This window comes from Amphibalanus amphitrite, unplaced genomic scaffold (genome assembly GCF_019059575.1).
Source record: "Amphibalanus amphitrite isolate SeventyFive unplaced genomic scaffold, NRLGWU_Aamphi_draft 000507F_arrow, whole genome shotgun sequence".
Lineage (NCBI taxonomy): Eukaryota > Metazoa > Arthropoda > Thecostraca > Balanomorpha > Balanidae > Amphibalanus > Amphibalanus amphitrite.
The window spans coordinates 8,476-78,095 of record NW_024882001.1 but is presented as its reverse complement, the minus strand read 5'-3'; the positions used below and the strand labels follow the sequence as shown (position 1 = coordinate 78,095).

Sequence of the window (69,620 nt, the reverse complement as noted above, 5' to 3'; positions counted from 1 at the left end):
CGGCGGTTGGTTCTGATCGGACTGTTTACCGGCCCTTTGGCCACGGAGGGCTGGCCGCAGAGATGGCCAGCGCACGGTCACCGGCGGCTGATGAAGTCACAACAAGGACACGCGGCGGCGCGACTTCCGGTCAGCGAGGCACGGACCGCCACTTTGTGCAGCTTTGATGGTCACTTGGCGGTCGCTTCTCTCCCAAACGGCGTGTTTACCTGATTTGTAGGCTGTGACCGTGCACGCCGAATGAGAAATGAGCTAAAATGAGCTTACTGTGTCCTAAATCCTAATTAATTATATGTGGGTCTTGCAACTTGCAATTTTACATGTTAGGTATAATGATATTTGCGATGCAGTTCAGCTATAGAAAGAAAACAAATTATTTGCTTAGAAACTTGATATAGCGAGTTGCGTGCACAATCATTAGGTACTGCGGTCATGACAGTTATTATATTTCATTTTCAATTTAATACCTTGGACTTGGAGGACGTTCTTTCATTTCATTGACTCCAACAAAGAGACATATGAGAATGACGTACTAATTATAACAATACCGATGGTCTGCCATGCATGTCTAGATTATGTTTCCTTGAGGATATTCATAATCATGGGCGTGGTTCTCTTGTCCATGCCGCTGGTATGCCAGCTAGCCTTGTCCTTTCGAGGCACAATCAAAATTCCTGCCAGTCCTGCCGTAGACACCCCACGGTATCCTGCTTTGTTGCTTTGTCATGGCCTGCAGAACAGTACCGATGGTGGCGGATCCATTTGTGGTGAGCGCTGCCGCCGCGCCCTTCCCTGATGAACAATGCCACGCGATGATCGGTGCGCCGCTGAGGCGTTTCTGTTTTCCTGTGCAGGGTAGTGAACGTTCGTTAACGACCGCGTGAAGTCCGTGGCATGGACGGTCAGTGGTGGCTGGTTCAGTGGAGCGGGGAAAGCCGACCAGGGCAGCGGCGGCGGGGGAGACGGCCACGCCCTGGTGTCACGGCCCACAGCAGGGAAGGTCACTCACATACACACGGGCATACAGCCGGCGCGGGCACACAGACACACAGACACGGCGGCTGGGGCCGGAGTGCGGGTCAGCAGGGGAGTTCTGTCGGTCAGGCATGCTACGCTCTCCGATGACGAGCATTTCTGATCGGCAGAATTTCAGTTCGGTGGTCCTCAGCCATGACCGTCAGTCAGTGTTCCTACTGCTTGTGAACAGATGACAACCAATGGTATCAATGTCTGCTGTCCGGTGACCGGGGATGTGCCTGCTGTCCACTGTCCGGCGTCACCCCTGCTGCCCACTGCTGTCCACTGACCAGCAGTTGTCTGGCTCGGTATGGCGCACGAACGGCAGCGGTCTCGGTCCAACGGCGCCGGGAGAACCCAACGACAGCGGTCGGGCTGACCGGCAGCGGAATGGGAACGTTGCGTCACCGCTGGCCGACTGAGTGTGTCAGTGTGGTGGCGGAGTTCCCATGTTTACTGACGGCTTCCTCCATTCGTTGGTTCCTATTCGGAGCTCTCTATGGGAGTGATACTGATCTTTCTTCTATTGCATCTGTTATGACGTGCATCGAGATCATTCATTTTGAGTTTCAGAAAAAAACGTCTACATTGAAGGTGTTGTGGGACCGTCTGCTCTGACGGTCGCTATTCGATTCTATGTAATGGAGTTTGGCTGAGTGACAGCGATCGCAGGATTAGCGCGATGAAGTCGACGAGGGACTGGCGGTGTGTCAGTCTCAGGCCAAGCGCAATCCTTCACCGGTGCATTATGGCCCGCGCTGGCGACCGGGACATGCTCGGTGTCCGAATCGGACATCGGTGTCGGTCAATATCGGGGTCACGGTTCGACACTGGGTCAGTCGGCGGTCACGGTCAGACAGTGGTCAGTCCCGGTCACGGTCGGTCAGTGTCAGTGTCAGTGTCAGTGTCAGGGTCACGGTCGGCCGCCGCGCGCCGCCGGCCACTCCCAGCCGACATAGTGCTGACCTTGCAGCCGCCTTGTGGTCGGGTCAGCACACTCGCAGTTAGCCGGCTAACAGCACAACTAAAAGCTGCGCCTGCTCAGCGGGCCATGCTAATGGCCGCGAGACCGGTGGCATTTTATGAGACCACGCAATTACCAGCTCTAAAATCGCACACCCGTGCAGGATGAAGCCCAAAGCTTAGGTTTGGTTGACTGGAATAATTAGCTGAGGCGTGTATCTTTAATGCTCGAAATGAGTTATATTTGAGAATTTTAAAATTTCTAGAATTTAGAATTTAGAATATTAGATAATGAGAAGAATCAGTTTCGAGGTTGTGTGCATGAATATTTATTTGATGCATGTGTTACATGCATTTGTCATAGTCTTTGCACGGCATACTAAAATTTGGTAAAATATTTATTTTGGATTTATTGAGCGCGACAAATGTCACTCTGTGATCACGTTGGTTGTGCTCACATTGGGCTTAGGTATATCTCGTATGCGTTCTGGCGACGACGCTATCCAATGCTGGAGCGCTCGGAAAATTGCGTGGCGTATAAAAACACGGATATTAGCTGTTGATAACCATGCTTTTCACCAGCAATCACAAAATATCACTGTGATGACACGAACAGCATGATATTCATCGTGGCCCTGAATTTTATCGGCAACATTCCCATCCTCACACCTCGCTAACCGCTGAGAAAAAAGGTCCCGTTCATAGACGCGTCTAGACGCTCAGACGTGCCATGGTCGCTGGATATCAGCTGTGGTGATGTCCTGTCTAACGATCAGAACATTTGACAAGTAACCCACAATCTCAAGGTTATTAACTATTTGGTTAAGAATTGTTCGACGTCAATGGTTGAAAATCCTTGTGTTCCGCTGTTGATTTTTTTCAAAAGAAATGCTACCAAGTCATTTGCAGGTTAAGACCGACTAAGAACAAAGTGTTATCACGAAACAAAGTCCAGCAATCATGAACCCTTTCCTAGCTCCACATAAGCACCCTTACTGGTACATCTTTAACGCATGCCTGGGCAGCCAAACATGGTGCGGACAACCATTTCAGTTTCAGTTCAGCCCGTTGATATCATCAGGACAGATTTGGGGCCGGTAATCTCGTCTGTTGACATCACCTATCGGGAGATCGTCCAGTTTTGAGGCGAGACGTCGCTCTTGGAGAGGCCCTGGAGGCGGAACAGCACCGTTATCACGCGCCGCCTGGCGACCCGTGCCCCTCAGCCCAGCTCGGCTCGGCGGTGATGACGGCAAGGTCCGCACGTGACGATAAACCCTACCACACAGCGCGGACGAGGTAATGAGTCGATGGTGTGAATATGGGATGATGTGCTTGATGACGCTCGCTGTTCCTGTTTAAAGAGGCTCAGCCGTTTAGAAGAGAGAGCAGCGTGTTCTTTGTGGAGATGGGTGATGACATTAGGCGCCTCTACAGACAGGTAATAAATGCATTGGAGGTGGTTGGAGTGATGCAATGAGTTTCTTTGCTTGTTATTTTGTAATCATTGTTGCGCAATCGATTTATAATATCAATTGATGATTAATTTAGAAAGTTGAGTAGATTTTGATTGTTTATAGGTCGGCGTACAATGCGAGTCCATTGTTTACTCTTCGGTTATCAGCACTGTCGAAACGAGCGAATTCGATCAAAGCACGGGCATTTGGAGCTCTTGGGTATTACTTGCTCTTATTACCCTCGTCTCGTCTCGTCTCCTCTCGTCTCCTCTCGTCTCCTCTCCTCTCCTCTCGTCTCCTGTCCTCTCCTCTCCTCTCCTCTCCTCTCCTCTCCTCTCCTCTCCTCTCCTCTCGTCTCCTCTCCTCTCCTCTCCTCTCCTCTCCTCTCCTCTCCTCTCCTCTCCTCTCCTCTCCTCCCCTCTCCTCTCCTCTCCCCTCTTCTCCTCTCCTCTCATTCTCTCTTTCCCTCCCTCTCTCATCCTTTCCTCTCCTCTCCACTCCTCTCCTCTCCTCTCCGCTTATCCCCTTCAACCTGACGGTCGGTACTTCATACCAGCTCTAGCAGCGCGGATGGTGACTCACCCCACATGTCGGACGTATCACCATAAGTAAGTACGGTGTAACGGCAGTGCCGCTCCTTCCCCGAGAGACGGGATCAGCTCAGCTCTGCCGGCAGTTCCGGACCGGCGGGTGGTCGGGACAGATTCCACTGCGCTCAGATGGCCGGCTGAGGTGCCTCTCCTCTCCTCTTTTTCCTCATGGTGAGGAAGAGGTGTGATGTGTGTGGCACGGGCAGCATGTCCGATCGCTGACTATCGACGCTGCTCGTATACCGCATAACACGATCTGAGGGATCTCATCTGCAGAAGGGGGTCTGAGCAGGCAACGATCAGCCACGTACAACTTGCTTATCGCTTCAACGCCTTCAGTGGGCTATAGGGGTGTAGTAAGGAGGTAATCTTACTCCTATCCCTGTCTGGGTCGGTAAGGTGTGAACAGAGGACCGCTATGTCTAGCAAGGGCTTAGCGTGTCTGGTCTGGAATTAAATGCATAAAAATATGTCATGTTCAATGTTCATCGATATTTGTGTCTTTTATTTCGAACATTTATCAACCACATCTTAAGGAAACAAAAACGCGCTATTCCTATACGAAAGGTGGCCGCGGCACCCCGTGCTACTCTTGCTTTGTCTCAGCGTAGCTATATTCGTACGGCTAAGTCTGCATGATGTTACGCATAAAGAATGTGACTGTCTGTCAGATAACCACTTAATGCACAGCTTAGAAGAGCGATACATGATTTTAAATCAGGTCTGACCTTGACGATTTGATGCGCACTTCGTCATATTGATATGCAAAGACACATCGCATGCCTAATTGTAGCTCATGCGATGCGCTAACGTATCCGGATACGATAAGAGACCGCTTAGGGTTCATTTTAATGCCCTGGAGCATAACTTCTTGTTAACACTTTGTGCATAGAGATCATAAGATATTGTCATGCTTTTATGGTGTTCATGCGAGTACTTCTACCTACCTATTGACTCCACTGTTTTGACTCCATATTGACTCCATCTTTCGATATGCTTAGTCCTTCGAGGCTTTGAGGCCACTTGACCTATATTTACGCGACCCTCCATGATCTCTTTCTAGTCCCCTCATTCTCTCTCCCTCTCTCCCTGAGTTTGCCAACCCAAGCGGTAAGTCGTCCAAGGTGGTTTAAATACTGACCACACTATTGTTCGCTACAATGTATAAGCCATAGGGCGCCTGTGTGCATTAATGCACACTTTGTTGCTTTGTCTGGGAGGGGCGGCTCGCATTTATATGTCGATTGTTGCGTCACGTGCGGTGTCCTCTCGAACAATGCACAGTAGCCACCTCTCGTCGAGCCATCGGTGCTGAATAAGCCGCGATTGCTCAATTGGCATGTGCTAATTAAAACCGTCAGGCTGGCGCGGGTCGCTCGCTAAAAGCGTGCCCCTGTGCCGCTCCTTGACAGACAGTAAGCCGGCTATCCTGTCTGTGATCTGTCGTTTAGTGTCATCGAAAACAACGGCCCCTTCTTCGGTGCAGCAGAAGCATTACATGGTCATTGGCTGTTACTGCGGTCACGAGTAGCTGGTATATTCTGTCGTTACACTTACCCTACACTCCCGGTCTTACTCGTAACACCTGCCAATGTCCGTAATTACTTCTTTCGACTCTAGGTGTATTCTACAGATGTGAAGATGGAATCAAGTCAGCTGGTAGCTCCAGTCTTGTTCCATGGACGAGAACCCACAGTTGCCACCATGCAGGCTCCTGCGACTACGATCACAAGCATTCGTACATACCATGCTACTGCCTGCTACATAACGTTGATGTATGAAACTCTAGTCCGCATAAATCGTATGTATCGACACTGCAGTGGTGGCCGACCTCACGTGCTAATTTATTGTTTTGTTACGTATCATGGGGCATCGGTGAACCGAATCAAACTGCACTCGCGATATAATCGAATTAAAACGATATTGAACTACCTGAAAAGTGGATAAGTAGGGCGTCAGTGCCAGAGCTGCGATAGGCATACTGAAATGAGATAGATGCCTAGCCTGCCTACAGGAAAAGCAGTTAAGGGTCTTAATCGCCGCTGATGAACGGGTGCGAATTTGATAGTGTGATAAGTGATTGGTAAAGAGTTTTATAGTTCAACTTCAAATGGTTTACCTATACTTGGTTCGGCTCCAGCCTGTATAAAGGTCAATCCACTATAACTCGAGCTTATTAACAATTTTTTTTTAACAAGCATTGACAATTAATATTCGTGCTTTGAGATGTTCGAAGTTAAGGAATATGTACCGACGTCCGACAGGCATTGTGTCGGAAATCAGCCTCCCCGATTTTTCCCCTGGTAACGAACTCCGTTTTGGGCCCACCTCAAGGTGCGCTCCAACCTGCGATACCGTTATTCCCCAGTACTTTGCCCTGATGAGACTGTACTTAGCAGCGTCGCCCCTCTCCCCAGCCGCAATTACACCTCTAACTAGCACATCGTCCCAGTTTAGGGTCGACCTGTCCCCAGCAGAGCGGCTAAGCAGGATTCTTTTCTGTTCTCCCCTCCTGCCACTTTGGTGACCCAGCCGGACTGGCGACCCCTGCCTCACACCAGTCCACAGAGCCCAGGGCTGTCTGTTCTCACCCCAGCCCAATTACCCGTACCCGGTCTATGGGTCCACTGCGACTTGGCCCCCTCCCCCCCCCGCTCTCCTTCGACCCCGCCCCATTTGTCGCCTGCGTCCGGCGGTAAACGGACTCCATTCATCGCAGCTGGCTGAATAAGCGGCCCGGTGTCGGTGGCAGGAAGGTATGCCGCCAGTGTTGCACAACCCGGGTCCCGCCGGACCGTTTATTATAACTCTGCACCAGATACTCACGCCGGCGGCAGCGGGAGGGGAGGGACGGGGGGGGGGGGCGCCGAATGGGCCCCCGACATGGAATGGAGACTGAGCCGTGAAACAGACAGTGACCCGTGTCACTGTCAGGTGCCACTTGCGGTCACGAAGCTATTCGTAGCAAGTAGAGCAAGAGGAGAGTCACTCGAGTGCGTTTATCTCGGCCGGTAAGGGTCCATGACTAAGCAGATGCCCGTTCGATTGTTGTTTTCTTCTCTTGTCCGGCTTAGTGTCATCTGAATCGCGTACCAAGTCGGAAGTGTATCGCGGAATTTGTTTGCTTTTGATCGAGCATAGCTTATCCATGTCGAGATCCGGCTTAAGCACTGTCGAATCATGAAGTCAAGGAGGGGTCATTGTGTACAAATCAGCGATCAATTGACTTAAGAATGCATTTACACCGCACAATAGTTTCGCAGGGGTGAGTCTCTGACGTCACAGTAATAGCCGCCGCCTCGTGCTGACGGTCACTGCCTGGGATCTCATCTGACGGGGGCGGGTGGCCGGCGCATACCGGGGGGAGGGGGGAAGGGGGGTCTGATGACCAACTGATGACGTCATGCGTCCGGCAGGCGATGACCGACGCTGAAGATGATTTGACCGGCGCTCCCATCGCTGACCTAACGAATCCTCCGTGGGGGGCTCACTGCCGCGTCGATTAAAAACGCTGTAGCGATACGAGATAACAAATGTCAAAAATTATTGTTATTGTCAATTTAGCACCGATTACACGTCAGATTCACTTTGTGTGGCTGCAGAATATCGATACAGCCATCAGGAAAACAATAGACCACATTCTCAGGCGCATTCTTTGCGGGCATAATCCGCGCCGCGTCAGGGCGGGTTCGAGGGTCGATTGGGTGACTATGTAATCGTATGGACATCCAGGGGTCAAAGGAAGGTCCCCCGACGGGTCGGCTGTCTAATGATCCGGCTTTGAACCCGACAGATGTCGCGGATGCTGTCAGGACAGTAACGTCGTTAGGAAAGCCGCAGGGACACTCCCTTAGGTTTTGACTGCTGTCAAGAAAGCAATTCATAGTTCGGGCCTCGGGGGTCAGATTACTTGTCAACGATCGGCAAAGCCTTCCGGATCTTTGTTAGTAAGTTGCCTGTAAAGCAAAACTGCAGGGCGGTTACTTCTGTTGAACGTATAAAATCGGTCTTATTGGCATTTAGTCAAGGAGCATGTCATTAACGCTTCTTACGCGGTTAACATCACGATGACATCGATGTCAGCAAAGATGAATTGCATGCACCTGTTGTTGGCTGTTGTTTTGTTTGATAAAATGTTGCAGAATTGTCAATGAAATTCTTTGAAAATGGATGATGAGTGAGGAACTGAGGTGTTAGATATTCAAATTATGACTCACTCTGTCCGGTACAATAGTGAAAGTGTTGAACAAACAGGACAAACCTGAGCTATACCCCATATTTCGTTGAACAAAAAGTGTTCTAGCCGTGCCCCTAGTCGTGCTGGCCTGTCCGCATTCGCGTGATAACCTGTGAGAAAGGCCGGGCAATTGTAGAAAACCGCAGAGCGACGGACGTGGCCGAGCGGGTTTATACGCTCGTGGCTCGTGCTGACTGAATCATGGTGTTCATAGCATTGAGATACGAACTGGGTGTGCTGAGACTAGTCCTAGACATCGTCTTACGTCACAGTCTGCGGAATGAAATGTCTGCGTGTGTCGTTATCATCACTATACTTGTGACCGTTGCAACGAATAATAGCCGGTGTGATCAAACGACCAAAATACCGTTTTTTACCTGCATGAACTTTATTATTAACAGTTCAAAAAGCTATATCCACTCACCATAGCTGTGGATGACTCACAAAATATACCTATCTGATGAAGGCGCTGAATATGTATATGACCTGCTATTGCGACGAAAAGGCTTAAAGATGTCAACAGACGGATGAGTTGCACTGCAGAGGCCAGTTTTACCAACAGAAAAAGAGCCAGTTGCCGGATTTTTTTTTTTTTGCCTATAGACCGCTTCACATACGGAGCGTTAACGCGATGGGCACGTAAGCGAGTAGGGCTTTGCCGTTTACTCCGTATGTGAAGCGGTCTTTACTCTAAGTAAAAAAAAAAAAAAAAAATCCGGCAGGCGGCTATTTTTCTGTTTGTAAATCTGGCCTCGGAATAAAAAATGTAGTTCTCTAAAGCTAGACTATTCACGTTTTTCAACATAATATGTGTTCACTAAAAATTGAGACAAACTTTAGCAGACTGTATCTTCGGTAAAAATGTACCGATTTAAACAAACGAGACATTATTGTAAAGCACATTGCACCTGCTGCAAGCTGTAGAGCGTCAACAGATTTGCCTGATCCCCATTGGTCTCTTTTTGGACATTTGCTTGGAAGTGTTTTCACATGCTCTGGCACCAGTGGACCGTGAATCTGGCCAATTCATGGCGGTAACGAGCTACCAGTTGATATCTTCTATGAAATTTAAAGACACCAACATACGTTATAGCCTTCGGCAAAACACATTTGATACTCATATATTAAATTTCAGGCATGGCAAACAGCTTATTGGGCCTCGTTCCAAGTGGAATTTTTACATCAGCCGGGGCCCTCAAGGCGCCCCTTGGTTGGTGTGCTGGCGCGAGGTCTGACCAGAGGATCGCCTTCTGGTTACATATGTTGTTCTGCATGAACTTCTAGTACCTACTAAATGATAAATTTGGCTACAAAAGTATCATATTATATAGGACCAGCCTGGAGGAATGAAGTCGAACTGCTGATATGCTTTGAAATGACACATACACCATAGCATCCAGCGTTAGCTTGCATACTGACACTTAAATGGACGTTATCTCTTGTGTCATCGATAGCATCACTACAGAACATTCCATTGTCTAGTTAATTGTCACCCTTTAACTAAAAATATAATTTTTCTTCCTTAAATAGTTCGACCTTTTTCTGAAATTTTTGGCCCTTTCTTGACCATTGCATATTTACATCTATTGCCTTATGCTGTTCCCGGTCGCTTCGAGAAATCATTTACGCCGTTTGTTACTCAGCCTAGCGTCAGGTGTGTTATATCTTCTTCGTGTTGGTACAGCTGATACTTTACTGATCAGCAGCATTGCGCCGTGAGGTGCCAAAAAGCCCCTCCACGTGCATTTTTGGGGCCCCGACCTTTCCTCAGGTCAATATCTTCGCAATAACACCACTTCAGCTTTTCGGACTCCCACACCCACATAGAATTTTCTTTCCACCATGCAGTATGCAACTAAGTTCGACATTATAAGTTTTCATTAGGTATTTGTACGTCCGAGACTCTCCCATTGACGCACTATTTTGGGACGGCCTGCCAGTGGGCTTTCGGTGGTCCTTATTTAAAGCGACCTCCTACGCGACAGTTTTGATTATATCCGTGAAATTTTATGCTCGATATGATGAGAAATGTTCCTTTTATCTCTATGGTAAGTTGTGTCGAAATAGCTTGCTTCGCTTTTGATGTGCAGTTATTCAAAATTTGTCAGTTTTTAGTGAACACCTTATAGTTGTCTCGAAGTTCGGCCTTCCCGATAATACCTTGATTTGTAGATAAAAAGATTCCTCTTTTGTCTTCATTCCGCTCATTCCTTGTTCATTCTGATATGTGCCATTCCTTGTCAGGTAAACTATCCGTGTCTCCGATTATTCATACCATTGCCTAGTGCATGCCTACATAATCTGGTTCACAGAGACCAACAGTCGCTTTGCATAAAGCGCGCGTTCACTTTCCGATTCTGTTGTGTCGCCCTGACGACTTCCTTGTTTTCGGCCTCCAATGTCTTCACGGTCTATTTCGGTGTACACACAACAGACGATTAGCGAGAAACGCTCTCGCTTTCGGTGCCTGCTGGACTTCCGTTGAAGATGTTTGTGGGAACTGCATAAGTGATGTGAACTTCTTACATTGTCTGGTTATGTCTCGTGGTTGACAGCAAGAAGACAATCCGAGTAGGAAGTGTTAAGTTTATGGAATGGTACCCTATCTGCACGTACACAGTGCGATTCTCTTAATGCGATCATGCGGCCTTTCATCGTGGTTTGAAATAAACTGTGGAACTCTCCCCATTTGTTAAGTGAGCCTTTCACGCTACCTCTGCGAGAACGGAACCTTGTTTTTGAAGTGTCAGCTAATATTTTGAAGACTCTTCTGATCTGTATGATTATGCCGAGTGTTTATTTGCATGTGACGCTCAACATCCTCTTCACTGTTTTTGTTCCCTTATTTGCCTTGCCGTTTTTGCAAATCTAAAAAGCTGTTTATGCAATGCGCAGGCTCGGGCTTGTGCATATTCCACATTTTTCGCTCCTTAGTCCGCGTATGAATTATGCGTTTCTGATGCAAATCTGTCGCAGGGTCACCTTCGACTAACGAGTATACGAGAAGATGAGAGTAAAACTTAAACTTAGAACAAAAAGAACATAAATGACTGTTCCTAGTGCCTACATTTTGCACCGCTTTTTTAATGAAGTATTCAATGTTCAATGTCATTCTTGCACCCACTGGATCAAGTTGACCTGCTGCATAAGTGAACAGCGTAAGATTAGTCATACGTTGGAGAAATTCCTGTGCTCTGCTCTTCATCACCGGACCCTCTGGCGCAATATCGTACCGGTATAAACGCCACCTCACCAGCGCTCCGCGCAAATTGATTACCCATTAACTTTTGCAGAAGGTGTGTGGGCGTATGCGCTCAGATGCGTGCCGGTACATGGGGTGTGTGCGTGCGTGGCGCGCAGAGTCTCGAAGGTCAGTCAGCTCGGCTCGCCCTGGGATAATGGCTCGGAGCCGTGGTCTTGACCGTCGGTGTGTGTGTGACCACGCGTCCGTCGGCGGTGGGTGCAGGGTCGTACCGCCATAGCTCCGCAGCCGCCGCCGCCCAGGCCACGGTTTCACTTCTTGCCGGCGCCCGCGGCCGCGCCAGTGAGTCTCCGGCGCCGCAGCAGCGAGGACCGACCGACGGCGCCCTCTCTGACAGCACCCCGGCAGCACCCCTCTGCACCGGGTACCGGTCCCACCGCCCCTGCAGCCGGCACAGCCCGGTCCAGGCCCGATCTGCACTGCCAAAACAGCGAACGGCAAACAGGTGAGACCCAAGCAGCTCACTCTGCTGTTGAGGGTATGTTTGTGTTGATATTTGGGGCTTATCCCGGTACGGAACAGAGGATACTGAAAAATGCAATATATGGCAATATTTAAATCGAAACGAAATGTTGAAAAACTTTGGGCTGCTAGCCTCCGATTTTCAATTGATACAACATTTTTCCTACGTATTTGGTTTTATTTACGGCAGTGGTTATGCATATTTATGGGCCTCCGAGTTTTTTAACATGTTGTTTTGTCTCATTTTTTAAGCATTTATTTTGCCTGTCATGTGTTTGTGTTTTTTTTTAGTATTTAGTGTTAATATCGGAGATGAACCCTTGCATCACAGTCCGATAATTCGAAGTGACGTAACATATTATATCACCGTCTCTGGTGAAAGACGAGAATAGCGTCTGGAACCGATTATCGTCTGATTAATCACTTGGTTCCTTGCGTAAGACCGTGAAGATGCCTCTGCGTTTTATACTCTACCGTGCCGTATATTTGAGCGGCTCTTTGATTCTGTCATCTGACGCCGGAACTTTGCTTAGAGTGTGCGATCACACTTTGGCGACTCTCTCTGAGGTGACTAATGACGGGTAACGGGTCACCGGGGCTCGGGCGGAAGTGGATCCCACCCGGGTTCCTCCTCACCGAGAGCGAAAACGGTTCACTTTCTCTCTTGTTTACCTTTAGCCTGAAGCAGTGCCCGACCGCACGGTAACTGTGGGAGCCGAAGCCGGCTTTTGAACGCATCCCAACACCTTGGTGTGGTTCAGCGATGGGAACAACGGACACCGATAGTATTGTCCAAAGGTTAGGTTAGGCCCGCGGGACTCTTCCCGTTTCCGCATCCATTTGATGGTCTGATAATGATCGTCAATGAGTATGGCTGGTTCAAAGGAGTCTGCATACCATTCTGTGAAGAAATATGCTTTATTGCATAGTAAGATTTGTTTAAAGCTCACGCACAACATTTTGCACTTTTTAAAACAATAATTCTAACGTTCCAAGTTTTCGAAGTCATTTGGATCGGCTTAGTTTTTTTTGTAGGTACATGAATTTCTTATTGTGCTAATTAATAGGTATGCCAATGTGATAGGCATGGTTGTAAAGAGGTATAATACAGATTTTATATAGTAAACCCGTGAAACATAGCGTAAAAACAATTATATCTGCATCAGTGTAAAGTAAAATCAAGTTCAATTTTTCGAACAATCAAGATTTATTCTAAGTTCTCGTTATAAAATGTGTGACATCAGCTTGTTTTGACAATTTTTGAACAGGACTCTGATGTTTTTTTTTAAAGATTATTTTTCCAGTGCTCCGAAGAAAATACTATTCACAATCACGAGTGATCGAAATGTTATGTAATTGATATATTTTTACCATTTATCATTAGTTTGGCTAAAACTACCTGTCAAATCACATGTGTTTTTAAAGTAACCACTATAATGCGAAATTTCCCCGCTGCTCCACGATGCGAAGGTGATGAGTAGCGGGTGCATGCATGAGAGATTCCATTTGCAGTTCACCGCAGAAAAGGTGCGAGGACTACTGGGAAGCCAGTCAAGTGTTGGACGTGTCGGATAGGCAGATATGCAGAACGTTGCTGAAATTGAGCTGCGAAACAGGCTGGAAAGGGATAGATTTTCTACTCGGAATTCAGCGCTGGACGTTTCAAGTGTTCTGTTGATCGGTAAACATTTATTTGACTGTTCGTTTCCACGACAAATAGGAGAATAGCCCCGGCAATTCTGAAGTGGTGGTTTTTCAAGAATTATGCTGAAAATGAACAAAAATATAATCGCGTATCGTAAAAGACATCCTTTTCTGTTTGCTTTGCTGTCCATCATCACAAAATCGCGAACAATATCGCTTAGCCAACATCTCCGACAAGCGGCCACTGTTGCAACAAGCTCCGCCAATCGTTCCGTCATCTGGCTGCCATATGCGCGCGGGCTGCTCTCGTCACGCCTTTTCACTTCGGCCGACCGACCGTGTGACGCCCCATCGAGAGCAGCTCTGCTCGATCAGCTGCTCCACAGTCTGTCCGCTACCACCTGACGCGGAGGGGCTCGAAAAGCGGCGCGGCCGCAGCGAAAGCGACGGGCGGCTGTCTATCGGTCCCTCTCGCTCTCTGGACTGGACGGTGTGTCCTGAGAGTTGCCCTGCCTCCAGTCAGGTCACATCTCGAAACGTTCTCGTGTCCCAAGTCGTCGCCTAATCACCCGTCAGCTGTGTGTGGCGAGAGCTAATCTGTCCGACGCATGACCTGGCCTGCGGCGAGCGCGCGGATGTCGTGCACTGTGTATGACATGTGTCGCCATCGGGCCACCAACGGCGGCAGAGTAGACCCATCACCCGCTGCGGCACGGAACGGGAACGGGGCACGGAGCGGGCACGTGAGATTTCAGCCGCCGGTGATAGTTTTCGATGGCTGCGTCGCAGTCTCCATTGCGTAACCGAGTGATTTCGGAAAGCTGATAGACGCGTGTGGAGAGCAGACCAGTAGAAATGTCTTGTGGTCGGGATTCGAGAGAGATTGGTGGAGAAGTTCGTATGTTTCCCGGCTATCGTTCGCTTGACCGATAGGGGATTGGCTTCTGGAGGGTTTTGAATAAGGAGCCTAAACTGCTGAGTGATGGGGCGTTGCAGGAAGAGATCGAACGTTGCCTTAACGTTCAAGTAAAGGGTGTGGAAGGAAATCAATATCTGTGTGGGAGATGACGGGGAATCTCGCCGCAGCTCCATGCACCATATGCAGTGACTGGGTGTTACCAGGAAGTGAAGAAGCTCCTCGTGCCTTCCCCCGCCAGCTGGAGGATCCGTGAGTGTGGGTCTGCGTCATTATCCCCCGGGCGTGCCTCTCCGGCCCTCTCAGCAGCAGACGCTCACCGTGATACCGCCCTCTCCTCCTCCACCCGGCGAAATCGAAAGTGGAGGCGGTCGGAGACGCACGCAGCGCCCAGACGGCGGCGATCGGCCGTAATACGGACCGTAATACAGGCCGTAATATGAGCCAGGATCGTGACTCTCACCGCTATTGTCGAGAGGCGCAAGGCAGGCCCGAGTGTCGTATGGAATGAACCCAGGTCTCGGTTATCGTGGGTCATCTGACCGGTCGGTGGAGTTAGCTAGAGTCTCTTTCAGAACTTCACGGAAGACAGCGTTACGCAAAGGGTTTCGGAAATGGTCGTTCATTACATCGATAACATCAAATTACGCTCGTTGAGTTTAAATGGTAGTGCTTTGCCATGCCTCGTCGATAGTTCTGGCGTGTGGTAGCTGGGCTTTAATTACCCTGCAATTATTTTGGAGGGATTTATTCCTGTTGATGTGTGGGCCGCACGCGGTATTAGAACGGTGCCCGCCTCCCTGCAGCGTTGTTTTCCTTCCGGTAGCGGTTCTCTGTTTGTGTTTCAGGATGAGGAGAATGCTGGTGTTGCCAGCGCTGGTGCTGGCGCTGGCTGTCTGCGTCTTCGGGGAGAAATTAGGTGAGTTTGGTGACCGTCAAGCTATCGGACAAACTCCGGACCAGGCGGTAACAGGTGCAGTCTAAACGGACGCCTTTCACTGACGGAAAGAATCTGATGACCGTGGTAATGCTGGCTATACGATCTTGTCAATGTTTGCTTTCCCCTTTGTTAGTCCTGAAATGTGCGGTTTTATGCTCAATGCCATACATACTTCATCGATATTGTTCTTTGTTAATGTTCTGAATTTCCATTATTCAACAATTCATGCTTATCATGCGAAGACAAGAAACTCGCGCTATTTTATATTAGACAAAGGATTTATCTGTAAGATCAGCATAGTTTGCAGACAAAGGATACCTCAGCGATGCAGGAGATCCACTGACATTGACAATGAGATTTGTCCATGCGTCACCGGCTAATGCGGTAACCTGTCGCCGGAACGCGATGTCGCCCCGCCCGCTGCAGTCACGGACCGGTCAGTTCCCGTTCCCCCTGACACACCCGGCGCGGCAGCTCCCCGCTCTTTTGTTTGTTTTGTTGGGTTAGGCCCTTTCGGTCGACAAGACCATTGCAGAGCCGGAAGGATGATAGGAATTAGGGGGAGACATTGGTCTGGGCAGGCACCCTAGTGAGTCGCCGGGGCTGAGCCCATGCTCCCCGCTCACGTGGTGCTGTTACATCACCCGTGAGCCGGCGGTGTTCGGGTTCCATTCAGCCGTCCGTCCCACCGCGGAAATTGGCCACAGTGCGGCGGCTGGCCGATACAGGACGTGCCGGGACGTACCAGCTTGTCCCTCTTCTCACAAACGGATGTGCATGAATACGTTATCAACCTAGCCGTCTTCTCACGAACAGACGTGCATGTCCTGTCAACCAGTCTGCTTGAACACAGCGCGCTCTCTGAGATCAAGCGGGCACCGCAGATCGATATCTTTTCTTTATACTGGCATCTATCATCTGTGTCTCTGCGCGATCTATCGTAGAAGTCTCCCCTCAGGAGCGTTGGACGTATTGCGCTGTGCGGGGCGGCGTGCCGCGTCAGATTTGCCGCATACCATCTGCACAGCTGCAGCGGCGGCCCTTCCCCGACTGCACCGTCTGTCAGGGCGGCACGTGAGGTCAAGCATGCCACCGGATGGTGTTGATGCATTGTTGGCCCGCAGTGCCCGTCTCGCTAACACCCTAATCGTCGCCCGTGCCGACAACAGGCCATCATCATCCTTCCCCGACGGATTTTCTCAGTAATCTCTCATCGATGCGATAGTCGGGATACCTGCCGAGGAAGCGTGACACGACATCTGTAAAACACTTCATGGAGCGGATCGCGCTCGGTTGTTTGGCGCAGGCGACACTGATGGAGCCTCATGCCCTGTTGATCCCTGGGACAGGCGCGGGTCGGGCGGCTGGTATATCCGCTAGGCACGACGGGACCTCGGGTGCTCCGAGAATGACTCTGGCCGGTAGGAATGTCCCGGAGCTGGGCGAACAATGAACGGTCGCAGCTGGCAGACACAGACGAGCTGGGTTCGATTGACTTGAGGAAAATAACCCCTGGCTTGGGCGGGGCACCTCTGGTTGAAGTAAAACGGTTAAGTGTCTGAATGGTGTCGCGGGCATTTTCATTACATTCTGATGACATTAGAGCTTCAGGATGGTGGCGATGATTAACCTGTTTTCAGTGGGAGTGTTTAAGTGTTGTCTCAGATGCACCCCTTTCTGTGTTGAAACAAAGACTACATTTATGTCCTTTTAAAATCAGACATCGTCCTGGTGACTGGTGCATATTCACATCAAATAGAGCACTTTGCTGGGCCAAACCTCGCTAACAGTGATTAAAACTGTTGACAAAAGGTAATGGTATGTAAATACTTCATTCAAAATACGCCATTCAATGCAAAGGAAGTCGGGAATTCAAAGCGAGGAAGGGTATCTGAGAGAGGGCCAAACAAAAACACTGTCACGAAGCGATATGATGCATACCTACTTTTTGTTTTTCTGCAAACTCTGCTTTGTGAGTTCAACGGACGGATCTACTGAAAATGGAAATATCAGTGACGGTCGCGTGCTCCCGTCATTTTCATTCCCGAGGAATCTCGTGCTATCCCCGTCTATCCGCGTTTTGCAAGTGATTGCCGCTATGCCTGCTGAGTGTGCCTGGAATAAAGAGATGTTTTTCCACAATGGTGCCTTTCGCCCGGGCAAACACTTGGATTATGTGGTGTGCACTATGCCAGCCCCGTAAACAGAGCGAGTCTGTGGGCCAGGACTCGGGCGCACGGAATGTGTTTGTGTGCGGGGTACCGAGCTTCGCAGTTCTGTTTGCGTGTCGGCAGAGCCTCAGAGCGGCACTGGCGGCGCGCGGACACCAGTGACCTCTGCGAGAGGTCGCAGGGTGGTCACGGATCACCGATACCCTGGTCCGGCCAGCGAGCATGTCAGTTATTTTACCGTCGCCCTGACATCCTCCGCCTTTGATTGGTATTTACGAGAGTCCCGGCAGGAAAGGTCACTGCCGCTCGCGGCTATTCTCTCATGCAACCTCTGTTTATGAGATGCTGTTTCCGATTTTTAGACGGTCAGGATCTCGCACATCCGACAGGGCAAAGTGTGAAGGGCCACGGTCGTACCCATTGTGGGCGTTTCGGCGTCCAAACGCACCCGGCTGGATTGCTCCGAGCTGGCGGAAGTGCAGGAACCGATGGCCGTAAAAATCAGTCAGCGTAAAGGAGCGTGGCTATATGTGCGGAACGTCACGCTTGCACATTGCACCATCGGATTATATCAGTGGATTGGTATTGCGCAATCGGATGACAACTGATCGTTTGGCACAAGTAATGGTTGCCTTGCAAGAGACTGGTAGTTTGTTATCTGACAAAGCATTTTGCTAGGCATTTTAAAGCACTGAATGAGTGTCTGCTTTATTGGACCGGAAATTAACATTTAGCATAAGGAAGGCATTCCTACAGTATCTTCGGATGCATAAGTTAATTGTGATTGATATGACCATCAAAGTAGGTATACCCACACTAATTTGCCCCACGGAGCCTCAGACAGAAACCAATGTGCGATACTGCACCTATTGCAGTGACGTCACGTTCTAATTGAAACCAACTGAGTCTGGTTTTGATGGCAACATATTCGTCTTATGCAAAATTTTGTTTTACATTGCATTTTGTATGTCATTTATTTAGAGCTAATATTGCAGGTTTTTTAGCATTCACACGCAAAGCAGCACTGTTTGGAACATGTCAGTTAAACAAGTATGCATTTTACATTTAAGTTTATAGCTATCGATATTTAAAGGCCGTGTACAACCGCTCGATATCGAGTAGCAATGCGGTGGGGTTGGATTGCGGAAATACGTTGTGCGTGGGAGGCTCGGTATCACGGAAATCTGCTGCGGCGGCGAGTATATTATCGGACCGGTTTGTAGATTGCTGCAAAGCAAACAACCATTACAGGGCAAGGAATGTCTTAGAAAAATGCTTCGCCTTAAGACTGGTTTCGATCACACTATACTTCTTTCGGAGGACTGCACAGGTGTAGCATACGCCAGATCATTGCGAAACGGGCTACAAATTTCAACATCTGTGCAAAATGCATAAACTTCGTGGCCGCCACTCTGCATCATATAACTAGCGCGTCCACTGAGGCACCGCGATCACTCACGAAGCCATCGCCGCATCTTCGGGACTGCAGCAGATCACAAAAGGCTAGCACCGAATCGTGGCGACTGCAATGGTACACATAACAGTAGCACCCAGTAAGGGGACTGGAATTACACACAAGACAGTAACCGCATCTTTTATTAGACTGTAACGGCGCAGACAATGGTAATACGAACCGGCTGGGACCGGTTACAACCACGTGGTGCGTGTGCACTCCCTGGCAGATGCGTGTGTGCAGTTGAGGCAGTCAATGACAAGGCTGGCCCTAAAAGGGATAAACTGCGTCTCAGGTGGCCCCGGATGTGTGGGCTTTGTTCACATTAGGCCGTATAAGGAGCGGTGCATTTTCTCGCTGCTCTCACAAAGGACTGGCATGTCTTATTATCTCCGGCGATAAAGAGAGGTCGCAACGTCGGGTCACTCCTACTCCCTACGCCAGATTGGGGTCATGAAAATGGCTCACCCACCTTCCACTAATTGCCGACGCCGTAATTTGAACTGGAGTGCTGCATATGGAACTTTCTCCCGTTGTCGGAGGCATAATTCACTGGCGGCGCCCTCTCCCGCGCCACACTGGCAGGCATGGGAACAGCTCCCAGCCGCTCGGTGAATCAGGATTTCCTCGGCGGCAATGCGAGAATGAGTACGCTCAGGTTCAAGGGCAACTGAACCCGTCTGGAATCGATTACCTGCACTGCGTGATAATTAAGCGCGGCCGAGTGGGATTCCGACCGCTTTTGTGCCGGTCCGGCGGGCCCTCAGTTGATGTAAGCTCTGGGAGGGGCTGCAATGATGTAGCACTTCGCCAGAAATGTCAGTTCTGAGCTAACTCTGCTGAATTCGGAGCCACCCGAGCTTCTCAGCTCATGCCGCGTTATCTGTATCTCAATCCTAGTCCCATAATGGAATCATGATTATCTTGTCATTAAACCTCAGCCGGTAAGCCTGCCACTCTTTATTAAATCCAGCCGCAGTGACTTTGCATGATTACTCGCAGACCGGCTAAGTCTACAGGCCTGCAGGATTATTCCCAGTTCCAGTGGTTAGCACACACCACATAGCGCTGTTAGGTCAGCCAATTTGCTCGGCCAATATGCAACTCAATCAAAACCCACCCGTTTTATGAACGTTCCGTCTCAAACTGATAGGTCATTCCAATGCGGAAAACAATTATACAGGCCACCTTGACCCACTCGAACCTCAATTGGAAAATCATTTTGGACATTCCTCTGTTTTATGATCTTGAGTCTATCTTATATCGTATGCGTACCGTGATCGCTTCGTTGCGTTCCCATCCTTCTTACGAACTCTACCTTGTCCGCCGATAGATAGTTTAACATGCACATTACATACACATTACACGCAGCAAATGGCTTTGTCACATACCATCGAACATAGTCTGACAGCCGGTTAAACGGCACTAAGAGACTCTTACACGTATCATGCAAATTGCAAATTTTTTTTTTTCTGCCGCCAGATGCTCCGGAGTCGAAACCAGTGAGGAAGCTAAATACTTTTGTCGTACAACCGAAACACCAAGATGCAGTGAGCGGTGAGTTGTTTGCAAAAAAAAGTCCCAATGCCGCGCTTCTCCAATGTTCAATCGACTATGAATGAATGGTGATTTTTATGCATGTAATCTGAGTAAAGTATTACTAGGCAATTATTTGAAACACGCTGGATGGCTCAGTTCACAGCCGGTCTCGTCTTGATGTTCCGGAGTGAGAAGTGGTTCCTTGAGTGGTTCTTTCACCATGCGGCGGTATCTTTTCGCCGTCTGACCCGTCCTGCCTCCACAGCGACTCCAGTTTTGGAGACGAAGCAGCTCACCGTCTCCTCAGAGCCGCCGCAGCTGCTAGGCTCGGCTGCCGACGAGCCGCCGCAGTCCGGCGTCAAGCTCTCCACAAAGACCATCTACGGCTTCCTCAACTTCGTCACCACGGTCGGCAACACCGTCATGGTGTTCACGCCCGGCGCGGGGACGCCAGGTACGTGACGTGAGGTCCAGAGGGGTCGGAGTGGTTGCCGATATTTCTGCCTTATACAGCTCGGATTGTTCGTTCCCATTGTTTTTGTTGCGAGACATAGGCCCACACTGTCAGCTCAAATGTGTATGGTTTTTCTGGTTGGCATTTCACTTGTCAACCACGGTTTTGCGTGGAACGCTCGATAAAAAGCTATTTAAGAAGTATGGGATTTTCATGTCGACTTTGATTATCCCGTCTGCTCCTCAGCCGGAGCGCAGTCGGCCGAGCCCTCGCCGGCGTCAGTGGCGCCCTCTCCATCACGTACCGTACCGGCGATCGCCTCCACCGCCTCTGAGCCGCTACCCGAGCGCCGTCTACGCTTCACCACTACAGAGCCATCACCATCCTCTGAACCCGACACCACCGAGCCGCCAGTGATCGGCAGACGCAAGGGAAAGAACCTGCTCTGGGCCAAACTGCGGGAGCGCACACCGAAGGACCGTCGTCCGTTCGTGCTGCCTCAGCGGCGCGGTCTGCAGATTGCTCGCTCGGCAGCGGCACTGCTCCCCACACCTCCCCTGGAGCGTCAGTTCCTGTCCGCCGCCCCGGCCAGCGTGGTGCCGGAGCCGACACCGACCCCGGAGCTCGATACTCCTACCGTCTCTGAGCGTACAGTTGCTGCTCTGAGGACCGTCCAGGCCGGGGAGGAGTTCTCTGACCCCGAGCCCACGGAGCTACCGACCGAGGAGGGTGTCACCCACGTCTCCTCCGTGATCCAGGGCACGGTGACCGAGTTTCCGCAGCTGCCGGCGCCGGCTGCGGAGCCGGAGGTGCTCCCCATCGAGCAGCTGTTCGCCTCCTCGGAGCCAGAGGAGCCCGCCGGTGAGCCGGACAGCCGGCCGCCGGTACAGTCGCTCCAGGAGCGGCTCAAGGCGCGTCTGCAGGCGGCGCTGGCGTCCCGTCCGTCCCGCGCGTCGGCAGCCGGTCAGCGGAGGCCCTTCACGCTGGTACCCGAACAGAGGGCGCGTGCAGCCCGGCCCGGCCGGCCCGAACTGCTACTGTCGGCGCGCAGGTCACCGAGCCGCAGCAAGAGCGAGGTAGGTGACGAGAGACATAGGAAACGCCGGTTAATGAATGGATCAAAATTTTAGCGGTATTTTTATCGGGCTGTCTATACTTTTAAACGACTGAAATACGAGCAACGGACAGCTTCTAATTAATTGATTGCAGATGAAATGTTCAATGTTTATGGCAGTGCGGCTATTGCTGCGGATACTATGAAATACATAGATGTACTCGTAAAATAACTTAAGATCACGAATCACGAAACTAAGATCACGAATCAAGAAACTACATCGTTATCGCAGGGAGATTTGCTTGGGTTAGCGTGCGCTCGTTCGGCATGGATCATGCATGAAAAACCCAACCGACGTGTTTTCATAACCACATGACCATTAACTTGCCTTCCCTGTGTCCTCCAGCGTCGTCTATCTGCCGCCGACCGTCTGAAGCAGCGCCTGCTGAAACAGCGTCAGGAGTCCCTCGCAGAGGAGGAGGAGCTGACGCAGGAGGAAAGTCCTGAACTCCTTCAGGAGCCGGATCAGGAGCTAGGAGACCCACAGCCGGAGGTGGTCGCCGTCAACACCTACCGTCCGACAGACGCCACCGATTTCCACTACGAGCTGAGCACGATGCGGGCGCTGCATCATAACACGCTGGGCAGGTTCACCACCAGTCGTTGGGTGACGAGCACAGAGACTCGTACCGTTCGAGTCAGTCCGACGGCCACCCAGAGGGCGCCACCGGTCTCCTCAACTGCACTCCCTGCCGGAGCGACCCTGGGTCTGTTCGGGGCGGCAGGTCTGACCCCCAGCAGTGGCAGCGGGCTGGACAAGGTGGTAATGCTGCCGGCCGTTCAGCTGGACCCGAGCTCACCCAGCCTGCCGCTGAAGACCATGACGGAGACCTACCGCACGACGCAGCTGCTGCTCAAGTCGTCAGTGATCCCACTGGTGATCGGTGACAGCACGCGCGCCTTCACTCTGACCCAGTCCTACCAGGTGACGAGGCTGGTGACGGCGCTGAAGACCATGCCGCCCATGGAGGTGTTCCAGACGGCGCCGCCGGGCCTGCTGCACCGCGAGAGGCCGCTGCTGGCGCAGGGTTCGGAGAATCAAGTGGACGAGCTGGGTGTGCCTGTGGTGCGAGTCCCGCCGCCCGATGACCTGGCAGCTATCGGGCTGTTCGATGTCGACCGGCATGAGAGCGAGATGAATCCGGAGGAGTTCAAGCTGCAGCAGCAGGCTGCGGCTCCTCCGGCACCCACCCCGGCCCTCCCACCGCAATTGGGTATGCTGGGCGCCCTGGGACAGCTGGGACAGCTAGGAGCTCTCGCACAGCTGTCCCAGCTGACGCCGCAGCAGCTGGCCTACCTGCAGCTGCTGGGTCCGATCTTCCCAGGTCTCCAGGCTCCACACGGCGCGCTACCGGCCACCCCTCAGACGATCGTCACCTCGTCACCAGTGACCTACAGCACCATCACCACCAGAATCCACTCACAGGCGGTGGTGGTGACCTTCCGTGCCACGCCCTCCACGGCCTACATCACGTCCACGACCGTGTTCCCCACCGTGCTGACCTCCTACGTCACCAGCACGATGAAGGTGCACCCGACGTCGCCGCTCGGCTAGATGGTCGGAAAGATGGTCTGTCCGACGCACAGGCGGACCAATCATTGAACTCCTGGTGGCCCTTGTGCCTGCCGCGTCTCCTGTGGGGGGGATGCAAATGAACCGTGACAAATGCATATGACAGCGTCACTCGGTGACATAATGACTGACAAGTGCAAGTGACGTGGGACATACACTGGACAGTAGGTTATGCCTCAGTGAGTCAGTCATTCTGCCGATATGGATAGAACTGTGGGATAAGGTAGCGGTTATCGCTGCGGTCCTAGCGACTTGCCGATGGTCGCATTGACAGCGTCGGGTCAGCCGACAATGATCCGAGTGACTGGATGAACAGATGACACACTGCGCTGTATATGTGATATTGCCGCATGACTGAAGGTCAGAATGCATATTTTGTGTTTTAAATGTAGTTCTATGCTGCCAACAAATAGTGCCTTGTTTTAAGTCCCCATTTTTTCAGAATGATGTAATGCATATGCGTAGGATTGATCGTCAGAAACGTGTCAAAAGTCGATATACCTGGATAATATTTTACGTCTGTGACCCATTGGTGGTTGCATTATATCCTTGTGTTACGTTCCCGGTAGTATCTGGCTCGAGAGTACCTACCGTTTGCCTTATGACGGTGTGACAGACCCGCGCGGGGTACCGATCCCTGCCGCAACACCCTGCATCGAGAGGGGTGAATTGAAACCAATGAAGTGTAGTAGCTAGTGTGGTATGTCGATGAAAATACAAACTCCACAATACTTTGCTTTTTACTTCATGAGGTGACTTCAGTGCTTAGTTCGAGAGCAGCGCCCCTTGCCACGATGTGCAGAGGCGATATGCGTGGTCTTTGGCGCTGCGGCACGCCATAGTGAAGACAGCGTCCGCCTTGGCCTGATGTTGCGTGGTAACGTTTCATCCGGTGTCATAATGGCGTGGCAAAGCACGAACTCCCGCATGAACTGGGAAGACAGGTTAGCTGGAGGGTGGTACAGACCACGGGTCAGGCGCTAGTCAGTCTAGAAAACTTAAATGAGGTGACGATTATTCCGGTCGGATAATGAAGTCGGTAGTCGGTCTCGATACCTTATGCGAACTCCGGGAGGGGGTGTGGGTCAGTACCAGAGTATATAGGGCATAGGCCCGTACCACCGTACCTCGTCGGAGAGTGAGGTCCTATCGTATACCGGTGGGCGTGATACGAGATGTAGGTTCTTGAGACATGACGGGGAGAGCTCAGATTCCTGGTTTGGAGAGTGGAGTTGGGCATCTGGCGTCGGTCAGCTGGGTTAATGGCAAGACATAACATTGGGACAGGAAGACGATTGTTGTCTGTTACTTTTCTAGGGGCGACACCTGCAGGGACAGTGATGAGGTACTGCATGGTGTCCGCAAACTGGGAACGCATGCTGCCTAACTATCATAAACCAATCTCCAGGCTCAGTACAGGTCTAGGAATGCCAATCCGACCTCCGCCGAGACTGACCGAGGATAACAAGGCGTAATCCACGCAAAACACCTAACCGGAGAGCTGGGGTCAACGGCACCACCTCTTGGGCACCACTCACGCGACGTGGGAGCCCCCTGGTGGGAGTCTGTTTAACTTATAGTAAGCTAGGATATTCGTAAGGAGTCTAGCTTTCACTTCTAGATGTGTATCAACAAATATATTTTTCTTCTCAATACTCCAAAATAAATTTTGGATAGTTTTCCAAAAAGCCAAAAATAGCTAAATACTCACATGAAATATTATTCAAAAGAAATTTGCCTTCGGTCTTAGTAAAAAATATTTTCGACTTGGTATAAGATGTCATTTTACCACTAGTCTAGTGGTAAAAGCTAGTAGAACATATGGTAGGTACAACGTAACATACCAAAGAACCCTTGATGGTCGAATTTTACCTTCTTTGAATACCGGCACCACCGGCACGACACTTTCCTTCGAGTTCGTAAAGGAGTCGGGTGGGTTGTAAAATGTGCCTGCAATTTGTTGCATGGTGCACGGTGCAGGTCGTTAGCCCTTCACTAGTTGCATTGTTGCCTACAAGTGCCCCAACTTACCTCAAACCTCCAGGAAGTCCACTGAAAGTTATACACAGGTCAGGTCCATCCCAATCCACTATCCAGCCCATCCTGATCCTTTTCATTTTGTTTCTGTTGCAGTTGTGTATTGTGAATGGGATGGCATTTTAATTTCATTTGTGCTGTAAATATTCAAGTAATCTGTATTGGTTCTAGATTCTGGTTTTACATGGCAATTATTTTCGATGTATCTGGTTCTGTGTGATTTGTTTCACATTTGTAACCATTGCCTATTTTGTTTCATCTAGGTATCTGTTTATTTTTTCACAACATTTAAAAATTAGCTGGATAAGCATTTCAAACATTCGAGTTTATTGTTCATTGAATGAGGCAACTCTCTGCAATAAACGAACAGACCATTATGTTGAGTGCACAGTAGGTACATACGGTCATGCTCAGGTATGCCCCCACGGAAACGAGTGGATGCGAAACGCAGGCACGAGATCTTGTTGCGGAAGCTAAAAATGAAAATGAACGTGGTAACTTCCCCAGTAAGCAACATGATGGTCAAAAGAGACATGGCATAATCTGCATTACAGGAAGGTCTGGAACGCATGTGAAAGAAACACTGGATGACTCGTAAAGCACACGCAGTTACGACGAACACACGAGTGCGCACATGACTCGTAAAACACACGCAGTGACGACGAACACACGAGTGCGCACACCGGGCGCTTGTCGGGTACATGTTGTGCATCACTGGGCGCTAGTAGTCGGTAAGCAGCACATAGGTGGCGCAGAGATACTACAGATCGAGAACATCACGTGCGAACCGTCGGCGACCCCGAGAGGACGGTGGCAGCTCCCGGTCTGAGCGAGGGGTGGTTAGGGAACGCGAGCACGGGTGACAGTGATTCGGGAGACACACCGGTATAGCAGTAGGCTGTCGGTCAGGGGAGTGCGTCCCTGATTCAAGGGCCACAGCTGGAGGGGTCGCCGAGGGCGATGAGGCGGCGTTTGCAGGATCTGGCTCTGGACTGGGGCCCTGCGCGGGGGGCGGAAGTGACTCAGCCTCGTCGGTCTGGGACGGTGGTGTGCCAGTCAGCGAAGACTGAGCAGTGCCAGGTCGCAGCTGTGGGTGGTGCAGACCGTGATCGGCGGGGTGGGGCCTGGGCGCGGGAAGAGGGACAGTAGGTGTCGTGTGCGCGAGGGGTACAAACGAGCGCAAGAACTTCCGATTGCGTAGGGTCATCCGTCGTGATCCGTCGAGCATGATCTGGTATTGCCGAAACGGCAATGCGGCCACCACCACTCCACGGCGGTCCCAGTTTCGAGGGTGGTTGCCCGACTGATTTTGAACCAGCACATGCTGGCCAGCTTTTAGTGGAGGCAGGTCCTTAGTGTGTGCTTGCAGACGCTCATGGTCACGAGAGGTGCGCTTGGCTAGTGCTTTCTCCCTCCAGCATGCGACATCTTGCCACGTCTGGCTGAGATCCTTGTGGTTACGTAGGGGGGGCTGCAGCGGTAGCCCTGGGAGGAAGTCCCGCAACTGTCTCCCGAGGACTAGCTCAGCTGGGGACAAGCCGGTGTCTCTGTCAGGGGTGTTGCGGTGCTGCAAGAGTGCGCGAGTGAGTTTCACAGAGTCGAGGGACCCATCAGCAGTGACGTTGTCCCGTATGAGGCGTTTGGCCGTTTTCACAGCGACCTCAGCACGGCAGTTCGCGTGAGGAAAAGCGACCGATGTGAGGCGGTGGTGGATCCCGTGCTGAACGAGGAAATCATTTACCTCTTGGGCCATGAACTGAGGCCCACCATCACTTGTGAGTGTTTCGGGGACCCCCAGACCGCGGCAGAGTTCCATGAGGACGCCTTTTAGGCTGATGCCGCGCCAGATCTGAAACCAATTGCTGAATCGGTCAACAACGACCCCGTATGTGTTCCCCATGTACGTGAAGTAATCGGCAGCCACGTGTTGGAATGGATATTCCGGCGTGGCTGGTGGGATAGGCGGCATGTCGGCCTGTGATGGCGCATGTCTGTTGCAAGCCGCGCAGCGTTGCCGGACCGCTTCAATGTCCTGGGACATGTGGGGCCAAAACACGGAGCGTTCCGCGCGTAGCCTCATGCCAGTCACTCCCTGGTGCGCGGCATGGAGGGTGTCTAGGACACGGGACCTGAGAGCCTCGGGGATGACAGGTCGGCCGTGGAAGAGAAGGACGGGCCCCGACGTGCTGAGGTCGTGCCGGATGCGCCAAAGAGCGCGGAGTGGATGAGGGAAACCATCCGGACACGCAGGGAATGACGTGTTCGCCATTTGAACTGCCTGGCGGATGATGGGGTCTTGTTCCGACGCCCGAGACAGGGTGGGCCAGTCGATCGGTTGCAGTGCTGGCGACACCGAGCACAGAATGTCGGAGTCGTCTTCATCACCTGGATCCTGCGGGCGTGCCATTAGAGAGAATAGGTGATGGAAAGAGTAGCCCTCATCGACCACAAACAGCTCGTCGATCTGTGACTCGACAAAGCTGTCATCGGACCCCTCGCGCTGTTCCCTCACACCATACCTCGAGAGAGCGTCGGGGCCTCCATGGAGGCGACCCGGGACGTGGACCAGAGAGAAGGACCAGCCGAAGCTTTTCTCTTTTAGGCGTCTCAGCCTAGGATTGTCTATGCCGTCCAGGGAACGGTCGCCGAAAATACCCAGGAGAGGTTTGTGGTCGGTTCCCACCACCAGTTGGTCACAGCCGAGTGTAAAGTATTTAGTTTTTTCGAGGGCATTGGTGACGCTCAATGCCTCGCCCTCTGTTGGGGAATAGCGACTCTCGGCGCTAGAGGTGAACCGAGACCCGACGCCACACACACGCCACCCAGCGGGGCAGCAGGTCGGCTTGAGTTCGGTGCAGGTACAGTGTTTTTGAAGGAGGACGTACCCGAGTCCTGTTTTACACCAGTCCGTGAGGATGCACGTGGGCTTGGCGCGGTCAAACGACTGGATTCCCTTCTCCACCTCCCGAGCGATGACCTCCCTGGTGTTTCGGAACAGCTGGTCCAGAGTCTCGTCCCAGTACCAAGGACAGTCCTTCTTAAGGAGGGCGCGGAAGGGGAGGAGTTTAGGCTGGGTGGCATAGAAAGCCGACACTTGATTGACCAGAGCCATGAATGATCGAAGGTCGGTCACCGAGGTCGGCGTCGGAAACGACCGAATAGCCTCCGTGTGGGACGGCAACGGTCGGACGCCGTCAGGGCCCAGACGAAAGCCGGCCCAGTCCACGGTCTTTTCACAGAACACGAACTTGTCGCGGTTCTGGAGGATGCCGTTTCGGCCACAGAGCGTCAGATACTCCGCCGCATGTTGGAACATGCATCGAATCGTGGGCTGGTACAGGATGGAGTCATCGATGACCCTGTCACAAGACTTCACATTCAGTGTGACCCGATCGAATCGGTGAGTGTAGGCATCTCCGGAGACCTTGTACCCTTGAGGGACGGTTTTGTAGCGGTACCTGCCCCATGGTGTCAGAAAGGTCGTGAGGTGGCGGTCCGATTCGCGAATGGCGACGGAGTGGTAGCCGTTGAAGGCATCTGTAGTGGTTTTCCACTGATCCGCGGGCACGGCCATGGCTTTTTGGAAAGGGGGCATTGTGGGATGCGTCTGACGGATGCTGGCCTCGTTGAGGGCCTGGAAGTTGATGGTTCGGCGGGGCTCGCCGTTGTGCTTGCGGGTCACTACCATTCGTGAGCACCACGTGACTGGCTCGTTGACGTCTACTTTTTCCAGTACCCCCATGGCGACGTCCCTGTCAAGGTCCCGACGCACCCTGTCTTCCCAGTGTAGGGGAACGACAGCTGGTGTGTACACGGCGTGAGGGGTCGCGCCAGGCTTCACGGCGAACTCGAGGGGTGGGCCGTGCATGAGGGGGAGGGGCTGGTGGCAGCAAGTGTTAAACGTGGATGACGCGTAATGGTCGAGCAGCAGCTGCTTCAGGGCAGGGATGTCAGCATCGGTGGGGTTATCTGGCAGAGGTGGCGGCTCGGGTGTCGGAGCGCGGCGAGGGCATCCGCATGGTGCCAGGTCAGGTGCAGACGGAGCCGAAGCAGCCGGCTCGGTGTCGAGCGCGGAGACAGCTCCTGGTTTACCCGAAGGTGGGTAGGGGAACTCGGAGGAAATGGAGCCCAGCGCCTGGAGTGCACGGGCAGAGAGGTACAGTCCAGTCAGTTCCTCCGCCACATACACAGCCTCCAGCGTAGACGCCGACCGGCCCCCGTTACTCACTTGGATGGTGGCAGGGAGGGTTCCCCAGATCGTAAGTCGGGCCCGGTTGGCGGTCGAGAGCGTGATACGTGACGGCAGCAAGGACGACCGCCGCACACCTAGGGCGCTGAGGGTATCCGGGCCGCAGCAGGTCACTGTGGCACCCGTGTCAGCCATCTATCCAGCTATCCAGCTATGAGGCAACTCCACTGAAGTTTTGCTATCTGATCGAGCCGACAAGCCTGCAACTACAGCTATGACCACTCCTGCTCAACCTACGCCCTCTGCAATCCAGTTGCAGTGCCCCTGGCCCAACTGTGGGTTCCAGACTCCGGCGCTTGACGGGTCAGTGGGCATTCAGCTGCTGCAGATGCATCAGACAGCGTCGCACCCACCAACCGCTGCTGCCGCCCCTGAGAAGGCCAAGTTACCAACACTGGAGGTCTCGCCAGATGGTGTTGTAACAGACACGGCGCTGGGGGTCTTCAGGCAGCAGCTCACGACCTACAAGCGAAGGGCCGGCATATCTGGCGATGACCCAGACACTGTCTTGCAAGCGCTGCCTTCGCCTGCGTACAGCCTGTTGTACGCCCGATTTGGTGCTGGACTCACATCCTTGAGCGAGCACCAACTCCTGACTCATATCGCAGACCTCATGGTGCGACCTGAGAACCGGCTATCCCACATCCTCAAGCTCCAGCGGATGAAGCAAGATCCCGGTCAGCCCGTGGCGCAATTCGCGGCGAGGCTGCGTGAGGTGGCGCGACAGTGTCACTTGGTCGTACAGTGCCGTTGTGACCGGGCAGTAAGCTTCGAGGAGGAAATGGTGCTATTCCAGTTCTTGTCGGGCCTGTGCGACACCGAGGTGCAATCAGAGTTGCCTCATAGCTGGATAAGCATTTCAAACATTCGAGTTTATTGTTCATTGAATGAGGCAACTCTCTGCAATAAACGAACAGACCATTATGTTGAGTGCACAGTAGGTACATACGGTCATGCTCAGGTAAAAATAAAAGGAACCTAGGAACCATCATTTAAAACTCAAATGTATGATTTCTATAAGCTAATCATTGTCTGCCCTCTGCAGGGAAAGGATTGACACTGAATTCAGCTTACAAAGGTCAAGAAAACCAAAATCATGGAGAAAATCAACTGTAAGTATTGACAAGTTTGGCCATTTTCAGATGGCTATCTCCCTATGTTTTCAAACATTTCATGGCTAGTTAAGTTACCCAACTTACCTCAAACCTCCAGGAAGTCCACTGAAAGTTATACACAGGTCAGGTCCATCCCAATCCACTATCCAGCCCATCCTGATCCTTTTCATTTTGTTTCTGTTGCAGTTGTGTATTGTGAATGGGATGGCATTTTAATTTCATTTGTGGTGATCTCATCTGGATTTGGTCACGTGATCATTTTCGAGCGCAGCGCACGTGCAGTTGTGGCGAGGGCACTTCCAGAAATTCTGGATCCATGCGATTTTGGAGCCAATGTAAAGTCTATGGGGAAATGGTTCATTTTTATTTGTTTTTCTTATCACACCTAAACTTTCAAGTTTTTCTCAAAGATACACCCTGATTCATGTGTAGAATTGATTGGTCTTTCATATGGTATCAATTTTAGATTTTTATCGGATAATTTCAAAAACTACTTACCATTTGAACTACAAAAAGAGGTGATTGCGGCTAAGCATTGCGACAGCCATGTCATGTCATTGGGAAATTACGATTTCTTGTGCATCTTCATTTTAACTGTTCTCGAAGCCAGTACCTACTGGATGATTCATGCGTAGAATTTGTTGAACTTTTGTCTTTTGTCACTGTTAATGCCTTTATGAAATAATTCATCAAATCATTTCGCCCCGGCCGACATGAACGCCGCTGTGAGCCGGTTTTGGCGTCGGGGAGAGAGAGAGAGAGAGAGAGAGAGAGAGAGAGAGAGAGAGAGAGAGAGAGAGAGAGAGAGAGAGAGAGAGAGAGAGAGAGAGAGAGAGAGAGAGAGAGAGAGAGAGAGAGAGAGAGAGAGAGAGAGAGAGAGAGAGAGAGAGAGAGAGAGAGAGAGAGAGAGAGAGAGAGAGAGAGAGAGAGAGAGAGAGAGAGAGAGAGAGAGAGAGAGAGAGAGAGAGAGAGAGAGAGAGAGAGAGAGAGAGAGAGAGAGAGAGAGAGAGAGAGAGAGAGAGAGAGAGAGAGAGAGAGAGAGAGAGAGAGAGAGAGAGAGAGGAGAGAGAGAGGAGAGAGAGAGAGAGAGAGAGAGAGAGAGAGAGAGAGAGAGAGAGAGAGAGAGAGAGAGAGAGAGAGAGAGAGAGAGAGAGAGAGAGAGAGAGAGAGAGAGAGAGAGAGAGAGAGAGAGAGAGAGAGAGGAGAGAGAGAGAGAGAGAGAGAGAGAGAGAGAGAGAGAGAGAGAGAGAGAGAGAGAGAGAGAGAGAGAGAGAGAGAGAGAGAGAGAGAGAGAGAGAGAGAGAGAGAGAGAGAGAGAGAGAGAGAGAGAGAGAGAGAGAGAGAGAGAGAGAGAGAGAGAGAGAGAGAGAGAGAGAGAGAGAGAGAGAGAGAGAGAGAGAGAGAGAGAGAGAGAGAGAGAGAGAGAGAGAAGACCAGGGGCCATCGGTGAGGCGGCGTACCCGCGCGGGAGCTCCACGCCAGGTACTGGGAGCGGGCTCGCCTTTTCCTCGTAGTGACCCATCAAGGCTGGGCGGCGGCGGTACTAGTTTCGCAAGGGACAGACATGGAGCGACTCGGGACTCGTCTCAGTCCGGCCGCTACCCAGCCGCCCGCCGCGCCTGGCCGGGCTGCTGCTTCGCCGGCCGGGTGGCGCAGGCGGCCCTCCCGGCTCCCGCCCGTCTGGGATGCGCTCCCCAACCGCAGGGCGTCGGCGGCGCCCAAGAGGCACAAGAATAACGGCGGTGCTGCGGGCGGCTTGTGGGGTGACGGTGCCGCGCTCCTTCCCCGGCTCCTCGCCGTCCGTCCCCTCTCCCCGATGCCGTTTTCTTCCAGGGGAGGCGCCCCGGCCGCCGTGCCGGGGCGTAGCGCAGTCTGTGCTTTAAGTACAGCCAGATATTCACCCAGGCTAGATTAAGGTCACAACAACCTAGGATTAAGGGTGGCTACAGACTTTAGACTTAATGCAGACTTAACATGAAGGTATTATATATGCAACTAAATGACACACATGGTATTTGTTCTAACCTTCTCAACAGAAAGTGAACATGTCAGGACAGCACCCCTCGATGACCATTATACTCAAGGGGTGTAGGCACTGATTCCCCAGGGGTGAAGTGATAGGAGCACAAACATGAGTCACTAGTTGGCTCTGTGTCTTTCCTCCTGCAGGAAAAAATATATGTGTGATGCCCAATGTGAGGTAACTGCATATTATAAAGCTGGAAATATTGTACAAAGTTATGACAACACAAGCAAACTATGCATGTTACTGCTCTTGTTATTGCTATATTGATATGAGACCTCACAAGACACAAAAATATGCATGGTAAAATGGGAGCAACAATACATTTCAAATGTAGCTTGTCATTAAAATGATCATGAATTTCACTACATCAAAAGTGAATGAAATTAAGTGATAATCAAAGACTGGAAAAGAAGATCAGCATAACTACATAATATGTCTTGTTTCCAAAGCTCAAGTATGATCCTCAATGTTGCAAAAGTTGGTTGACTTTAACAATAACTTTGAATAAAAAAACAACATATGGTAAACAGTCACACTTCAAGGAAATCGCAAGATCCATCCAACCTTTGACATGCCCTGTTTGGAATGCTGTTAACATGCTATGATCTTCACAGAATAGGTAAAATCAACTCAAAATATTATTCTTTTATTACAAATCATATCTTCCCATGAACTTCATTATTGTGACTGCAGAGCTCATTCAGTCAATCAGAGACTGTGCAGAGACTTCATCATTCAAACAATCTGAGAATCAATGTGCAGAGACTAACACTTTAAAATCTAGTGACATTTCACAAACATCTTTTATGCTACAAGCTTATGCTTACCAAACACTTTTTCATGACTCAAATATGGTGGTGTTTATTTTAAGTGAAAACATTCATCCAGCACTAAGCAGATTATTTCTAAGCTCCACAAAGTCCCAATTTCTGTTATATTTCGCTTGGAGTCACTTCATAGTTTGAACTCAAAGTGCCTTGTGGATTTACCTCAGTTATGTAGGTAAATCCACAAGGATTGATGGGCTTTACCTCAGTTATGTAGCTGCTCCCTCAATTTAAGTTTCTCGTTATATTTCACTGAGGCGTTGCAAGATGGGCTGTAGCCAAATTCACTTCCCTGTTCGGCTGATGCTCACAATACCTGGACATTTTTAATTCCAATTTTTGTAGCTGTTAACAATTGATGAAGGCCCAAGTACCTAGACAACAATGACGTTACAGAGGAAACCCCTGGCTGTGTTTCACGGGCGCGCTGGCGCTGCCAGCGCAATCTGTGAGCTAGCGTCAACCTCTGGTAGTGTTGGAGGTATAGGCTTGTTGATGTCTCTATGGAAATCAAAAGTGGCTGGCAAGTGTCGCGAAACACCACCCTTATTTTTGCACAATAATGGTGTGATAACTGTTGTTGCAAGAAAATATAAGGTGAAGTGAAGACGTGAAGTAAAATCAGGTCAGACATTAATATATACCCAAAAATAGCAGTGTATGGAGTACCTATATTCACATTACCAATAATATGATGCACAACAGGCCATAGAAAAACAGGTGAATATGGAATTGTAACCCAATTTCAATATCAACATGGCACTTGGCATTAACAGTAAAACACAAAGTTTTTTGATGTTAAATCAACAGAGAAAACTCCTGAACATAAACAAAATGATCAGAATGTATAATAAGGATAAAAGTATAAATAAAAATCGACGAATCAGCCTATCATCGCCCTTACAAATTCACCACTCCCCATTCCACGCACAGATTGTTTACCCCTTGGCTTACCCCGTGTTCGCAGTCTCCCGGACGACGAAGATTCTAAACGCCGTCCGACCAATCACGTTCAAGATCAGCGGGGCTTGGCCGCGGTTCTCGAACGTCATTGGCCAGATTACGCAGAATCTTAGTCGTCAGCAAAACTTTGAACACGGGGTTATATTTTTCGCTATGGTAACAAAAGCGCCAGAATTGACTACCAGAATTGGATCCGAAGGTCAAATGGGTCACGTGACTGTGCAGTTCAGATGGACAACACCTGAACGGCACCACCTCTTGGGCACCACTCACGCGACGTGGGAGCCCCCTGGTGGGAGTCTGTTTAACTTATAGTAAGCTAGGATATTCGTAAGGAGTCTAGCTTTCACTTCTAGATGTGTATCAACAAATATATTTTTCTTCTCAATACTCCAAAATAAATTTTGGATAGTTTTCCAAAAAGCCAAAAATAGCTAAATACTCACATGAAATATTATTCAAAAGAAATTTGCCTTCGGTCTTAGTAAAAAATATTTTCGACTTGGTATAAGATGTCATTTTACCACTAGTCTAGTGGTAAAAGCTAGTAGAACATATGGTAGGTACAACGTAACATACCAAAGAACCCTTGATGGTCGAATTTTACCTTCTTTGAATACCGGCACCACCGGCACGACACTTTCCTTCGAGTTCGTAAAGGAGTCGGGTGGGTTGTAAAATGTGCCTGCAATTTGTTGCATGGTGCACGGTGCAGGTCGTTAGCCCTTCACTAGTTGCATTGTTGCCTACAAGTGCCCCAACTTACCTCAAACCTCCAGGAAGTCCACTGAAAGTTATACACAGGTCAGGTCCATCCCAATCCACTATCCAGCCCATCCTGATCCTTTTCATTTTGTTTCTGTTGCAGTTGTGTATTGTGAATGGGATGGCATTTTAATTTCATTTGTGCTGTAAATATTCAAGTAATCTGTATTGGTTCTAGATTCTGGTTTTACATGGCAATTATTTTCGATGTATCTGGTTCTGTGTGATTTGTTTCACATTTGTAACCATTGCCTATTTTGTTTCATCTAGGTATCTGTTTATTTTTTCACAACATTTAAAAATAAAAGGAACCTAGGAACCATCATTTAAAACTCAAATGTATGATTTCTATAAGCTAATCATTGTCTGCCCTCTGCAGGGAAAGGATTGACACTGAATTCAGCTTACAAAGGTCAAGAAAACCAAAATCATGGAGAAAATCAACTGTAAGTTTTGACAAGTTTGGCCATTTTCAGATGGCTATCTCCCTATGTTTTCAAACATTTCATGGCTAGTTAAGTTAAAGATCAAGATAAGCTACAAAATGAAAACATTGCTAAAATGAAATGTGAATTCAGAATGGCATGCAATGCAAGGGCAGCATTCTGGCATTCAGAGACCTTTATGAGAAGTTGTTTTATTTGTTAAGTTACTTTTTTTGGCTCTATTTTTTTATCTCACTTACATGTCCTAAATAAAGCATTAAAAGTATGCTCTGGACTAGGTTTTTGGAATGAAAGTCTTCTCTTGACTAGGATGTTTGGCTTTTACTGCTCAAACATATTGTATAAAATCATTCTACTTATTTCAGGTGGACCAGTTGTGGAAATGCAGGGAGATGAGATGACCAGGTAAGCCATGAGTTTTTGGGTCTATCATAACCCTTTGAAATATTGCTATGCTTAAGAACACAGAAACAAAAAGAAAGACAGAAAGAAAGAGAATGTGAAAGTGAGGTCAGAGCTTTTGAGTTGATGAGATGGTGAGAGCAAGACTGAAAAAGAGATGTTGACAGGACCAAGTGCAATAGGATTTATGGAAAAGGGTGTCTGGGAGATAGGAGGAAATGGAAAGGGAGGGGAGAGAGAAGGGATGACATTAGCAGATTGATTGGAATAGAGAAGATGAAAGTTCAGAAAGATGGTGAGAAAGAGGCATGGAGGGGAGAGAGGCTGAGGAGATGAAATGAGAGTAAAGTGTGAGGAATTTGATTATCAGAGCAAATAGAGTAATGGCCTTCAGCAAGTAGGTACCCAGCAGTCATTGTTTGCTCATCATGAGGAGCCTTGTAACTTAAGTCCAATTGGTCAAATTGAGGCCAATGAATGTGTGTCTGTGGTGATTGTGTGTGTATGTGGGGGGGGGGGGGGGGGGCTGATGGCTCAGAAGAGACCAGAACTTGAGTTATTTCACAGCAAGGTCAGATGTTTGATCTAGAGGCTTTGCAGTAGCCAGATCTGTTTTATTCAGGAGTGTATTCAGGTGTGTTGTTTGAAGCATCAATTCATATAGGTCTAGGATAAAGTGCATTGTTGTGTGTAGTTAAAAGCCATCAAATCTCTTGTAAGTAGCGTATTTCCTCATAATTACTCAGCTAAAGCATCCACCCATCCATTTATCCCCCAGAGTGATCTGGGACCTCATCAAGGAAAAGTTAATCCTGCCGCACGTGGAGCCAGAGATCCACTTCTTTGACCTGAGCATCCAGAGCCGCGACGCCACCGACGACCAGGTGACGGTCGACTGCGCTAACGCCATCAAAAAGTACGGCGTCGGCATCAAGTGCGCCACCATCACTCCGGACGAGGCGCGCGTCAAAGGTCAGTCCGGATGGGGTCAAAGGTGAGTGGGCAGGGTCAGAGGTCAGTGGGCAGGGTCGACTCGGAGTCGACTCGTTGGGCGGCGGGCGAGATCGGAGGTCGGTCTGGGCGGTGCGCGATCAGAGGTCAGGAAGACTGCTGCTGGGCAGAGAGCAAGAACAATGTTTATTGGATGTGACAAAGTCCAGAGTTGCATTTGAACCGCTTACTGCCCAGTTAATGTCGACTTGCTTTTTTCGTAGTTAATACAGACATATGAGCCAGTGGTTCCACAGATGTCATTACGGATGTCTGTCGAGATAAACATTGCCTTTTTGAAAATCCGAGAACGTTTCTGGAGTTTTACTGATGCCAAACTCTGCGAATGGTTTGGTATCTCCCTTTCTTTGTCCTTCCGGCCACACTTGGAAAACTTGTTTTCAAACGGTCCCAGTTCTCATTTGGTATTGGGAATAGATGCACAACATCGCACGCTCAGCCCAGAACGATACGCCACACCCCTCTCCTCACCTCCCGGCAGAGTTTGACCTGAAGAAGATGTGGAAGTCGCCCAACGGCACGATCCGTAACATCCTTGGCGGCACCGTGTTCCGCGAGGCGATCCTGTGCGCCAACATCCCTCGGCTGGTGACCGGCTGGACCAAGCCCATCATCATCGGCCGCCACGCGCACGCCGACCAGTACAAGGCCACCGACCTGGTGATACCGGGCGCCGGGGAGCTTCAGCTCGTCTTCAAACCGGCCGACGGAGGGCCCGCGCAGACGCACACCGTGCATAACTTCCAGGTGAGCTTACAAACTTCAGATTTCATGCCAATAGTGGGCGGCGGAAAGGATGAAAGAAGTGGACAGTCAACGGGAGGCCATTAGAGGCCATAAACATTATAATATTATCGCATTGCGAAGTTATACTGATTTGGCCATTAGTCAATTTTACATGTTTGATCATCATGCCGCTGAAGATGTTCTGACACCATTGCGTAATGTCTTTCCACTAGGGAGCCGGTGTGGCGATGGGCATGTACAACACGGACGAGTCGATCGAGGCTTTCGCGCACTCGTCCTTCAAGTACGCTCTGGAGAAAAAGTACCCACTCTACCTCTCAACCAAGAACACCATCTTGAAGAAGTACGACGGCAGATTCAAGGACATCTTCCAGGAGATCTACGACAAGTGAGTTTGTTTGTCGTAGTCTGACGTATCGGGGAGTAGTGTGGATACGAAAAGATCTCGTAAAACGAAGGCATGGGTAAGAATTATCGGGACACAGCAGTAAGAGCGCTCGACGTACCTTCTGGAGTACTACTCACTGCGTAGTAATCTCACGCTACACCGTATCAGTTAGCGACTTCGCACTGCTTACATTCGTGACATTTATGACATGTGTCATTCAAGCTACTCTCCTGGGTTCAGGGATCATAGTTTGTGTCCCGGCTGCCATTTCGCATAGTTACGTTGACCCCGTTGTGAAATAATAAACCCCGCGCCGTGTGCGTCGTACGTGGATGGGCTGCGGTTGGTTGGCGACAGATTCGTCGTCTGGTCTAGTTATAGGGATGCCGGGCTAGGCGACAGCCTAATTAACCGGTAAATTTGCGCCTGGCGCGGTCTCCATATGTATACGCGTAATTTGTGCGCTATTTTTGCGTAGCCTGTTATAGCCTACAGCCTACGCTACGCTTATCTCGGTGTTCTCCACTGACTTTGTCAACATTTACCATAGCGTCACATAGGACAGAGTGACGCGTTTTATCAGTCTCTATAGTTGACCCATTTTGCAAACATTCCTGATCATCCTGCGAACATCGTAAATCACCGGTTGCACAGTTACTGCCTGGTTCCCTGCTAGCGGATGGCCAGTATGACACGGGTCATGACTCATGAGGGCGGTACGCTATCTCGCCCCACCCTCCACTTGACCGTTATCCCGCCCGGAGAGTGGCTGGCTGGCCTGTCTGTGTGCATGTGTTATGCGCCATCTCGTGGTCTGGTGCCGTCGGGGCTGGCTTTGTTTGTTTTTACACGTGGATACCTGGCACGCAGCCACTGAGGCCGTCTGTACCACGGACGGGGCCGGGTCGATATCGCGTAGCTGTGTAACACCAGTACCCTTGTGTAACACCCTACCCCTGTGCTTCCTCCACGGACAGTGTGCCCGCTGGCCCCAACGCGTGGGAGGGGAAGGGCGATGAACCGCGCTGTGCAGTTGTGGGGCTGCATCGGACCACCACCTGTGGCCGCCCCGCCTCCCTTCTGTCTCTCCCTCCCCCTCCTGGCCATTGTTACTACCGACCGAAGCCATTATAGTGGATATGAAGCTTCGCAAATAATATGTCACTGTACAGTGTACACGCTGTTCCAATCTAACTAAATATAATGATGATCAAGTGACAACGGGACCAGTTGATCTCCCCTCTCCTATCACTGACATCTCCCTCCTCCCCCTTCAGGCAGTACCGTCCCCAGTATGAGGCCGCCGGTATCTGGTACGAGCACCGTCTCATCGACGACATGGTCGCCTACGCCATGAAGTCCGAGGGCGGCTTCGTCTGGGCGTGCAAAAACTACGACGGAGACGTGCAGAGCGACTCTGTCGCGCAGGGATATGGTGAGTTCAGGGTTGTTTTAAGTCGACGTGCTGTTTTCGGGGTGGTTGGGGCAGGGGTAGTTTTTTAGGCATGGGTGGTGGTTTTCGTTCTCAATACTTCTCTTTGAACTACTGTATACATTGGTGTGAATCAGGCAGGATCTCTTGCCGTACGTTTTTACACCCGCTGAGCTTTCGACTTTAGACCGTACGCTGCAGCGTTAGATAAACGATGTTAAACAATGACGGTGCATTTTTTTGTGTGGTGAATACGCGCATCAAGACTGCCGAGCGGGATCTTCGCTGGTATGCTAACGAACGTTTGCTCTTCTATTTACTGAACGGAGCTCATAATGACCTTGTCCCTGCAATATCAATAAGCCAGTTGACCTATTAACAACTAATGGATTGAGTTCAACGTGGCTATTCACTTCAGCAATGGATCGCGCCCCGCCTGCACATTCTCAGACACTGGCATACAGGCCCCACGATAGAGGATACAGGGTGGAAATTTCCACTACCGACGCTTCCTCCAGTACTGTTCGGAAAATTTCCACTCGGCCACGTAGTCGCGACTCTCGGATTTAAACTGTAGCTCGATGAAGCCAGTGTACGATCTCGGCCGGTTACCGGGTTGTGTAAAAACTCGTCGGCTGGCTTGTCTAGCGTGCCTAGTAACAGGGTGTCCAGAATTATATGCGGGATGGCGAGCAAAGCGGCGACGAGTTTTTCTTCTGGCTTTCTGTCATCTACCTTGGCACATGTACTTACATCTGCAGGTACACTATGCTAATGAGGCCAGTTGAGGAGCTCTCTGACCCCCTGTCACAGGTTCCCTGGATATAATGTCCTGACCTGACTCCATGTCACAGGCTCCTTGGGCATGATGACCTCGGTGATCTAACCTGACCCTTGCCACAGGCTCCCTGGGCATGATGACCTCGGTGCTGATCTGTCCGGACGGCCGGACGGTGGAGTCTGAGGCGGCCCACGGCACCGTCACCCGGCACTACCGGCAGCACCAGAAGGGCAACGAGACGTCCACCAACCCCATCGGTGAGTGAAACCCCATCGGTGAGCCTACCCCGTCACCCGGCACTACCGGCAGCACCAGAAGGGCAACGAGACGTCCACCAACCCCATCGGTGAGTGAAACCCTGTCACCCGGCACTACCGGCAGCACCGGAAGGGCAACGAGACGTCCACCAACCCCATCGGTGAGTGAAACCCCATCGGTGAGCCGACCCCGTCACCCGGCACTACCGGCAGCACCAGAAGGGCAACGAGACGTCCACCAACCCCATCGGTGAGTGAAACCCATCGGTGAGCCGACCCCGTCACCCGGCACTACCGGCAGCACCAGAAGGGCAACGAGACGTCCACCAACCCCATCGGTGAGTGAAACCCGGTGACCCGGCACTACCGGCAGCACCAGAAGGGCAACGAAACGTCCACCAACCCCATCGGTGAGTGAAACCCATCGGTGAGCCTACCCCGTCACCCGGCACTACTGGCAGCACCAGAAGGGCAACGAGACGTCCACCAACCCCATCGGTGAGTGAAACCCATCGGTGAGCCTACCCCGTCACCCGGCACTACCGGCAGCACCAGAAGGGCAACGAGACGTCCACCAACCCCATCGGTGAGTGAAACCCATCGGTGAGCCTACCCCGTCACCCGGCACTACCGGCAGCACCAGAAGGGCAACGAGACGTCCACCAACCCAATCGGTGAGTGAAACCCCGTCACCCGGCACTACCGGCAGCACCAGAAGGGCAACGAGACGTCCACCAACCCCATCGGTGAGTGAAACCCATCGGTGAGCCTACCCCGTCACCCGGCACTACCGGCAGCACCAGAAGGGCAACGAGACGTCCACCAACCCCATCGGTGAGTGAAACCCTGTGACCCGGCACTACCGGCAGCACCAGAAGGGCAACGAGACGTCCACAAACCCCATCGGTGAGTGAAACCCTGTGACCCGGCACTACCGGCAGCACCAGAAGGCCAACGAGACGTCCACCAACCCCATCGGTGAGTAATTAACACCGATAGTGCCGTCACCCGGCACTACCGGCAGCACCAGAAGGGCAACGAGACGTCCACCAACCCCATCGGTGAGTGAAACCCTGTGAACCGGCACTACCGGCAGCACCAGAAGGGCAACGAGACGTCCACAAACCCCATCGGTGAGTGAAACCCATCGGTGAGCCTACCCCGTCACCCGGCACTACCGGCAGCACCAGAAGGGCAACGAGACGTCCACCAACCCCATCGGTGAGTGAATCCCCATCGGTGAGCCTACCCCGTGACCCGGCACTACCGGCAGCACCAGAAGGGCAACGAGACGTCCACCAACCCCATCGGTGAGTAATTAACACCGATAGTGCCGTCACCCGGCACTACCGGCAGCACCAGAAGGGCAACGAGACGTCCACCAACCCCATCGGTGAGTAATTAACACCGATAGTGCCGTCACCCGGCACTACCGGCAGCACCAGAAGGGCAACGAGACGTCCACCAACCCCATCGGTGAGTTACCTCTGTCGGTGTCTACCAACCCCATCGACGAGGGCTGCCCGACAACGCCCGCTGTGGTCCATGGGAGGTATCATTCCCTTCCTAGGGGTTGCTTACGAGTTACGGTTCATGGTTTCCACATTTTTGAATGAGTCGTGGTGTACCGGCTTTTTCATGTAGCATTTGCGATTTGTTTTGCGAAAACCTACGACGTCTTGAGTAATGTGATGGAATGTGAAACTACGCCATCCGTGATTGCGAAGATACCCGTCGCCTTGTGCGTTCTTTTTTTTTCTCTCTCGCATGTTCACGTCGCGGTTCCGTTGTCCCGATACACCACGACCGTTACCCAAGTGTCTAGAGATCTCCCATTGATATCCCACGGCCACGATCGACGTGACGATACGCCCTGGTCCTCCCCCACCTGTGACGCTCCCCGCCGCGTCCTGCAGCGTCCATTTTCGCGTGGACCCGCGGCCTGCTGCACCGTGCCAAGCTGGACGACAACCCGCGGCTGGGCGACTTCTGCCGCGCCCTGGAGGCCGTCTGCATTGAGACCATCGAGGCCGGCCACATGACCAAAGATCTGGCCATCTGCATTAAGGGCATGGCCAAGTGAGTGAACAATCAAAATATGGAGAAGCTAGTGAGTTGATCAGCTCGAAGTTTTAATGTTTTAAGTCAAGTGTTTGCTTGACGATTATTGAGCCGGAATAGAATAAATCGTCTAGTCTTGTTCGTCATCATCATCTCGTTGAATGAGGCGGTTTTAGTGTTGTTTTGGAGCGGCCTCCTTGCTCGTTTGAAGCTCTGTGGGTACATGTGATGCGATAAGATAGTTATCGTGTGACACGTCGTTTTCGTTCTCCGCCAGCGTCACCCGCGGCGACTACCTCAACACGTTCGAGTTCCTCGACAAGCTGGCCAGCAACCTGGTGGCCAAGCTGTCCAAGTGACGGTGCCGACTCTAGGGGCCCGCCGCTCCAGTGGACTCTTCGGCGACCCATAGACCATGACCTGACCCCGGGTCAACTCAGGTGGCGGGAACAAAATACGTGGCCGCTGTTTTCTCAGGCCGCCGTTTGCCATACAGGAACTTGTTCATCCTCCTAAGACGTAATTATGAGGTTGTGTTTTGATGAAATGCACTGGTTGGTCTTGCTGTTATATTCCACCCATGACGGTTAACAAATATTTTATATCAACTCATCTTTCAATAGAATGGTGCACACTTGTTTTAGATTGATCTACTTTGTCACGATGTGTCATGTGTTTGTAAGATTTGCGACACGTTTTATCCGTTCATTATCCCACTGTATTGAGGCGATGTGTGAGGAAGTTACGCACTATGCAAGAGGCACGACCGCCCGTGTGCCATCGCTCAACGATGAGTGGTGTTGGAAGCTTGTTACGGAAGACAACTGACCGCCGACATTCCCTACGCTCGCAGCCGCGCTCAAATCATAATCGGGATTAAATAAAATACTCCTGGTCTCAACGGTATTGCTATCAGTGAGTGGGCTACGGCATGATGCAGACAGTGCACCGACAATATACACACACAACAGACAACCTTAGTGACATACGCGATTCATCCCGTTCAAATACACAGCCTTGTCCTCCGCTCGGGGTGGACACACATCTCTCGGCGCGGCCGGCCGACGCCGTGACAGTCACCCTGATTTGGTACCGGCACAACTCTCCACCCCCCCCCCCCCTCTTCTCTGATTGTGGCGAGTGTTGCTATGTTCTGCTGGCCTCCGTCCTTATCGGACATTCAGACACACCCACTGGGCCTCTCCACAGCGACACGAGGGGCGTTCTGACGGACGGTGAACTCACCGCGGTCCGTAGGGGCACTTCAGGTTCACATCGACGCACTTTTATACAATACTCTCTGGTTCTATGTACAGTGTTTTGGTTAGTGGCAGGCGGCGGGGAGGGCTCTCGCTCCCCGTCCTGTGCCTGGGTGCCGCTGGTCCCACCTAGGACTGACGTAGAAGCCGGGATGACGGTCCCACCGGTCTCGGGTCTCTCTGGTCCCTCAGAGAGCTCCGCCAAGCGGCGTTCAATCGTCATCGCTCAGCCGAGCCGCCTGGAAGTCGAGCTTCTGTTGGACACCGCGCAGCGACCCGAGCGCTCGCGGCCGGGGCATGTGGCGCCGGCGGGACACTGGACTGCTGTCTCCTCCGCCGCCGGTGGCGCCGCCTGCCGGCCTCCGGAGGCGCCGACCGCTGGGAGGCGCTGCAGGCACCGGTACAGGGTCCTCCGCCTCGTCCCTGCGGGAAGGAGAGCAGACGTACTTTTCACACTGACAAACGCCAAGCAGTAATTCCTAAATAGTGTACCTAAATGAGAGTAATCATTTGATTGATGCTATCAAAGAGGCATGACGCCGAACAGAATATAAAAGCTAATGCCAGAAGTTCGAATAAATGGTGAACGCCAAACTCATCCAATTATGCCTGCTAATCATATTCATAATGACCGCCAACACAGGGTAAGCCATCAAATCCTAAACCGCACTAATTGAACAAGCCACAAAACCTCAGCTTTTCGCCTCCGCAACCCCTCAGACGCCTGCAGGACCCCAAAGATCTGCAACAAGCTTTAAGTCGGATCACACTGCACACAGCCTGTTGTTATCAGTGTCAATAGTTACCTACGTTAGCGCAACCGACATGCCCCTTAGCACCTCACCATTTCTATCACATACACACCGCACAGGTGGCTCAGCTGACGTCCCAAGCCCCGTCACTCACTGGTCATCGTTGAAGAGCAGCACCCTTCTCAGGCTCATCTGATGACGCGCGGCGGAGGCAGCTGAGCCGGGGACCCGCTCGGGCGTGGAGCTGAGCAGACCGAGTTCAGATTGTAGACTGTCGCCCGTCATATTCAGCGGGTCCTCTGAGGGGTGGAAAATCGCAGCTGGTGTCAGGCAAATAAACGTCATACACTATTGACGTTAGCTGGTATACGGTCATCATCATCGGTACTGAGACTGACGTTAGTTTATATGGTTATATTATATCACAGTATACCGAAGGTAGCTGATATCACGTCACAGTTCGGTACCTATGCCAACCAGTAATCACAGTCACAACTCACAACACCTGGTACTGGACTCAGTCACAGACTCCCACGGTCAGCCCCGGCCAACTCATGTAACTCGCACAGCTACACAAACTGATGCATGTGACGCTACTACCCTACCACGTCATTAGAGTACGTTACTGACGTTACTCATACAGCCGGCCCACATCATCAGTAGACAATGAATGGACGAACATCAAAGGGTGGCGATGGTTTATAGTGGCCTAACTACACCGATAGCACCAATCTAGCGTCATAGGGGACACCAAACCAAACCGCGTGGGAAGCCAACACGGCAGAATGAGCTGTATACGAGCATGACATCAATAAAACACAACGCAAATGGTCTGGCGAGGGGAACGCATTATCTACATGCATGCGTCAATGATTGAGATAGTTATATAAATGTGAATGGACAAAAATGGTTACAGCCCTACATTACCAACAAAAACCACCGATGCCTGATGTTACATGGGATAATTGCTGCACTCCATCGGCATCGTGCCACGTCACCGCACTCACCATCATCGCTGTAGGCGGGTTCGAGCCAGGCAGCCGGCGTTCCGTTGGACTGGGGCGTGGGTCCGTCGGTCGTGCCTGCCACCGGTGCCGGCTGTAGGGGCGAGTCACCGGGTGCCGAGTGAGTGACACAGCGGACGGGCCAGCAGAGCAGCCACAGAGCGAACACCAGACTGGCCACCAGACTGGCGCCCAGCCGCGACAGCACTGCGCGGAGTGTGCTGATCTGGGGACGGGGATATAGACAGCGGGTCAGCTGGCAACGAAGGACTACATACAACGGAACCACCCAACAAGGATGTGAGAAAGAACGCAGACAGGCAAAGCCAGAGCGGGAAGCATCGGAAATGGCTCAAAGGTCAAAAGTGCAAAGTGTCATTAGCTTGCCTGCACCGATACAGAGATATTTTGACTTTAAATGTGATAAGTCAATGTTCATTGTTTAGGACGTATTAAGACAAAGCATGGAGAATATGGCAACACTAGCATTTATCAGTCTCGGCTCCCGACTCATCATCCCCAACCCAACATCTACCACGTCCCTCTCTCCCTCCCTCCCTCCCCTGTCCCCTCTGCGAGACTCACCGCGGTGCAGCAGAGGATGGTCAGCTGCCTCTTGCGGCGCGCCGCGCGCACCGCCGGCAGCCGCAGCAGCTCAGCGGCCGTGGCTCGCCGCGCCGGGTCCGGGTGCAGCATCCTCTCCAGGACGTGTCGCAGTGCCGGGGAGAGGGTGCGCCGCAGCGGCGCCGGCACCTGGCCAGAGCGGAGCTGGTGCCAGCCGGCCGCGCCGGCCGGCAGCTCCAGGTCGCAGGCCAGCTCCAGCAGCGTCAGGCCGAGCGAGAAGACGTCGGCGGCGGCGGAGAACCGGCCCGTCATCAGCTCGGGCGCCATGTACTTGGGGTCGCCCTCCATGGCGTCCGAGTCGTCCAGGTCACGCTGCGGGAGAAGAGCGGTGAGACGACGAGCTACCTGTCATTGTGGCTACAAAAACAGCGAGACAAGTGTGGAAACGGCAAACGCTGCCACCACTTAAAACACTTCACAAATACAGCCGTTAGCGGTGGAAATAACTCACCGAGCCGGAGAGGTCCATGACGAGCCCGAAGTCACCCAGCTTGCAGTAGCCCTCGCGCATCACGAAGATGTTCTCCGGCTTGATGTCGAGGTGAACCAGCTGATTGTCGTGCAGGTGTTTGATAGCCTGAGAGCGAGATCAGCGATCAAACAAGGTCATGAAATATGTGTTCAAGGAATCATATGACCTTGTATGAACAAGTGCGGGCTAGAACAATTAAGAGAGTTCGCCTGCTTACAAAACAAAAATATTAAGTCAAAAGCATCCGAAATGCTAACTCCAAACCACATTAAATCGTTCGAAAAATGGAAACAAAGAGAAGCTAAACGAAAAGGACTAAAAAATTACGAGTACTTAAAAATACACACAAACTATTTCCAGGCAAAGGCATTAGCTCACAGATCAACAGTCTGTCTAACCTCTCCCCTTCACCGTCAAAATAGGTACTCACCAGCAGCAGGTCGACCATGTAGGCCCACACGGTGGACTCGGGTATGCTGTGCTCCGTGTCGGCCACATCAGCCAGCGAGGTGGCGCACAGCTCTGTCTGCAGGTACAGGTGGTCGCGCTCCTCCCAGGCGCCGTGGAACGCCACGCAGTGACGGTGTGGCGGCAGGCGCTCGTGTTTTCGCACCTCCTCCAGACGCCGCCGGCTGCAGTACGGAAGGGAGGGGTGAGCGGCGCATGTCATACAAACTGGTCGACTGGAACAAAGTGACGGAGAATAGCAGTAATTTCTCATTTTGAGCAGATTGTTATTCATCTGAAAAGGAATTACGTCATATCGATCATCTAAAAACCGCCGTATCTCAGCACCACGCTAGCTTCTCCGCCCCATCCCCTGAACCTTACCGGTCGGCGTCGCTCCTGAAGCGCTGTCGGGACTTTTTGATGGCGTACATGCGCCCATCGATCCTACTGCGGGCGCTGAACACCTCGCCGAAGCAGCCGGAGCCGATCAGCCGCTTCTCGTCGAAGCACTGGTCCAGGTAGGTGAGCTGGTCGGCCGTGTTGTACAGACTGTTGGTGAGGACCGCTGTCGGACGGAGGAAGTTGTGTTAATAGGTCGATCCGTCGGTGTTTAACAGGACGATGACCGAAGGGTTCAAGGAGGTACAGAAAATGGTAGGCTTGAGTTTGAAAGAAGTGAGGAACATAGGCAAAACATGCACTTGTAGAACTCCACAAAAATCATTGTTCTCATTGACTCGTTCTATGCACACAAGTGAGGACGAGCAACAACGGACATAGCTCTATGGTACAAAGCTGCAAATGTATATGACTTGTCACAGTAAAGCAAATGCTTATTTTTTATGTTAATCCAAGTCTTTCGACTTTACCTGAACACCGATAGGTATTCCTTCTCAGTCACCTACACGAGTCGGAGTGGTCACGAAATGAGACAGCCACCGCGCCGGCCTCGGGCAGGCAGGAGCGGACGCGGCGGCGGCTCAGAGTGCTGCGGACCCGTGCCGGGTGGGGCGGCGGCGGCGGGCGGTACTTGCGCTCCGTCTGCGCCCGGGCCTGGTAGACAAGAGGGACAAATAGGGTCATGGCTCGTGGTTTGGTCAGATCGGAGAGAGTGCATGTGTAGCATGAAATGAAAAAGGAAATGAGCTACAAATATCATCTACCACCAAATCCTGTATGATGATACAGCAATCCAATCCACAAGTTTATGAGAACTTGACGTTAAGAATAATTGACACTCAAGGACCTCATGAACAACTATGAGATAGGTGCTTAGAAGTGACAAAATATACTCAGCCCAAAAATTCTTTTCTTAAACAAATAAAAGTAAGAAAGTGGAAGGTAGCTATAATTCATTAGTATGTTTACAAATGAATTGATGCTTATGATACTGCTGCATTACCAGGCAGTCAGTCAGATTTATTACCTTTTTAGTGCTGAATAATCCTTCAACTGCATTTTCAAACACTGGCACAGGTCGAGCGCTTATAACACTGGTTCGGCTCTCATTCATTGTGACCTGAAACAAGAAGTCACTATTAATTTGTTCATTATGGCAAGTTATCCAAGGGGTTGGGGGTTGTCTTTCCAGTTCTGTGCCTCACTGGTAGAACACAGAATTCCTGACATTGAAAGTGCTAGGTTTGGGTTGCTCCAGCCACGCAGCACATGAGCCTACTGAGGCATCATCTGCTTGGTTATTGGGATCAGCTGCAGTGCACTGAACTCTGTCATACTTATTATAAAATGAAATATGAAAATATAATAAAATGAAATTTGGCCATCTGCTGCAAATAAATATTGAGCAAAACAAAACAGCTTATTACTATAAAACTACATGTATGCTTAATGAAAATACTTCCTCTGTCTTCTTTTGCAGCAGGCTCAGATTTTGTTTTATAATAACGGCCTCTTAGTGAAGTTTCCAGCCTGATGACTTGTAGGCTCTTCCCAGTTCCCACCACTGCACAGATCTATGAATCGCAACTATTTTAATTGGTGTTTTTATCGATTATCAAAAGAGCCAATCAAGATAATAATGCGATCAACTTTGTGCAAAATCATGCAATGTAGATTATGGGAGCCAGAGCTGACTATCTAAGTGGTCAAATTGAGGTCATTGAGAGTTAAGCCAGTGCCGAGCTGTCAATAAGCCCGAAACTATCTGCTCATATAAAAAAGGCACACTTCCTGCTATAAATCATCATGCTTGCTTATGTGTAAAGGTAAGGATTCAAGCTATCATTTTGCAAAAGCATGTTAGAACTTAGAATCATTTAACTTCAATTTTTTTTTAATTTTGACTGCTGTCGTCAAGGCCCTATAGCCGTCGTGATGCTGCTTTACCTTGTCACTGAATAAGCAAAAGCACAAATAAAATGCACTTCTCTATCAGACGAAAGTGAGCCGATCAATTTTATCTGATTTATTTTTAAGTTAGACACAAAAATAAATTACAAATAAGAAATATTTACGTACCTTATTTGGTAGGACCGCTGCACATCGTCTAGCGTCGTTCTATTTTGTCACGCTTTCACGATTCTGTTTCGCGGGCAAAACAAGCTATCTTAAAGTACAGACATTTTTGAAAGCTGTGAAATAGCCTAAGAAAATTCCATGTAACGGAAGTTAGCAGGGATTCAGCAGGGGTTCAGCAGGGATTCAGCAGGGATCGACGGCCCCTACGATTTCGCTGAATTTTGGTGGAGAGGTGCAGAATGGTGTCCTCTATCGAAAATCCTAGTGCCAAAATGCGGGGAATCCATCAGGGGGGCCACAAATCCCAAAAAACAGTATGCCCTCAGGGCACAATCGACGAACTTTGAAAACCCTACTTCTAGCCGTCAAAACAGCTAAAAATGCACGTCATTCGAAAGAGGACAAAATTTTACATGCAACGGTATCAAATTTAGGGGGCTAGCGCCCCCCTGAACCGAACAAAACAGCTTCAAATATATGGGCCCGGGAGTATGCCCTCGGGGCATAAATAAACGTTTTCAACAATTTCAGGCCTATAACATCGACAAAATCCAGCAATATGCACATCATTGGAAAAAGCGTAATTTCCCAAACAAAAAACCCAAGTAACATTTTTCGATGGGGCCCACCTGGGGCCCACGGGACCCAATTGAAATTTGGGGCCCAATGGGGCGGCCCCTACGATTTTCTTCAAAATTTGCACAGACACTCTCCTGGGCCCCCTCTTCAATCTGGCTGAAGAAACCTACCGGGGAATCCAAAGGAAGGGGCCCAAAGAGGGCCCCAAAGAGGCCCTTTCTAAGTATTGCCCCTAATTTCGCGACCAACCCCGGCAATATGCACATCATTGGAAAGAGCGTAATTTCCCAAACAAAAACCACAAGTAACATTTTTCGATGGGGCCCACCTGGGGCCCACGGGACCCAATTGAAATTTGGGGCCCAATGGGGCGGCCCCTACGATTTTCTTCAAAATTTGCACAGACACTCTCCTGGGCCCCCTCTTCAATCTGGCTGAAGAAACCTACCGGGGAATCCAAAGGAAGGGGCCCAAAGAGGGCCCCAAAGAGGCCCTTTCTAAGTATTGCCCCTAATATCGCGACCAACCCCGGCAATATGCACATCATTGGAAAGAACGTAATTTCCCAAACAAAAAATCCAAGTAACATTTTTCGATGGGGCCCACCTGGGGCCCACAGGACCCAATTGAAATTTGGGGCCCAATGGGGCGGCCCCTACGATTTTCTTCAAAATTTGCACAGACACTCTCCTGGGCCCCCTCTTCAATCTGGCTGAAGAAACCTACCGGGGAATCCAAAGGAAGGGGCCCAAAGAGGGCCCCAAAGAGGCCCTTTCTAAGTATTGCCCCTAATTTCGCGACCAACCCCGGCAATATGCACATCATTGGAAAGAGTGTAATTTCCCAAACAAAAAACCCAAGTAACATTTTTCGATGGGGCCCACCTGGGGCCCACGGGACCCAATTGAAATTTGGGGCCCAATGGGGCGGCCCCTACGATTTTCTTCAAAATTTGCACAGACACTCTCCTGGGCCCCCTCTTCAATCTGGCTGAAGAAACCTACCGGGGAATCCAAAGGAAGGGCCCAAAGAGGGCCCCAAAGAGGCCCTTTCTAAGTATTGCCCCTAATTTCGCGACCAACCCCGGCAATATGCACATCATTGGAAAGAGCGTAATTTCCCAAACAAAAACCCCAAGTAACATTTTTCGATGGGGCCCACCTGGGGCCCACGGGACCCAATTGAAATTTGGGGCCCAATGGGGCGGCCCCTACGATTTTCTTCAAAATTTGCACAGACACTCTCCTGGGCCCCCTCTTCAATCTGGCTGAAGAAACCTACCGGGGAATCCAAAGGAAGGGGCCCAAAGAGGGCCCCAAAGAGGCCCTTTCTAAGTATTGCCCCTAATTTCGCGACCAACCCCGGCAATATGCACATCATTGGAAAGAACGTAATTTCCCAAACAAAAAATCCAAGTAACATTTTTCGATGGGGCCCACCTGGGGCCCACAGGACCCAATTGAAATTTGGGGCCCAATGGGGCGGCCCCTACGATTTTCTTCAAAATTTGCACAGACACTCTCCTGGGCCCCCTCTTCAATCTGGCTGAAGAAACCTACCGGGGAATCCAAAGGAAGGGGCCCAAAGAGGGCCCCAAAGAGGCCCTTTCTAAGTATTGCCCCTAATTTCGCGACCAACCCCGGCAATATGCACATCATTGGAAAGAGCGTAATTTCCCAAACAAAAAACCCAAGTAACATTTTTCGATGGGGCCCACCTGGGGCCCACGGGACCCAATTGAAATTTGGGGCCCAATGGGGCGGCCCCTACGATTTTCTTCAAAATTTGCACAGACACTCTCCTGGGCCCCCTCTTCAATCTGGCTGAAGAAACCTACCGGGGAATCCAAAGGAAGGGGCCCAAAGAGAGCCCCAAAGAGGCCCTTTCTAAGTATTGCCCCTAATTTCGCGACCAACCCCGGCAATATGCACATCATTGGAAAGAGCGTAATTTCCCAAACAAAAACCCCAAGTAACATTTTTCGATGGGGCCCACCTGGGGCCCAATGGGGCGGCCCCTACGATTTTCTTCAAAATTTGCACAGACACTCTCCTGGGCCCCCTCTTCAATCTGGCTGAAGAAACCTACCGGGGAATCCAAAGGAAGGGGCCCAAAGAGGGCCCCAAAGAGGCCCTTTCTAAGTATTGCCCCTAATATCGCGACCAACCCCGGCAATATGCACATCATTGGAAAGAACGTAATTTCCCAAACAAAAAATCCAAGTAACATTTTTCGATGGGGCCCACCTGGGGCCCACAGGACCCAATTGAAATTTGGTGCCCAATGGGGCGGCCCCTACGATTTTCTTCAAAATTTGCACAGACACTCTCCTGGGCCCCCTCTTCAATCTGGCTGAAGAAACCTACCGGGGAATCCAAAGGAAGGGGCCCAAAGAGGGCCCCAAAGAGGCCCTTTCTAAGTATTGCCCCTAATTTCGCGACCAACCCCGGCAATATGCACATCATTGGAAAGAGCGTAATTTCCCAAACAAAAAACCCAAGTAACATTTTTCGATGCAAATTTTGAAGAAAATCGTAGGGGCCGCCCCATTGGGCCCCAAATTTCAATTGGGTTACGTGGGCCCCAGGTGGGCCCCATCGAAAAATGTTACTTGGGTTTTTTGTTTGGGAAATTACGCTCTTTCCAATGATGTGCATATTGCCGGGGTTGGTCGCGAAATTAGGGGCAATACTTAGAAAGGGCCTCTTTGGGGCCCTCTTTGGGCCCCTTTCTTTGGATTCCCCGGTAGGTTTCTTCAGCCAGATTGAAGAGGGGGCCCAGGAGAGTGTCTGTGCAAATTTTGAAGAAAATCGTAGGGGCCGCCCCATTGGGTCCCAAATTTCAATTGGGTCCCGTGGGCCCCAGGTGGGCCCCATCGAAAAATGTTACTTGGGTTTTTTGTTTGGGAAATTACGCTCTTTCCAATGATGTGAATATTGCCGGGGTTGGTTGCGAAATTAGGGGCAATACTTAGAAAGGGCCTCTTTGGGGCCCTCTTTGGGCCCCTTCCTTTGGATTCCCCGGTAGGTTTCTTCAGCCAGATTGAAGAGGGGGCCCAGGAGAGTGTCTGTGCAAATTTTGAAGAAAATCGTAGGGGCCGCCCCATTGGGCCCCAAATTTCAATTGGGTCCCGTGGGCCCCAGGTGGGCCCCATCGAAAAATGTTACGTATGTTTTTTGTTTGGGAAATTACCCTCTTTCCAATGATGTGCATATTGCCGGGGTTGGTCGCGAAATTAGGGGCAATACTTAGAAAGGGCCTCTTTGGGGGCCTCTTTGGGCCCCTTCCTTTGGATTCCCCGGTAGGTTTCTTCAGCCAGATTGAAGAGGGGGCCCAGGAGAGTGTCTGTGCAAATTTTGAAGAAAATCGTAGGGGCCGCCCCATTGGGCCCCAAATTTCAATTGGGTCCCGTGGGCCACAGGTGGGCCCCATCGAAAAATGTTACTTGGGTTTTTTGTTTGGGAAATTACCCTCTTTCCAATGATGTGCATATTGCCGGGGTTGGTCGCGAAATTAGGGGCAATACTTAGAAAGGGCCTCTTTGGGGGCCTCTTTGGGCCCCTTCCTTTGGATTCCCCGGTAGGTTTCTTCAGCCAGATTGAAGAGGGGGCCCAGGAGAGTGTCTGTGCAAATTTTGAAGAAAATCGTAGGGGCCGCCCCATTGGGCCCCAAATTTCAATTGGGTCCCGTGGGCCCCAGGTGGGCCCCATCGAAAAATGTTACTTGGGTTTTTTGTTTGGGAAATTACGCTCTTTCCAATGATGTGCATATTGCCGGGGTTGGTCGCGAAATTAGGGGCAATACTTAGAAAGGGCCTCTTTGGGGCCCTCTTTGGGCCCCTTCCTTTGGATTCCCCGGTAGGTTTCTTCAGCCAGATTGAAGAGGGGGCCCAGGAGAGTGTCTGTGCAAATTTTGAAGAAAATCGTAGGGGCCGCCCCATTGGGCCCCAAATTTCAATAGGGTCCCGTGGGCCCCAGGTGGGCCCCATCGAAAAATGTTACTTGGGTTTTTTGTTTGGGAAATTACGCTCTTTCCAATGATGTGCATATTGCCGGGGTTGGTCGCGAAATTAGGGGCAATACATAGAAAGGGCCTCTTTGGGGCCCTTTTTGGGCCCCTTCCTTTGGATTCCCCGGTAGGTTTCTTCAGCCAGATTGAAGAGGGGGCCCAGGAGAGTGTCTGTGCAAATTTTGAAGAAAATCGTAGGGGCCGCCCTATTGGGCCCCAAATTTCAATTGGGTCCCGTGGGCCCCAGGTGGGCCCCATCGAAAAATGTTACTTGGGTTTTTTGTTTGGGAAATTACGCTCTTTCCAATGATGTGCATATTGTAGGGGTTGGTCGCGAAATTAGGGGCAATACTTAGAAAGGGCCTCTTTGGGGCCCTCTTTGGGACCCTTCCTTTGGATTCCCCGGTAGGTTTCTTCAGCCAGATTGAAGAGGGGGCCCAGGAGAGTGTCTGTGCAAATTTTGAAGAAAATCGTAGGGGCCGCCCCATTGGGCCCCAAATTTCAATTGGGTCCCGTGGGCCCCAGGTGGGCCCCATCGAAAAATAATACTTGGGTTTTTTGTTTGGGAAATTACGCTCTTTCCAATGATGTGCATATTGCCGGGGTTGGTCGCGAAATTAGGGGCAATACTTTGAAAGGGCCTCTTTGGGGCCCTCTTTGGGCCCCTTCCTTTGGATTCCCCGGTAGGTTTCTTCAGCCAGATTGAAGAGGGGGCCCAGGAGAGTGTCTGTGCAAATTTTGAAGAAAATCGTAGGGGCCGCCCCATTGGGCCCCAAATTTCAATTGGGTCCCGTGGGCCCCAGGTGGGCCCCATCGAAAAATGTTACTTGGGTTTTTTGTTTGGGAAATTACCCTCTTTCCAATGATGTGCATATTGCTGGGGTTGGTCGCGAAATTAGGGGCAATACTTAGAAAGGGCCTCTTTGGGGGCCTCTTTGGGCCCCTTCCTTTGGATTCCCCGGTAGGTTTCTTCAGCCAGATTGAAGAGGGGGCCCAGGAGAGTGTCTGTGCAAATTTTGAAGAAAATCGTAGGGGCCGCCCCATTGGGCCCCAAATTTCAATTGGGTCCCGTGGGCCCCAGGTGGGCCCCATCGAAAAATGTTACTTGGGTTTTTTGTTTGGGAAATTACGCTCTTTCCAATGATGTGCATATTGCCGGGGTTGGTCGCGAAATTAGGGGCAATACTTAGAAAGGGCCTCTTTGGGGCCCTCTTTGGGCCACTTCCTTTGGATTCCCCGGTAGGTTTCTTCAGCCAGATTGAAGAGGGGGCCCAGGAGAGTGTCTGTGCAAATTTTGAAGAAAATCGTAGGGGCCGCCCCTTTGGCCCCAAATTTCAATTGGGTCCCGTGGGCCACAGGTGGGCCCCATCGAAAAATGTTACTTGGGTTTTTTGTTCGGGAAATTACCCTCTTTCCAATGATGTGCATATTGCCGGGGTTGGTCGCGAAATTAGGGGCAATACTTAGAAAGGGCCTCTTTGGGGGCCTCTTTGGGCCCCTTCCTTTGGATTCCCCGGTAGGTTTCTTCAGCCAGATTGAAGAGGGGGCCCAGGAGAGTGTCTGTGCAAATTTTGAAGAAAATCGTAGGGGCCGCCCCATTGGGCCCCAAATTTCAATTGGGTCCCGTGGGCCCCAGGTGGGCCCCATCGAAAAATGTTACTTGGGTTTTTTGTTTGGGAAATTACGCTCTTTCCAATGATGTGCATATTGCCGGGGTTGGTCGCGATATTAGGGGCAATACTTAGAAAGGGCCTCTTTGGGGCCCTCTTTGGGCCCCTTCCTTTGGATTCCCCGGTAGGTTTCTTCAGCCAGATTGAAGAGGGGGCCCAGGAGAGTGTCTGTGCAAATTTTGAAGAAAATCGTAGGGGCCGCCCCATTGGGCCCCAAATTTCAATTGGGTCCCGTGGGCCCCAGGTGGGCCCCATCGAAAAATGTTACTTGGGTTTTTTGTTTGGGAAATTACGCTCTTTCTAATGATGTGCATATTGCCGGGGTTGGTCGCAAAATTAGGGGCAATACTTAGAAAGGGCCTCTTTGGGGCCCTCTTTGGGCCCCTTCCTTTGGATTCCCCGGTAGGTTTCTTCAGCCAGATTGAAGAGGGGGCCCAGGAGAGTGTCTGTGCAAATTTTGAAGAAAATCGTAGGGGCCGCCCCATTGGGCCCCAAATTTCAATTGGGTCCCGTGGGCCCCAGGTGGGCCCCATCGAAAAATGTTACTTGGGTTTTTTGTTTGGGAAATTACGCTCTTTCCAATGATGTGCATATTGCCGGGGTTGGTCGCGAGATTAGGGGCAATACTTAGAAAGGGCCTCTTTGGGGCCCTCTTTGGGCCACTTCCTTTGGATTCCCCGGTAGGTTTCTTCAGCCAGATTGAAGAGGGGGCCCAGGAGAGTGTCTGTGCAAATTTTGAAGAAAATCGTAGGGGCCGCCCCATTGGGCCCCAAATTTCAATTGGGTCCCGTGGGCCCCAGGTGGGCCCCATCGAAAAATGTTACTTGGGTTTTTTGTTTGGGAAATTACGCTCTTTCCAATGATGTGCATATTGCCGGGGTTGGTCGCGAAATTAGGGGCAATACTTAGAAAGAGCCTCTTTGGGCCCCTCTTTGGGCCCCTTCCTTATGATTCCCCGGTAGGTTTCTTCAGCCAGATTGAAGAGGGGGCCCAGGAGAGTGTCTGTGCAAATTTTGAAGAAAATCGTAGGGGCCGCCCCATTGGGCCCCAAATTTCAATTGGGTCCCGTGGGCCCCAGGTGGGCCCCATCGAAAAATGTTACTTGGGTTTTTTGTTTGGGAAATTACGCTCTTTCCAATGATGTGCATATTGCCGGGGTTGGTCGCGATATTAGGGGCAATACTTAGAAAGGGCCTCTTTGGGGCCCTCTTTGGGCCCCTTCCTTTGGATTCCCCGGTAGGTTTCTTCAGCCAGATTGAAGAGGGGGCCCAGGAGAGTGTCTGTGCAAATTTTGAAGAAAATCGTAGGGGCCGCCCCATTGGGCCCCAAATTTCAATTGGGTCCCGTGGGCCCCAGGTGGGCCCCATCGAAAAATGTTACTTGGGTTTTTTGTTTGGGAAATTACGCTCTTTCTAATGATGTGCATATTGCCGGGGTTGGTCGCAAAATTAGGGGCAATACTTAGAAAGGGCCTCTTTGGGGCCCTCTTTGGGCCCCTTCCTTTGGATTCCCCGGTAGGTTTCTTCAGCCAGATTGAAGAGGGGGCCCAGGAGAGTGTCTGTGCAAATTTTGAAGAAAATCGTAGGGGCCGCCCCATTGGGCCCCAAATTTCAATTGGGTCCCGTGGGCCCCAGGTGGGCCCCATCGAAAAATGTTACTTGGGTTTTTTGTTTGGGAAATTACGCTCTTTCCAATGATGTGCATATTGCCGGGGTTGGTCGCGATATTAGGGGCAATACTTAGAAAGGGCCTCTTTGGGGCCCTCTTTGGGCCCCTTCCTTTGGATTCCCCGGTAGGTTTCTTCAGCCAGATTGAAGAGGGGGCCCAGGAGAGTGTCTGTGCAAATTTTGAAGAAAATCGTAGGGGCCGCCCCATTGGGCCCCAAATTTCAATTGGGTCCCGTGGGCCCCAGGTGGGCCCCATCGAAAAATGTTACTTGGGTTTTTTGTTTGGGAAATTACGCTCTTTCTAATGATGTGCATATTGCCGGGGTTGGTCGCAAAATTAGGGGCAATACTTAGAAAGGGCCTCTTTGGGGCCCTCTTTGGGCCCCTTCCTTTGGATTCCCCGGTAGGTTTCTTCAGCCAGATTGAAGAGGGGGCCCAGGAGAGTGTCTGTGCAAATTTTGAAGAAAATCGTAGGGGCCGCCCCATTGGGCCCCAAATTTCAATTGGGTCCCGTGGGCCCCAGGTGGGCCCCATCGAAAAATGTTACTTGGGTTTTTTGTTTGGGAAATTACGCTCTTTCTAATGTTGTGCATATTGCCGGGGTTGGTCGCAAAATTAGGGGCAATACTTAGAAAGGGCCTCTTTGGGGCCCTCTTTGGGCCCCTTCCTTTGGATTCCCCGGTAGGTTTCTTCAGCCAGATTGAAGAGGGGGCCCAGGAGAGTGTCTGTGCAAATTTTGAAGAAAATCGTAGGGGCCGCCCCATTGGGCCCCAAATTTCAATTGGGTCCCGTGGGCCCCAGGTGGGCCCCATCGAAAAATGTTACTTGGGTTTTTTGTTTGGGAAATTACGCTCTTTCCAATGATGTGCATATTGCTGGATTTTGTCGATGTTATAGGCCTGAAATTGTTGAAAACGTTTATTTATGCCCCGAAGGCATACTCCCGGGCCCATATATTTGAAGCTGTTTTGTTCGGTTCAGGGGGGCGCTAGCCCCCTAAATTTGGTACCGTTGTACGTAAAATTTTGTCCTCTTTCGAATGACGTGCATTTTTAGCTGTTTTGACGGCTAGAAGTAGGGTTTTCAAAGTTCGTCGATTGTGCCCTGAGGGCATACTGTTTTTTGGGATTTGTGGCCCCCCTGATGGATTCCCCGCATTTTGGCACTAGGATTTTCGATAGAGGACACCATTCTGCACCTCTCCACCAAAATTCAGCGAAATCGTAGGGGCCGTCGATCCCTGCTGAATCCCTGCTGAACCCCTGCTGAATCCCTGCTAACTTCCGTTACATGAAAATTCCGTACGCTGAAGCTTACTCTTTTTGTTCCTTTGTTTTTCTTTCGTCTATGTCCCTCTGATGATATAAAACCTTCTTCACTTATAATTGGCCTTGGTGCCTGGTTAGTTGTCATCTGCCATGAGATTTGAGAAAGTGAGTTTTGGCTAGGTATCTACACATAAAATCAGGCAAGCAAAACAAATACCTTTTTGTTGATTCTTCAACAAATACAAATCAATTCACGTTTATTGTTTAACAGACAAAGGTACAGAGCCATGGCAGCATTTCGACGCTTTAGGCTTATATGTATTTCAAAATACAGACTGCATTACCTAGAATTACTAGAATTATGTAGCAGCCGTGCCATAGAGCGTACGGTCTGTTGATGACCTAATAGTTTACCTCAGATCGTCTCATGATGTGATGAGAGCTTGGATACTTTTCACACCCGACTGGTAGAACATTCAAACACAGGTCGAAGCTTTATCGGATGTGCCTAATTGGACTGAAATCACATCACCGCTGTCCGTTTCTAGTTCCTACGCAGCGCCGGTCGGCCGGTTGCTGGTCCTCTGTGACCTTCCGGGCTGCAGCCAGCGCTCAGCTAATGTGGACCTGAAGCTCCTCTGCCAGGTCGAAGTGGGACTCCTGCGGCCCATCTGCGCCGAATCACACCAGAGGGGACCGGAGAGGCGGCCGGTGTCGGTCTCCGTCCACCCGTTCCGACCGCTGACACTGCCGGACGGGGCCCGGCGCGGGTCCGACAGGGACCGGAGAGACGGTGCGCCGACTGGTGGGGCCGTGCTGGGAGGGCCGGACGCCGACCGGGGCCGCTCGCTGGACGGACGGCAGGCTCCGAGTCCGATGTGCTGACCTGACGTGCTCTCGGGCCTCCGGCACTGCCTCCAGCGCGGCTGTTCAGAGCTTTGCCACCAGATATGCTCTGTCCGCCTCCACCACTTCCACTATGTCCACCTCCGCTGCTCCCACTCTGTCCACCTCGACTGCTACCACTTCGTCCGCAACCACTGTTGTTCTGTTCACCTGTCCCGCTGCTGCCGGTCCTCACACCGTCCTTGCCAGACACTTTATGTGCGTCGGTTTGCTTTTCCAAATCGGCCTGTGGAAATACCAAATAACAATGTTTCTACGTGCATTTGGAACTCGCCAGACGCCAGCACATACAATTCTTTTGAAAATTGAAAGGCATATGCTTATGACCAGTCCACTTGCTATGACCTACCACGTAGACGTCATGGCTATGTTCAGTTACGTTGATAAAACATTTATTGGACGCTAACGGTGCATGGTCCGTCATTAAATAATGTTTGGATTAATTAGTTCAGCGTCTGGCGTCTGCCGTGTGCTCTATAGGGCATCTCTCTCGTTCTTGTTTACCAAGCACAGAGATAAGTGTAGACGTTACATGTTGTAACACGCACGTCCTGCTCAAAGTCATGTCATGGGCAATGACTTCATTAATTTTATTTATTCCATTAGAGGAACCATTACTTTTCTCCATAACTAAAGCATGAAGGGTTTAATGTAAATTTTAAGTAAACATGAATCAAACGTTAAATGGATGATCTACGTCGCGTGCTCGGAAACCGACTTTACTATTGCTAACAATAAACGTTTTCTACGTTTTTCTCACAAATATCAATCGCTTTCCCCGACGAACACGTCTGTGGGACGCAATTACCGTCTGTCGTTGGCTGTCGGGCTGTGTTTGTTCGGACGGCGGTACTTCACAGGTCGGGGTGTCAGGGTCGGTCGCCTCGATCCGCCACTCCTTCATCAGAGTAAGGATGTCCTGAGACGCACTGGCCTGCATACATTTATCCTGCAAAATGTACGTCAATGCATAAACTAATGCGCTACATCAAAAGTATACAACTAAACAATAGTAAAGACAAGATTATGCGTTTGCTAAAACAATTCACAATTCACAGAAAAAAATAAAATCGTACAGCGTCTACTAAACGGCGACATTTAAAAGGCACCTCAGAGTGCTCATCCCAGAGGTGCGCCAAAAAAGGCCGCGAGCCGGGATGTAGCCTAGGGTATGTGATACAAACTGACCGTGACCCAGGGGTGCGCCACCACCTCTGCGGCCGTGATGCGGTAGGCCGGGTCGAGGTGCAGCATCCTGGAGAGCAGGTCCCTGGCACCATCCGTCACCGTGGCCAGAGCCGGGTCATCCTGTAGAAAACAGCGAGAGAACAGGCGTTCACTAAATATACAACGAGCACATAAAACGCCCACAGATAAGGCGAACAGAACCCACATACAGCCAGGACTCGTTAGTCGCACAGACCTGCGACAGATGATAAAGGTCACATACACGACTACCCAGCACCCATTATCTTGATACGGCATTGGATGCACCGAGACAGAGCCACTGCCTGCATGATACGTACAAGCACCCCTTACCTGTGCGGTGCAGGTGCCCTTTAGGGTCAAGGTCTTTACCTTCAGGCTCCAGCACAATAAACCTGCAGTCCCGACTCCGAGCACCCCTCACCTGCAGGTGCGGGTGCCGGTGGATGCTGTAGAGCACGTCCCTCTCGCTGCCGCCCATGTAGGGGCTGCTGCCGGCGATCAGGGTGTAGAGGATGACGCCCATCGACCACACGTCGCACTGCTGGCTGTAGGCGCGCTCACTGAGAATCTCAGGAGCTGCAGAAGGCGGAGGTCGGGGAAAACGTCAATTAATTCAGAGCCAGCAGTGGCCGAACTGCGGACCGATGGGGATCTCCGGAGCTGTGGACGGCGGAGGTCGGGGAAAAGTCGGGATGGCGGCATTCTGGGAGCGAGATCAATGACAATTCAGGCCGTAAATATAAAGATGAATAAGGCATGAATATCAATTTGAAAACACAGAGGCGGATCCAGCTCAGAGTTTTTTCTTTGGGGGGGGGGGGGGCAAACCATAACAATTTGTCGATTCTTTCCATGCCTCGTCCATAGGCGTAATGTTAAAATTACGCCGTTTGGGGGGGGGGGGGCAAATGCCCATTTTGCCCCCCCCCCTGGATCCGCCACTGTGAAAACATTTGCAAACCCATTTGCAATATAACTGCTTCCGACTACTAAGATTTTAACTATACCTACGTTAAACGTATATGCTTATATAGCAGCGTTGCATTTATTTTCATCGACCTTTTTCTTACTTTAATGCAAGCACTTTAAAAACCGTTTTGGTAAATAGAATTTAGACGTTTTATGACGTTACCCATGCAGTAGGGGGTGCCGCAGAAGAGCTCCATCATGTGGTCGTGGTCCCGTTTGTCCTTAACCTCTGCCAGACCAAAGTCGGAGAGTTTGGCACACGGCTGGCTCGGAGAGGAACTGGGGTGGGTAGAGTCGGGCCCCGGAGACGCCAGAAGCACGTTCTCCAACTTCAGATCCCGATGAACGATTCCTGAAGACAGGAAGTGGTATTGATCAGACCGCAAAGCTGCTGTAGGTAGCTATAATACACGATTTCCTTTATATGTAACAAGATGTTGCATATTATACCTCTTCTGTCGTAGGTATTTGTTTAATCATCATATATCATCCTATCGTCTGAGTTCTGACCGTGTTTGTGAAGATACTGAATGGCACTGGTGATTCCCGTGATGATGGTTCGGGCATCCGTCTCGCTGATTTTTCCTTTATGTCGGCAGAAAGTGGCCAGCTCTCCGTGTTCACACAGCTCCAGAATCAGGTATACGTTCTGAGGGCGGATATATGAAAAAAGCACGGTAATTGTGACTTGCCTGTCCCTTCAACCGTATGATAGATCAATGAGGCATGCGAACGACAAGACAATCAGCGTTTAAAGGTAGTGTGCCACCTTTGAAAGATTTCCCATTTTATTTTTCCTAGGATAAGAAGCTTCTGTTTTTACCTAATATCGCAAAAAAAATCAAAAATGGGCCTGGAATAGTGCCTTTTTCGCCTAAAAGTTTATCGGTTTTTAGATATGTATAACAACTGTAGTGGGCTCACCTGCAAACAGGCGTCGGGCAACAATCGCGAATGCGGCGCACTTGTGACAATAAGCAAAGGTCATTTTAGTGTTACGACCATACGACGTACAGGGTGGGGCAGCATAATCGGGAATAAATATCAAACGGGATTATTTGGTCATGAATTTAAAAATATAGCTCCAAGCACTATTTTAACAACATCCCATCAATCGGTCACCTTTTACCTATCCCTCATCCTATTTGACCGCCCTTCGCGTCGATGACCTTCTCAAGGCGGGTCCAAAAGCACGCGCATGCACGTGCAGCCTCCTGCTTGTCCATGATCGCCCATCAGCTTCGTACCTTGCACTGAAGACCGTTTTTACTGATGATAAGTTGTTCATTAAACTTCTACCAAAAAACGCTCCATATAAAGAATTTGGTCGGATTTAAATCGGCGGAGTTGAAGGACCAGAAGTTTTTGGTTCATCTCAGGTGGAGGTGCCCTACACAATAACATGTCGTCCTCACTGCAGTACCAGCACGGACAGAGTCCTCGTAAGACGTGATCTGGACCGTCAGTGATCCTCTCTTCCGACGACTCCACGTGAGTCTGCCAGAGTGTGGATGTATTTACCAGAGGTGCTCGTTTTATCCGGGCTCGATGAAGTAGGGTGCACCACGTGCACCTCCCTTGAAGACCACCCATAGGTCCATCACCTCAACAGGATGTTTACTTTGCATGACCGCTGCAATATTCTCGATACAATCCCCTATATGGCATGCCATTCTTTTTTATCGTATTCCAGTCGGTGATAAGATTTTTGGTCGCTGAAGTTTTGAACATTGTTTCTTTTTAATATGCTCAAGAGCTTCTTCCTTATATTCAAGTGAGTCATCTTGTATGTCCTCTGCTAAGAGTTATTTTACGACGATTACGTTAACTTTTTGTCCTAAGTATCCCCACACAATCCTTATCGTCCGTGATAACACGTTGACCTGTCCAGCAACCTTTACGTGGAATGGCATTGTTTTAAACAAAATGTTCTTGTTTTACTCGTTTAACATTAGTGTCTATGGGCGCGCGCAAAGCACTTGGAGCACCGTCGAACTATTTTGCTGCTCTTTTCCAGGAAGTTGCATGCTCATGGATGTAGTCATGTCAGATGATGCACAACTTTTGGGCGTTTCATTGCCATGATATAATTTATCAAAATAATGCCATGCCTACTCATGACCAGAGCCCAAAAAGCATTCCCGATTATGCTGCCCCACCCTGTACGGGAATGAGTTATCAGCTGTCTAATCGTAGACAACACAATGTCGAGCCTTAAACTGTAAGCCCGTATTGGTATTGTTTCTTTTATTTGGCTGTCGCACATTATTTATGGTTTGAAATATGATTTTATGTAAAATAATTGATATGAAAAAGCCGTCTTATAAGTTATGACCCCATTTCACCACACGCAAGTGGCAGAAATGACAATGATCAGCTGACGCATTTTTCTTGGCCGAAGTCAGAGCGCGCAGCCTAACGCACCACCACCGCACCACAAAGTATGAGCAGAAGCCGCGCCCAAAGCCAGGGCCCCGGTAACGTGAGGTAGCCGAGTCGGGGCAGCGTGCGCTGACCCAAGCCGGGGCCGCAGCTTTGGGCGCGGTCTACCGCATCCCCGCGGGCAGCCCCGGGCTATCACATGACACCGGGAGGACGCGCGGCTCCGGCTTGGGTCAGTACACGCTGCCCTGACTCGGCTACCTCACGTTACCGGGGCCCTGGCTTTGGGCGTGGTCTACCGCACCACCTAACAGGCGTGTTCGAAACCGCAGGAGCTGATGATGAACGGGTTTATCGAAACTTGATTGGATGAGCATATCGGTAATAGCGATTTCAGTGTGTGCATTTATTGTTCATAGTGGTGTGAAATGTGGTTGGGGTACGACCGACAACCCGTCGGGGCGAATTTCGCACTGGGGTACTCAAAATTTGAAGAATTTAAGACGTTTCCATGAGTTTTGAAGGTATGGATAAGTTCTAAAAATCCGGTTCTCCTTATCTGGGCCATTAACTCCATACGGTCCAAGAAAGCTGGCACACTACCTTTAACCAAATATCTAAAACGCATTATTACCTCTGGAGTCTCGAATATTTCCCTGAGGTAAACAATGTTTGGATGCTCGACCATTTTCAACACTTGAATCTCTCGAGAAAGCAGGAGCATCTTCAGCTTGTTCTGGAAAGAAAATATTGATTCAGTGGAGCACAAAAAAAGAAACCTACTTATCTCCGGTCGTCTTAGTGCAGCTGCAAACAAGATCTACGGAGCCAAGCTATTTAACAAATAGGTATTAAACAAATAGTATAGTAGATTATCGTAATGGATTGTGATAGTCTGAAGTCTGAACAAGATCGGTAACTCGATATAGATAGACAAATTGAATTATAAGTGGAAAACAATGGGAACGTTTTTGGTTATATTACTTTAAGTTGGCTACACATGTGTTTCGATATAAATCTTTTTCAAGCCATAAAGACAAAATAAAATGTAAATAATTCGCCTAAACATCAACTTTGATGTTTAGGCGAATTATTTACATTTTATTTTGTCTTTATGGCTTGAAAAAGATTTATATCGAAACACATGTGTAGCCAACTTAAAGTAATATAACCAAAAACGTTCCCATTGTTTTCCACTTATAATTCAATCGGTAACTCGGTTTCGGCTGCATTGAGCGAATAATGTGTATTGTGTAGGTGAGGCAGCTGTAACGCATTACATCCGTGAATTGCGGAACAGCATCAAGCTACTGTGCCGCATTACAGCCGTGCATTGCGGCACAGCATCTGCTCTTTGCCCGTTACGAGCAGAATTAGCGAATCTGCGAGCCATGACGATTAGAACGGCCTAACTGATAACAATAAACATTTTAGATGTGCTCTAATCCAAGCATAGATTCCAAGCTTTAACCCTCGCCGGCCGAGGGGGGGGGGCGGGTGCCGCCCCCCCATATGGTTTTTTTCGCGATAGCTCCGAACACGCTGGCGATAGAGAGCTGAAACTTGGCATACCTGACCTTTGATCCAAGCCGCATCTTTTGACACCAACCGCATTTTTGGGTCAGGTCAGGTCACTGACCTATGGCGTCATAAGTGAACCTCTGCACGGTCTTCAGATGTCGCAACTTCGCAACGCCCTCACTGCCAGAGGAGATGTCACAGGGAAATGAAACTTGCAGGATCTAGTATCCATTATGAGTCTCACAACTTGTATATCTCGGATTTTTCCTAAAGGTCATATGAGGTCAGGTCATTTTCGTGACCTCACCATTATAAGTCAATGGGGAAAAATGAAAACTGCTATTCTGGCGCCGGGAACGATCTCCAACTATCTCAAGCGCACAGAATCGTGATTTGATGCACTCCTTGCAAGGTTAGATGCGTCACTTTTGCAATGTTGACCTTCCGTGACGTCATTTATGACGTCATCAAGGTCATATTAGTTTTTCGTCAATAACTCCCGACCAAATTGAGCTAGCGAGTCGAGAAAGCCACCAATGGACTCAGGAAGACCTGCCGAATCGAATGATATGCGACATGACCTCTTTCGACCAACTTCGTGAACTGGGGGTGCTGACCTGACCTTGACCTGAGGTCAACATCCTAAGTTGACCTGACCCGAACAAAAAGTATATCATTCGACGCGCCTGAGCGAGGCGAACACGATGCTGCCAAAATCGCGGCTCTGCGGCCGTTTTTTGCGAAGTTATTCACCAAAAACTGAACCGTACCCTGGGGCACTTGACCTGACCTCAGAGGTCACCGGTTGACCTAGGACCTTAAAATCGGGTACCAATCTCTGCGTCTCGTAACGGCGCACACGCTCGTTTTTTTCCGCGACGCGCTAGCTCCACCAGGGGCGAAACGGCGAGGGGGGTCGTACCCGCCCCCCCCCCCTCGGCCGGCGCGTATGTAGAAAACCAATAGGTCCGGCGAGGGTTAACAATACATTTGCTGAGCTGCCGATACCTACTCTGCTTTATTGAAAGTAGCCTGGGGCTGTTTTTATAGGTATTGTTTTCTTTAAAAGGTAAATTTAGGACCGACGCAGATAACCGATCCCAGGCTCTGTCCCGTCACAGGCAACGCCCCGTCCAGGCAATCCGCATCAACGAGGGTCAATAAGGGCCTGGCACGGTACTCACGCTGCTTTTGGCCACCACCTTAGCCGCCCAGGTGCGGCCGGTGGCTCGCTCCCGCGCCTCCCACACGGTGCCGAAGTTGCCGCGGCCCAGCTGCGTACCGAGCTCGTACTTGTGCAGGAAGGCGGCAGCCGTCGGCAGGCGACAGTGCGGCGCCGCCTGCAGCCGTAGGCCGCGCCTCCGCCACGGTGCCGGCGAGCCCCGACCCTCCGAGCAGCGGGGCGAGACGGCGCCGGAGGTCCTCCACATTGGCGGAGTGGCAGGCGACGGGGACCAGCGAGACACGGAGCTGGCTCACCGACACTCGTCACTGGGAGTGGATAACTAGAAACGACCGTTTCGGAAAGATATACTGGAGTACCTACTTTTGGACATACGATCGGTGGTAAACATAAAATGACCGTTTAAATTGCACAATGCACAGCCGTGTGAAGAGAGATGAGTTTACGTTACCTGATTCCTGTGTCTAGCCCTTGGTCTAGCCTTTGACAGCAAATGCCTGGCGCATGGTGAGTTTTGAAAGCATTGCAAAATGCAAAAGACATTTACGTTTGCGATGCTTGCGTTGCGCCGATAATGAAAATGGTGACTTTGAAAAATGTGAAAATGCAGGTAAATAAGGATAGGAGAGGCTTGATAACCAAACGAGTTAAACGTTCTAAAGCAGCCGAGACGCGAATAACATTAGACTACAAGATAAATGATGTTTGATACGGCCTCAGTATGAAAATACTTGTTGCAATATACCTATCGTTGTAAGCAATCGCAGTTATCTTGAGTTCTCCAAAACGATGCGAACGCGACGAGCTGACAAGATCCTCAAATCTCTTGTTGGTTCGTGACATTATTATGATTCAAACTTCCACGAAGAAACGTCTACATACGCTCGGAAATTGATAACAACACAGCTCACATTTTAAATTGGACCAATCGAGTCTAATGCCGGTGAGAATCGTGACTACTGTGGGAGCCTGGAGGGAGCCCAACCGACTATACCCGCGCTCCCACACAGCCATGACCCTAACTGGTTCATTACGGTGAGTGCGTCCGTTGGCGCCCCCTTTCCCAGCCGCTCGCGCCGCCGGCTCTGGATGGGAGGGACGCCCTCCAGGACAGACAGACAGACAGACAGTTAAGTGCAGAGTCTGCACGATAGGCTCGGAGAGGGGCAGCGTCTGCCACCCCGGCGGTCTGGTCGGACAGACGGCGCCGCGGGGTCGGACGGTGGAGGGTGCCGTCTCCGGGTCGGTGCAGGCCGGGGAACAAAGGGGTTGTGTGAAGAGCATTAACGGGCTGATGGAATGAGGTGTGCATACTAAATGCGCGGCTATTTTAAGAAACGCTAAATGTTGGCAATCCTTTAGATGCCTACACTAATGTGTATTTAGACGGTTGTTGCGACGGTATTTAGACGGTTGACGATAATGACAGAAGATCAATAAAACGCTCAAAATAACACTGAAAAATTAAATGCTCGAATGGTAGTGCATAAGACCAGAGTTTTACGATTATGTTAAGAGATGACTTCCCTTCACATAACTAGTAGAGATTAGCAGATTCAATGCCGCCAAAACGTATCGCAGCGTAAAGCTGGACAAACAACAAAGCCGCGTTACAGTTAGTTCGTGCAGCTGGAAGCGAGCCGTCCGTACAGCGCAGCAGAGTGTGACAATGTCGGTCAGTGCTGATCCATCCGGTCCGGGGTGAGGTGACACTGACCCCGACACGGTCCGTGACCCCTGCCCGGTGGGTGTCACGCCCGGTGGTCCGTCCGGCTGATCCCCTGTGATCTGACGGCAGCCGTCCGACTGGTCCTCTGTGACCTGACGGCAGCGGACTGGTCGGACAGGGATATCCTGCCGCCGGTCTCTGCTGCTGCTGCTGAGAGCGAGCTGCTGCACAGTGCACACGCCAGCCAATTT

General features: G+C 50.7%; 4 protein-coding genes across 17 annotated transcripts; 2 read left to right on the top strand and 2 right to left on the bottom strand.

Annotated features, from left to right (window-relative positions):
- Positions 1–14,696: 14,696 nt before the first annotated feature.
- Positions 14,697–24,524, top strand: LOC122392928. Its single transcript, XM_043388306.1, has 6 exons — positions 14,697–14,800; positions 15,397–15,467; positions 20,595–20,669; positions 20,917–21,105; positions 21,352–22,181; positions 22,566–24,524. The coding sequence occupies exons 1-6, from the start codon at positions 14,697–14,699 to the stop codon at positions 23,772–23,774; spliced, it is 2,478 nt and encodes an 825-aa protein (XP_043244241.1). The 3' UTR covers positions 23,775–24,524.
- Positions 24,525–25,671: 1,147 nt separating this feature from the next.
- Positions 25,672–44,200, top strand: LOC122392926 (isocitrate dehydrogenase [NADP] cytoplasmic-like). Of its 7 annotated transcripts, none has more exons than XM_043388303.1 (11): positions 25,672–25,707; positions 31,124–31,190; positions 36,154–36,220; positions 36,586–36,625; positions 37,401–37,594; positions 38,115–38,380; positions 38,593–38,768; positions 40,046–40,203; positions 41,104–41,238; positions 43,155–43,317; positions 43,577–44,200. In XM_043388303.1, the coding sequence occupies exons 3-11, from the start codon at positions 36,205–36,207 to the stop codon at positions 43,656–43,658; spliced, it is 1,230 nt and encodes a 409-aa protein (XP_043244238.1). In that variant the 5' UTR covers positions 25,672–25,707; positions 31,124–31,190; positions 36,154–36,204; the 3' UTR covers positions 43,659–44,200. The 7 variants fall into 7 exon arrangements, with proteins under 7 accessions (XP_043244238.1, XP_043244233.1, XP_043244234.1 ...); XM_043388298.1 differs by having other exon boundaries at positions 25,692–25,724; XM_043388299.1 differs by lacking the exons at positions 25,672–25,707; positions 31,124–31,190 and adding an exon at positions 35,576–35,676.
- On the bottom strand, positions 43,995–50,414 carry LOC122392924 (membrane-associated tyrosine- and threonine-specific cdc2-inhibitory kinase-like). 6 transcript variants are annotated; one of them, XM_043388291.1, is made up of 10 exons: positions 50,339–50,414; positions 49,287–49,379; positions 48,766–48,913; positions 48,242–48,425; positions 47,841–48,042; positions 47,390–47,515; positions 46,900–47,250; positions 46,318–46,540; positions 45,465–45,609; positions 43,995–44,981 (listed from the first exon to the last, which is right to left on the bottom strand). In XM_043388291.1, the coding sequence occupies exons 2-10, from the start codon at positions 49,371–49,373 to the stop codon at positions 44,771–44,773; spliced, it is 1,677 nt and encodes a 558-aa protein (XP_043244226.1). In that variant the 5' UTR covers positions 49,374–49,379; positions 50,339–50,414; the 3' UTR covers positions 43,995–44,770. The 6 variants fall into 6 exon arrangements, with proteins under 6 accessions (XP_043244226.1, XP_043244229.1, XP_043244228.1 ...); XM_043388294.1 differs by having other exon boundaries at positions 46,318–46,408; positions 50,339–50,397; XM_043388293.1 differs by having other exon boundaries at positions 48,769–48,913; positions 50,339–50,397.
- Positions 50,415–59,748: 9,334 nt separating this feature from the next.
- LOC122392923 (serine/threonine-protein kinase 33-like) lies at positions 59,749–68,495 on the bottom strand. Of its 3 annotated transcripts, none has more exons than XM_043388289.1 (9): positions 68,446–68,483; positions 67,702–68,022; positions 65,631–65,732; positions 63,125–63,263; positions 62,778–62,966; positions 62,067–62,221; positions 61,625–61,744; positions 61,245–61,385; positions 59,749–60,662 (listed from the first exon to the last, which is right to left on the bottom strand). In XM_043388289.1, exons 2-9 carry the CDS (start codon positions 67,945–67,947, stop codon positions 60,147–60,149), a joined length of 1,608 nt encoding a protein of 535 aa, XP_043244224.1. In that variant the 5' UTR covers positions 67,948–68,022; positions 68,446–68,483; the 3' UTR covers positions 59,749–60,146. The 3 variants fall into 3 exon arrangements, with proteins under 3 accessions (XP_043244224.1, XP_043244225.1, XP_043244223.1); XM_043388290.1 differs by having other exon boundaries at positions 68,152–68,471; XM_043388288.1 differs by having other exon boundaries at positions 67,702–68,495.
- Positions 68,496–69,620: the final 1,125 nt, after the last annotated feature.

Coding starts and splice junctions, on each gene's coding strand:
- LOC122392928 (XM_043388306.1), top strand. CDS start 14,697: ATGACGGGGAATCTCGCCGCAGCTCCATGCACCATATGCAGTGACTGG. Junction 15,468..20,594: donor CGTCTTCGGGGAGAAATTAG/GTGAGTTTGGTG, acceptor TTCTGCCGCCAG/ATGCTCCGGAGTCGAAACCA. Junction 20,670..20,916: donor ACACCAAGATGCAGTGAGCG/GTGAGTTGTTTG, acceptor CTGCCTCCACAG/CGACTCCAGTTTTGGAGACG.
- LOC122392926 (XM_043388303.1), top strand. Junction 38,769..40,045: donor TTCCAGGAGATCTACGACAA/GTGAGTTTGTTT, acceptor CTCCCCCTTCAG/GCAGTACCGTCCCCAGTATG. Junction 40,204..41,103: donor CTCTGTCGCGCAGGGATATG/GTGAGTTCAGGG, acceptor CCCTTGCCACAG/GCTCCCTGGGCATGATGACC.
- LOC122392924 (XM_043388291.1), bottom strand. CDS start 49,373: ATGAATGAGAGCCGAACCAGTGTTATAAGCGCTCGACCTGTGCCAGTG. Junction 48,043..48,241: donor TTCAGGAGCGACGCCGACCG/GTAAGGTTCAGG, acceptor TCCGTACTGCAG/CCGGCGGCGTCTGGAGGAGG. Junction 46,541..46,899: donor CCATCCTCTGCTGCACCGCG/GTGAGTCTCGCA, acceptor CCCCGTCCCCAG/ATCAGCACACTCCGCGCAGT.
- LOC122392923 (XM_043388288.1), bottom strand. CDS start 67,947: ATGTGGAGGACCTCCGGCGCCGTCTCGCCCCGCTGCTCGGAGGGTCGG. Junction 63,264..65,630: donor AAATATTCGAGACTCCAGAG/GTAATAATGCGT, acceptor ATCCGCCCTCAG/AACGTATACCTGATTCTGGA. Junction 62,222..62,777: donor CGGCACCCCCTACTGCATGG/GTAACGTCATAA, acceptor CGCCTTCTGCAG/CTCCTGAGATTCTCAGTGAG.